We start from the raw sequence: 72089 nt of genomic DNA, 5'->3' as shown, positions 1-72089 counted from the left end.
AGTTCTTTGTTCGTTTTCCTGCCAACTTTTCTCGGAGGATCGGATGGCTGGTTGGCTTCTTTAGCTTTGTTTCTGGTGAGGATTCTTTCAATGGTGGGGGGGGGAGAGAGAGGATGGTTTGAATAGGGAGAGGCTGGGCGAGGGGATTGAGGGGGGAGGAAGGGGTTTCAGCTGCTAAAGATTCGAAGGGGTTAGAGGTTGAAGGGAAGGATGAGGGAGGAGGAGGAGGAGGGGGGGGGGGGAGGCTTGAGGCCGGAGGGGCTGTGGTACTGGGGCCCTGGTTAGAGGAGGACTTTTTCCTTTTGACTTGTTCCCATGTTCCCTCTGCGATTTCCTCATTATTTTCTACTTCTTTTGCTTTTAACTTGCTACATCTATTTGCAAAATGACCATACTCGTGACATACCTTGCATTTGAAGGGTAGTTGTTCGTAGTCCAGCTGCTGGATGTGCATCCATTGATCCACCTTGATCTTGATGGCTTCAGGCAGTCCTTTCCCTAGGTCGACTTCAACGCAGATTCTTGCGCATGCGTGCATGTTCTCTCTTGGTTCAGATCTGTCAATGTATTTTCCAACTGCATTGCCGATGGCTTTAACGGATTCGTCCCCCCAGCAGTGAAGCGGCAAATGGGGGAGGCGCACCCAAACAGGGACTGCGTTTGGGATGTCCATTTCCGGATCGAAGTCCGGGGTCCATCTGTTCAAATAGAGGCCTCTTGTATCCATGAAGTAGGGACCATTGCGGAAGATGAGATTCTTATCTTCTTTTGACTCGAACAGGAAGGTATAATATCCGCGACCACAGAATCTAATGGCGATCTTTCCCTGTATCATTGTGCTCCAGTTGCGCTCCACCCATTTTTGAACAGTTCTTGGGGATGGCCAAAGCCCAGTAAACTGGCCTACAAGACCTCTTTCTGCTAGAGCTATTGCCGATTTCCTTGGCAGGGATGGAGGGAGATTCACTTCAGGTATTTCATCCAGCTTTTTTATGAACTTTGTTTGGGAAGGGCGAGGTCTGGCATCGGATGGTTCTGACAAGAGGGAGGCAAAAATTTCCTCTTGGTTCTCTGAAGCAGGGGGAGGTGAAGCGGATCCTGCCATTGCAGGCCCGCTGAGAACAGCAAGGGGACAAACCGTCAGGCAGCAGGGCCCCGAGTGGGTCCACGCTAAACGACAGGCTCCGGGAGGCGAAGCGCAGAGGCCCGACCAGGCAAGGCCTGGGGGCTAGGGCAGAGGCGCGGGGAAGTTCGAACGAGAGCAGGGCGTCGGCCAGTCAGTGGGAACATGATTATCGTGGACATCCCTCATCATTACCATCCTTGAACCAATGACAATTGGCTTTGAGACCCCTATGTTCTTTTCCATCTCATCATTATTCACATGACCCCTATCAATTGAATGATGTACCTTGGACCTGTATTTTCCCTTAGGGGTTGGGAACACCTAATGGGGTTGTTTATTAGCCACTCCTACCTAGGGAGGTAACACTATTACAAGCTTAAAGCCCCAAATTTTGAATGGAAGCCCATTATGAAGTCTCAATGTGCCCTTGATTAATAAGCTTGGTTCACATAGATGTACTAATGAATTATTGTACTTAATGGTGAGGAAGCACAATGGATCTTATATGTAATTGATAGGTGCTTTCATCATGGGTTGGGAAACTTAAATGGGGCCCAATCCTAGCAAAGGATCATATTGACACCCTAGGGGATGCATTGAGAGCCTTGGGACTCCATCATTATGCCATGGGAACCCTAAGTACCTTTAGCAATTTGTTCATTGTCACACATTATTGGTGAGATGATGCACTTGGACTAGCCTATCCTAGATGGATTAACATGATCATGGTAGCTGATCCAAAGCCCATAGGAGGTTTGTCTTCCCATTCAGACATGGAAGGGTAGACACCATTGTTATAGCCTTTATTTGGAGCATTGTACAAGCTTTTCTTTCATCTGGAGACCCATGAGACTAACAGTTGTGCCCCACAACCATGTTGGGGCCCCACATGATGACTTATATGGAAAATTAGGGGCCATCCCAAAATTCATCTTTATTGGAGCCCTCTCTGTCGTCATGGCATAAGAGGACTTAACATGGCCCTCCAATGACCCTACATCACCATGAAATCATCACTTTTGGATTGCATATGGATGGATAATTCATAATATGTGATAACTACTTGGTCGGCTTGTGACTAAGACTTGTTTTTAACACATTACTTTATAATTTTTAGGGATAATTAGGCTAATTCAATTTATATAGGCTCATATAAATAGAACTAAGCCTCATTTTTATTTGATCATCATCATCACTTAGATTCTATTGTAAAAGAACTCACACTTTTTCTTTGGAACCTACTGGAGTATCTTGGATGCATTATGATATTTGGAGTTGATTCTTGATATTGTCTTGGAGCTAATTCTTTAATATGGGTGGATATATTGCATGCTTATCTTATAAGTTATTTTGTTGATGAAATTTTTCTCTTGAAACTATCTAATATTTGTAATTGTTGTAACTAATGTTAATGCTATTGTGCCCTAATTTTGTTGAAGAAATTTTTGGAAGCTATTTGTTGGATCTTACATATGGTACTCATGATATATCATGCAATGAATGTTCCTAATGATGAAATGTTATTTTTATTCATGAAACTCGATATTCTAATAGTAGGTAATTATTGAAGGCTGGTGTCTAGGGCATCGACTTTTGACCTCCTTGAGAACAATTTTGGTCAATTTAACGCATCTAGGAGTCCATATCCCAAAGAAATAGGAATTAGTCCAAGGATTTTTTTTTATCAAACTCTTCTTTCTCCATATTTTCTCTACCTAAATTCGGTCCCTTAAAGGTAGGGTGGAAATATAGGGCTTGCAGCGAAATTTTAGGGAGATGATTTTTTGAGAATCCAAGGATCCAAACATCAAGCTCAAAGTCTAGGCTACCTATGCTCCAAATTTGGTGGGAATGAGCCCAAGTTTCATCCATAAAATATCTTGCCCTAGGTGCTATTCTAAGAGAAAAAACCTAGGTTTTTCTCTCTCACCTTGGGAACTGCTTTGAGGTTTGTATAAGCATAGTATTTGTTGGAATAAATCATATTAAACCATTTTCTCCTCCTTTTCCTTCACCTAGTGAGTACCTTGGAAGTATTTCTTCCCACGATTATACATAAAACCCTAAGTCTAGCACAAATCTTTCCTAGGTTTGTCAAAGGAAGCAAATAGTCTCTTGAAAGTGTTAAAACATTACATTGAGCTTCTTTGGGAGCTCCTATCCCATCACTTGGGGTCTTGACCTTAGGAATACCTGTTTTCATCATAAGTCTCAAACCCTAAGCCTTAACCTACCCATAGGTCTTTCTTGGAGAGATTTTAGCTTCCTTGAAGCATTGAACCATTATTATGTCTCTCCTTGATGCGGCTTTGTGGAATTACTTCACACCTAAATAATTGATCTATTCACTCTTACTAATTCCCTTCCTACTGAGACTCCTCCCATCAGTGAAACTCTGTAAAGATAAGGGGATTTTGACTAAGGTGACAGTGGGTCATAGTCCCATTATTGTCACTTAGTCTAGTAGTTGTATCTTGGGTTTTCCCTTCCTTAGGGCCATGCTAGATTGGGTGGTAACACACATCATTAAGACTGTCATATAATAAAAAACAAAAGCTAAAATGTCTAAAGAATCAAAGATTATGAATGAGACTATGAAACATATATTTTCCTTGTTCTAAGTTGGATCTCATTGTAGAATGCTGTGAAAGGGAACTCCCCCAACAATTTTTGTATCCCTCCTTGGATAAGGCATCAACCACAATCTTCTCTTCCCTGTAAATGTGAGAAAAAGTCAGACCTTGAAAGCTATCAATCATCATTATGATATGGTTAATCCAGTTTATGAGCTTGGATCGCTCAAAGGAGGATTGTGTCTTCACCCAGTTGATAACCACTTTGGAGACTCTGTATACATCCATAGATTCAACGAAAAACCACTTAGTGCATAATAGGAGCCCCCATAGTGCGATGATCTTAGCTCGATTATTGAAGCCTACCCCACTGTTCCAAAAAAGTGATAAAATGAGTCAGGCTTCAATACAACATATGCACTACTACCATAGGTTGAGTTACATGATGCCCCATCAAAGAACCCAACATGATATCTAAACCAAATTTCCATAGGATGGATATGTATCGTAGTGACCTTTTTAAAAATAGGCCCAATTTAATTATAAAACGCTGTTGGAAGGTTGAGAAATACTGAGAGGGGGCATGGATTAATATTGTACCCTATGATCAATTTTTACTAATTTTTTCCTTTCTTTTCACAAACCATGATTCATTCATTCATTAGCAACATAGTATATGTGCATATCTAAGCATAAATGGGTAAACCACATGAGCAACTTGTAACACCCCACCCCACATTTACTCGCTTTTACAAGCTCTCAAGGCTAAACATGAGTTGATAGTTACTATGACATGACCCAACATCCAATTTCTAGTTATGGAAGTGGGGTCTACAAACCAGAAACATACTGCCACCTCCCAGGAGCACCAAATCACCCAAATACCAGACAAAATATGTTGATGATCTTGCCCTAGGATGGAACTATATTTTTTCCTGAACCTACATCCCAACCTCACTCATGTCAAGATGTGCATGTGGTTAGAAGGCTCCAGCTGCACACACAAGCTTTCCTCGATGTGGTTGCAACTGGAATTTCCCAGTTCAGAGGTTGTGGCCAGCAACCCAACTAGCTATAGGAAAACTACCCAGAGCAACCCAAAACTATCTATAATTCAATCTAAGATAATAATAAGTTAGTAATATGAATACTAAGGCCATGTATTGCTAAAAAAATTCCAAACACATGCTAAAAGTTTCGTCAAACACATGGTAAACATGATAATCTATAGGTCATGAATACATATATGTTCAATGTCTTCTTAAATCCATCAGAGAATCATCAAGGAGGCTCAATTCCCTCTCAACTTGTTGCAACCAAAATTGTTAGCCCATGCATTCATATGCCATTCAATAAGTTATCAAGCCATAAGCAAGATCCATAACAAGAGCACATTATACATCATAATGTATCATGCCTATAACCAAAATTTAACCAGAATTAATCCATGGCAAACCATTCATAAAATAAACAAAATAACCCATACAAGTTCTCATTGATCTCAATAATAAATACCACATAATAACATATGCATAAAGCTAACCAAGTTAAGGACTTCCACGTGCCACCTGACCTTAGATTGGGTTGAACCAAACCTCTCTTTTAGCCAATCACCCCTTTTCCATTTCCACGCATGAATGTGGGATTATATGGGTTAAACCAAAATAGAACCAACTAGAGCTTCCAAAGGCCAAACCATCTCAACCCTCAACCATAGGGATTTCACCTAAACTAGTGCGTAAGTCACTAACACCAAACAAGCTTGGATGCCTCCGACTTTCTTCACCATACCTAGAAGAATTTTCCTATCTACACCCATCCATCAATAGTTCTATAAGAAAGGTCTATCTCCATCCTCAACCCTTGGGAATTTTCCTAATACCACCTCACAAGAATCCAAAGTCTACTAACATCCAAATCTTAATCAAAACAGGGAGCCCACTACACCATGGCTATCTAGGAAATGGAAAGGAAAGGCTGAAACCACTATCAATCTAGGAAAATCCCATGCCAATGATAACAAAGAAACCGAATAACCAAATTCATGTACCATGCATTCAAATATTAGTAATTAAATCACACATACAACCTATTACTTGCAATGTCCTCCTTCTATAACTACTTTTCCAACCTTCTCTTTTGTGACCCACAAATTCCTTTGCTTGCTTTCTTTTGTCCAAGTTCTTTCTCTCTCCAAATCCAAGTGAAAATGACTCAATGTCCAAGTGAATGCTAGAATTCTCCAATAATTCTCTAAGTGTGTAAGAGTGTAAGAGCGACTAAGGGTAACTAAGAGAGGCAGAATGTTCTCTCCCTCTTTTTGTTTCATTTTCCTTTATTTTTCCTTCAATTTCCTTCATTTTCATTTGCATGTATATTTGTGTCTCTTCATCTCCCTTTTCTCATATTTTCCTTTATTTGCCATATTTTTACACTTGTTTCCTTTTGCCTTTGCTAATTACATTTCCAATTTCCATAGGCAATAATAAACCACAAGTGATACCCACTATAATGTTTTACCCTCCATTCAACTTGGAATATGTGTCTCATGAACTTGGTTTAATTTATCTACATAGAAAATCAACTCGAGGTTGTTACAAACCACTCCCCCTTGGGGGAACATTGTCATTGGTGTTCTATGACACTTATGACCAACAAAACATACTGCTTATGGAGGTTTATAACACAACTCGATGCATTATTTACAATGAACAACTACTAAAAACTTGACAAACATACCACTTATTGGAGCTATATAAACACAGCTCGATGTGGTACTTACAATGACACACACACACACACACATATACCAAAAAATAATTTTCTTCAACTAGTAAACAAGGAAGGATATAATGCTTGCATCTGATTATCCATCTCCCATGTAGCTTCATCAGGCCCAAAGTGCTTCCACTGCACTTTAACCCGATCTATTGCTCATTTCCAGAGCATGAGTTATTTTTGCTGCAATATTCATTATGGCTCTCATTGGAACTCTCCCTCTAGTTCCACCTACAATACAGACCAAACAATCACATGATAAACATCCTATACATATTCACATGATTAACATCATGTACATATCTCTTAAGTAATGAAACATGGAAAACATCATGTACTTTCACTATTGGCGGTAGTGGAAGTCTGTATGCCACTGGTCCAATCCTCTCAAGGATCTTAAAAGGCCCACTATATCGAGGTGCCAACTTGGCACACAACCCAATCCTTATGGATCTCCTCTTGGGCTTGAGAGTAAGTACACATGCTCCCCAACATGAAACTCCTTGAATGTTCTATGTCGATCCAGATAAATCTTCTGCCTGTCCTAAGCTGCCTTAAAATTCATTTTAATAACCTGCATCTCCTGCTCCATCTCTACCAACATATCTAGTCCAATCAACACCTTGTTCACTAGATCACTCCAACTGATAGGAGTATTACAACTCTACCTGTAAAGAGCCTCAAATGGACTCATCTTCAAGGATTCATGATACCCATTATTATAAGAAAACTCCACTAGTGGAAGATACTCCTCCCACTTCCTCTGTTGATGCATGACATACATCCTCAACATATCCTCAAGAATCTTGTTAACCCTCTCTATCTGTCCATCTGTTTGTGGATGATAAGCTGCATTGAAAGCTAACTTTTTCCCGAAGCTTGCAAACAACTCCTTCCAAAACCTAGAAGTGAACTTAACATATTTATATGATATAATATTCTTGGGAACTCCATGCAACCTCACTATCTCCCTGATGAAGATCTGAGCTACCTCACTAGCTGAATTAGTAGAATTCACTGTAATGAAGTGAGCTACCTTACTCAACCTATCAACCATAACCATGATGGAATCATGCTTTCTTGATGTCCTAAGCAGACCTGTAATGAAGTCCATGGAAATGACCTCCCATTTCCATTTTGGAATCGAAATAGGTTGCAATAAACCAGCTGGATGCTTCCATTCAACTTTCACCTCCTGACAGTCCAGGAACCTTGCAACAAACCCAAGCACCTCTTTCTTCAAATTTGTCCAATAGTATAAATTCTTGATACTTGTCAAAGTCTTCTAGTATTTTAGGTGGCATGAATATGGCTTGACATGAAAATCTTTTAATATAAACTTCTTCAAATCACTGATATTTGGCACATAAATCTTACTCTTGAATCTAACCAAGCCATCTACTGTGAGGTGATACTCCTCATGCCTATCACCTTCAACACGTTGCTACAACCTCTGCTTCAGCTACTGGTACTTCTCATCATGCTACCCTCCATTTAAGATCCGCTCCTGTAAATCTGTCCTATAAGAGCTCACAACTAAAATATGATTCATCTGCACTCTCCTACTGAGAGTATCCACGACTTAGTTCTCTTCGCTTTTGATGTACCTGATCTCAAAGTCAAAATCACTAAGAGTAGAAAACAATCTAGCTGCCTTGCATTCAGATTGGGTTGGTCAAACAAGTACCTCAGTCCAATGTGATCACTCATCAAGATGAACCTCTTGCCAAGGAGATAATGTCTCCACATCTTCAATGCATGAATGATGAATGCCAACTTAAGATCACGAGTCACATAGTTCTGCTTGTGCTCATTAAACTTCCTTGATTCATAGCAAATCACCTACCCTTCCTGCATCAGGACTCCACCAAGTCCTTCCTTGTAAGCATATGTACAAACCATAAACTCCTTATTAGGATATGAAATATTCAAAACTGAAGCATTTATAAACAAATGCTTCAATGATCAAAGCTAGCTGCACACTCCTCAGTGCATTCAAACTTCTTCCCTTTCATCAACAAAGATGTAATAGGATAGCCAATCTTAGATAAGTTCCTCATAAACTTGTAATAACATGCTAGTCCCATGAATGATCTAAGCTCATCCACATTCCTCAGAGCTGGCCACTCCATGATAGCCTTAATCTTTTCTAGATCCACTGCTATCCCTTCCTCGGAAACAACATGACCCAAGTAATGAATCTGAGTATAGAAGAAACTACATTTGATGAGATTGGCATACCACTTATGCTCTCTCAACAATCTCAATACTACTGCTAGGTGCTTTGCATGCTCCTTCTCATTCTTTAAATATACCAATATATCATCAAAAAATACTATCACAAACTTAGGCAGGTAAGGGCGCAACACACTATTCATCAAACACATGAAGGTGGCTGGAGAATCAGTAAGACCAAAAGGAACCATCGCGAACTCAAAGTGTCCATACCTTGTACAAATTGCAGTCTTGTGGATGTCTTCTTCCTTGATGCGCACCTGATGATATCTTGAACTTAGATCAATCTTCGAAAATATTATATCTCCCTTCAGTTGGTCAACAAATCATCAAATTCGCTATAATGGATACCTATTCTTGATAGTCACCTTTTTCAACTGTCTATAATCAATGGACAATTTGAGAGTACCTTACTTCTTCCTTACAAACAACACTTAAACTTCCCAAGGAGACACACTTGGCCTTATGTATCCCTTATCAAGCATCTCTTTAAGCTACAACTTCAACTCCACCAACTTGGGTGTGCTCATCCTGTAAGGTGCCTTAGATGTTGGTGCTTCTCCTAACATCAACTCAATAGAGAAATCCACTTCCCTATGAGGTGGAAACACTGGAATCTCTGCAGGAAACACATCCTAAAACTGCTGCAAGACATGATACTTTCTTAGGACCTCATCATCCTCATCTTCCTTCCCTTTGTCACTAGAAACATGTATTGCAAACAATAAACATCCTTTCATGTGGCAATGCTTGGCTTGCATAACTATAACCATTCTCACTAATGTAGGCTTCTTCTTTCCCTGCAAGATTCTCTTTTCTCCATCATCATCTAGACACTCAATGGCCTTGTCATAACAATCTACCTTGGTCCTGTGAATAAACAACCAATCCATGCCCAAAAGCATGTTATATGAACCCAAAGGAAACACATTTAGATGTGCTGATGTAGGCATACCATTAAGATCAAATGCACAAGATCTCACCTAGTGATGAATTCTTCTCTTAGTCCCTATAGCCAACCGCACCAATTGAAATTCTGCATGCACTTATTTATTCAATGGACAATGATCCACTAGGTCAAGACTAATATATATATATATATATATATATATATATATATATATATATATATATATATAAAATTCAATCCAGGATCAATACAAATGGAAACAACTTGATCACAAAGCTTACCTTCCATCTTAATAATAGATGCTGATGATCTGCCTTCTTGTTATCCACTGCTGCATGTATCGGGGAAATGCTTTGACCAACATCTCCAACTATCTGTGCCTCTTAAGCACTGTAGATCTGAGGCCCACCACTTTGATACAATGGAAAATCCTTCCTGCGATGGTCTCCACCATCAGTCCAACACCTCAAAGTTTTTCTATCATTGCCTTTATTATGCTTCTCCTGAGGCTGAGACCCGTGTCCTCTCCCAACTGCATTGAATTTCTTATGAGGTGACACATTTTCCTTGTTACCTACATCCTGATATCATCCTCGCTTCCTAAGCCATTTTCATTTAGTCTTCTCATTACCTTTCCAATCATTCTTGCACTTAGGCTTTCACTTTGATTGCTCATAGCAATTCTTCTACTTTCTGATGGCTTCCATCAATGGCCAAGGCTCATCACACTCAATTCGGCCTTTGAATGCTACTTGAAACCTGTTAATTAAACTTTGGATCTTCACTTTCTCATTCTTGAGATAAGGAAAATATATCAAAAACTCTATAAATTTGGTTGTGCACTCTTTATTCATCATAGAACCCATCCCGAGCTCATAGAATTCTGTGGCCTTTCCATCATAATATCTCTTACAAAGATACTTCTTCCTGAAGAGTCTTTCAAACTCATCCCAAATAATCTCCTCTTCTCTTATGCCTCTGACATTCTTAACATATTCCCACTAGATATCTTCTTTTCCCTTGATACTGAAGGTAGCTATATTTGCTTTCATGTTTTCTAAATAATCATGTAATATGAATAATTTCTTCATCCCAAGTTTCCATGCTTCTACATCTTCTGATTTCTTCATTTCTCCATCAAATGTAAGAGGCTTGGATTTTTTGAATTCTTATGGAAAGTATCCCTTCTCAATCCTCCTATAAGGATGCTGACAGTGATGGTGATCATGTCTCTTGGAATCGTAGCTAGAATAAAATCCATGAGTGTTATCTCTCCTCTCATGTGTGTCCAAGGACCTGCTTCCATCTGCACCATTCATATTTTCTTCCTGTCCATGACTGATCCCAAACTATAATTGCTTCTACAAATCTAAAAGGCTCTAGAGGATGACTGCATTAACCTTGACTTGCTTTTATTGAAATCTAGTAAACCTTTCCTCTGCCTCAATCAACCATTCATTGTTTTCCTTGCAACTTACAATTTTTTCCTTCAACCTTCTTAATGTGTCTACCAAACGAAGAGAATTCCCCTCTCCCTATTGTTTAACTAATCTCTCCCATCCTACAAATGTCTCTTCAGACCTATACGAAGAGTCATATGAAATGTATTCAACTATTCTTCTCTTCATCTCTTGGCCTTCTATTTCCTACAATATGCCATTGTTAGCTAAGTAAAATCATAATTAAAATCATACTTCAATGTATCTTAGGGGAGGTTATTGCATCCTACACATGCCAATCCAGATTAGCACGATACAACATTATAATCATATCATCTCATACATGGATATCATAACGATAACAATAAGTAGCTAACATGCATGCATAATAAAATATATACAACTGTAATGCATGCATAACAATCTACATTACCCCGAGGTCTAGTGTTGCAACCTCACTCTAATACCACCCTGTAACACCCCGCCCCATGTTTACCCACTTTTACAAGCTCTATAGGGTAAACATGAGTTGAGAGTTACTGTGACATGACCCAATGCCTAATTCTAGTTATGGAAGTGGGGTATATTGATCCAAAATGGATCTAAGATAGACTTCTAAGTCTAAAGTGTTCCTCATAGAGGAAAATGAAAGTCCAAGGATGCTCTTGGAAATAGTCCCATTGCATAGATCTTCTCATTCTGAATCTACTGCAACTTGAATGGACCAAAATGGACTTCAGATGATGAAGTTATTGTAGAAAGAAGGTTGCCTTTGTCCTTTGAAAAGGAGGCAAATTCTTATGAAAATGGCCTAAAAGGCTCATTGAAGAAATCGCATCGGAAAAAGCCAAGGGAAGGACTTAACACAAGGGCGGAAGGACCCCTGATCAGCGATCTCCGATATATCGGGTCGGAGGTAGGCTGCACCCGATATCGGGACCCCAGGTAGAGTGATATGCGATTGAATCGGCGATCGGGGTGATCGACGATTGAAGGAGTAGAGGCATAGACCTCGCCTATGCGATACACGAGGTGTGATATCGACGATTGGCGGATCGACAGATCGATGGTTGGCATAACCAAAGGGAAGACCCTCAGGCCATTGCGACATGCGATAAAGCAATGGGTCGATGTGCGATTGCGCATGGACTGTTGGATCAGGTGTGCAGATCAACGGTCAGGATTCGATTGGGGTGATCGATGATCGGGCGATCGACGGATCCCTGATACAAAGGGCCATTACATGCACCATGCGACTTGCGATAGTGATATGCCGATAAGGGCCGGACCCGATGGGTTTATAGACCTGATTTCATAAGTTTTGAAATCTGGGAATGCGAGATTTCTTTGTATTTCCTGTGTATTGGGTTTTTTGACCATTTCACTATGCGATTGCGATAAGCGATATTTGGACGGACCCGATAGGTTTTTAGGGGTGATTCAATAATATTTGAAGTCCGATTAAATGCTCCATGAGGTGTTTTCCTGTGTATTTCCGTTATTTGGCTGTCACGGCCAGAGGAAGGCAAAATGATCAGGTTTCCCCACGCCGACGATTCCTTTCCATTGTAAATGGATTCTTGTGGTGAACAATCAGGTTTTCCATGATGGAGGACTATAACTGATGTGTTACAAATGCACAAAGTGCACAATTGCAGAATATTTCTGAGAGAGTGCAGAGAGTTTTGGAGTCACTTAGAGGTCAAGTGAACCAGAGAGCTCAATTGACAGCAGCGAAAAGTTGCCAAGGTCATTGGAAGGTTGCTGAGAGTCGCTTGGAGGTCAAGTGAACTACAGAGGCATGTAGAGGCCGAGAGAAGCTCATAGAGCTCAAGAGTCGAAGAGATAGAGCCAGAGCCAAGACAACAAAGAGATCAAATGATCCAGCTATTGCTGGTGTCCAAAGTGTGCTAAAGATTGAAGAAGGCATTCTAGAGACAGTGAAATAATTCTGAGGGAGTTGGTGCAAGCTAGAGCAAGATCGCTCAGAGCATTGATTGAAGGAATCTAGTCCAAAGAAGCCTAGATCTGTCTGCAGAAGTATGGATAGCCAGCGGGATAAGATGGTATTCTAAGCCCATTGTTTTTGTGTAAACCAATGGAGTTGAGTGTGGAGCTTGTAAAAGAATTGATGCCATAATCCCAGAGAGCATAGTTGAGTTGACTAGAGCTCAAGGAGACGTAGCCCAAGAGGTTTGGGTGAACTCCATATTATATTATTGTTCTGTGTGTTTGTTTATTTGTTGCTTTACTTACTGTCACATGTATTTAAAGATCAGCATAAGCAACAGAACTTAAAGCACTTAACAGTTAAAGGCAAACTAAAAGCATACACCACTTTTCAAGCACTTTTTAATTCTGCAGTCGATTAATCATAAGGTCTTGGAAATATTTTAAGATTTAGAAGTGGGGGAGGTTCTTGTAAGCTTGACAGGAAGCCTTTAGTGCCCCATTTTCAGATCAGGTGGTATCAGAGCTTAAGTTTGATTAATCCCACCTTGAGGAAGGTGATATCAAAGCTGGTTATACCAGAGCAAGTGGTATCAAATCAGAATGCTTGATTGATAGAGCAAAGGATTGCTTGTCAGAAAGGTGTTTTGGTAGTCAAGTATTGATTGTCTGATTGATTGAATGCTTGTTTGCAGACTGACTATTGTTTGAGTTTGCAGATGTAAAGGGAAAGTTGCTGATAGCTAAGTCCAAGAGAGGACAAGAAGGAAGAAGGGCTAAAGGCATTCTTCTTATCCCAAAGGACCTCAAAGCAATCCTTGAAGCACAAGATGTTTCTTGCAAAAGGTTGCTTGAATAAGCTCTTTGTTAATTTTGTTTGAAGTTCTTTTTTTCATTGGCATAATGACAACTTCTGCAACTAAGTCCTCAAAATCTTCTTTCTTCACAAGATTCTTTGATGAAGACATGAAGCAAGACTTGTTCATCATGATGGAAAAGGTGAGAGAAATGTATGAGGATGGAAGGAAGAGCAGCATACTTAGAAAGCAGTTGAATTTTGTGGAGGAAGAGAAGTAGTTGCTTTCTGACAAATTGCAGGAAATGGAGAGGCAACTTCATATTGCAAATATCAACATAAAAAGGATGCATGAGTTGGAGACACAACTCTTTGTTGCCAAAGAAGCCTTAGTCAAGTATCAGCTTGAAGAAGAGGTAAACAATTTCTGTTTGTCTTCAAATTCTTCTAAGAATGCTTATATTGGTTCTTTTGAAAAACATACCAGAGGCATAGGGTCCAAGTTAATGTCCGAGATGGGCTATGAAGGAAAAGGCTTGGGTAAACATGCATAGGGTATTGTTGAGCCAATAATGGTTGAGGAAAGGCCTAAGTATTCGGGTCTTGGCTATGGATAGTCTTATGGAGAAAGTTCCAAAGCTGCCATGAAGGCCATTGAAACAGTTCCAAGAAGGAGTTTCATTTCAGGTCTTCTACCTCAAGAGTGTGAAGATTGTATTCGTGGAGAATGCAATAGCTTGAAACATCATTTGCAAGATGCAGGTGTTCATAAGCATACACTTGAGCCAAAGAGTTGTGGAAACTCTGAAACCATTGAAGAGGTTGATGATGTTCCAAAGTGCTACAGGGAAAACTAGTGTCAATTCGAACTGCTAGTCCCACTAAGATGGGCAGCTATCTTAGAAACAAACAATGAAAGATTTTCAAGAGTTCCTTTAAGTGTGATAGATGGAAGAGAAGAACAGAAGACCAACCTGGATCTTTCGCTTTGATCCTAACTTGATTTCTCCTTTCCTTGATAGAATTTGCCACTCCTCTCCTACTTGTCCCGCTTCAAAGAGTACCTATAGAGTCAAAGTAACAGCAAACTATCAAAGCATCTCTATCTATAACATCATAAACAATGCAGAATCAGAAACACATTGACCATACAATTGCATTCATAAACAATGAGATTCACAAATACAAGATCATATGGAGGAAAACTCAAATAACATTGTTAATAGTAATGTAAGAGAGGATTACAACCCAACTGTTTGATCCAGCATCATCCTCCCAGTTGTAGAAGCCCTCTTCACCTCATGAACAAGCAAATCACCCAACAATGCAATGTCTCTTCTCACCAAACCAACAACACTTCCTTACAAAATACAAGATTCTAGCCTCTAGATCTCTCAGATGAGGGATCCATATATAGATGTCTTGCAAGGGTGTGAGTCAGCTCTGGGTTTTTGATTAGTGTCATTCCATTGATAGTTCTTGGTTCCACTTGGAGATTTCATGATCTCTTACTCATCCTTGGGCGAATTCAGAGAGGCAAGTGTCACAGGAGAAGTTTCTAGAAGATTCCATGATCATCCACCTTGCAAACTGTCTCTGCCATTTGTCTATTCTCGCTCATTGCACCCCATAGAAGGCCATTTTAGTATGCATTGCACCTAGCTAGTTATGCAGTCAGTATGCATCGTTCCTTGTCCATGTGGCAGCCTGTATGGTCTAGTTTTGGCCAGTTCTGAGTAGTTTTTCAGGTGGAACTTCTGGGAAATGATGCAATCAGCTGACCATGATCCTTTAGGGTATGAAGCAACACTTTTAGGGACTTAAGGAGTCCTTAGTTTCTGGACATATGAGTTTTGGGTTGCAGTGCCCAAATATTTCTATAATAGATGCCCCCTAAAGCATGAGGTCGTAAATCTTCTGATGTTAGGTGAAGTGCTTTATTCATGAAGATCCGAGGTATTCACACTGGAAGGTGACTTGTATAAGATACAATACAATACATCATCATCATATGTTTTCATGATCTAGCTGAGGCGGGCATTCCCATGCTCAGCTTTATAAATTCATTTTCATGTACATAGGACAGACAATCGTCTGCTGTTGCAGACTGGTGATTCTTCACATGAAGAGTCATCTTCCCTGGCTTAGATGACTATCTGTGCAACTTCTATGTATAATTGATGTCTTTATTTTCCTGAATATATCACAGCCTAGATGGATGAAACTAGATCCAGGGTCTTCAAAACTCGTCCAATCTTCGCCCGATGTACAAGTCGATCCATGTGAAAAGATGTTCTGAAGTCGAACATGGAAAGACATCACCTGATTACCAGCCAATAATGTGAGCTGTTAACAGACGTGAGAGGAATCACTGATAATGATGATGACCCTCAAGGTACTACAGTACAATTCACGTGGTGTGAATATATGAGCCAATGTTGAACACCACACAAAGTCTTTCGGTCGAAGGTCATTGATGTAAACCTGTCGCCGGAAGTGAGAAACTTGCCATTGAGGCATGCAAGCTTCAAAGTACTGAAAGGGTTGTTTCTAAGTAAACTTCTTGGATAATGAGCTGATGTCGACAAGAAGTGACCTGTTGTAGGAGGGCCTTGATGTATCCCACATCTATGATGTGAAACGGAGCATATGATTTTTATGGAGGTGAAAATGATTTGATGATATGAGGTTCAGGAATGGCGGCCATGAAAAATGAAGAGTGGATGTAATGCAGTGGATGAGGCATTTTCTAGATGGTGAATTCTCTGAATGACTTCTCTTGAACATATTGGCGACACTGATATGGAATGGTAGCATTAACCCCATGGATGGCACGGTGGACCAATGGTGACGGTGAACGGAAAAACCCAACCCAACTCAATCACGGTGATGGAGTGAAAGTGTCATGTTTAAGAGCGACTTGCTACCAATAGAGTTCTTCAAGTTTTCTTCCCATTTTTCCCTAGTCATTGTTGACCAGTACCTCTTTATTTTTGAAAAGCTTGAGGAGGATAACATATGCTTGGTCTATAATTTTCCCTTCAGGCAAACCTATTTATTTGTGTTTAGCGAGCCTAGTGTCAGTGAGACTCGTTCTTGTTTGGGTGGACAAGTTTGTCGCTATTGTTTTAACGAGTTTAACGACAAAGATAACTTGGTCCTTTTCTTGTTTAGAGAGTCTGAAAACAGACAAAAAGGAGACTCCAACAGTCCTTTTTCGTGGCATAATCCCTTAAGTCCGAAAAAGTGTAAAATAATACGAAAGGGATGACTTTTCGATAGTTTTAATGAGCCGTCAAAGACAAGCGTTCGATATTTTTGTTTAATGATACCCTCAAGTCCAAAAATATTAAAATATATGAGAGGGATGGTGTTCCCCTTACTTTAATGAGCTGTGAAGGCCAATAGCTTGACAATATTTTTATATTTAACGAGTCTAAAAAGAGTATAAAAGAGGCTCATTTTTGAGGAATGAGTGATATTTCTGGGTAGCAACTGGTTCCAGGTAAGTTTGGAACTTCTCAAAACATGGCAGTGTGAAGAGGGTGGCAATCAGAATCACTCGTCGCAGATGTTCCTCAAAAGGGTAAACAATCAAGTGGAAGCATATGGTCGGCCAAATGAAATGGAGGTGACGGAAGGAACACAACCAAATTTCAAAAGGGCAGATAGCAAAGCGATCACAAAGGTTATTTACCAATGGCCGGTTTATTTTTTAATGAGCTTGAACCTTATGCCAACATGTTCTCAGTGTAGGTTGATTTTTTAATGAGCTTGAACCTTACGGGAACATTTCTCTTACCAGTCTTTTGATAATGTCTCTTGGTAGATTTATTTTTTAATGAGCTTGATCACTACTATAACATGTGCTCATGACCTTTTTATGTAAGTGTTGAAGCCCCGAAAATCGGGTCGACAACAAGGGGGATACCCGCCTGGTCCGGACCTTGGTTGGCAGCTCCTTATCCATTTGGTATAGCGGGTCCAACTGGGGATAATGGGACTAGTTTCCCAATCTATGGGTGTGTGTGTAGAATTGGATGTTGCTGATCTAACAATAACTATTTAAGATATTCTAATTCAAACCTTAATCTAATTCTATGCTATTGTAATCTAATAAAAACAACACATCTAATCTATGCTAACCCGGGATGTAACTCTTTTATTATGCGATCTAAAGAGATTTCAAATAACAACTGGTAATAAAGATCATTCAGCGATTATAAGAAAGGAAATCAATTAAGATGAACTATTTCGCATAAAAAGTTAGGCAAAACAGTTGTGAACAGCATATCGCATAATAAGCTATTCATACATTAAACATAAATAAATAGCTACCACCGTACAAAAGTGCCAAATGGTAACTCAAGCATTCATGCAATAACATATAAACAACTAAAAACTGTATATCACTTTAACATATAAGCAGAAATGGTCAAGAGATAAAAGTACCATTTATGACTGGTCCTACTCATAAGCTTCAAGCAACAATGATTTATCTCTCCTTGCTCTAACATCTACTAAGAGTACAGAAGTGCAACATCAGTAGCAGATATCAAATGCAAACATCAATAAATCTTGATCCATTCATTCACCAAAACCTCCTCTGAGGGTGCAAAAGTGCATGTTCTGAGGACAAGTTTTTGATAAATTTCTGGACCCTTCTCTAAATGCATGAGAAGGGTTTAAATACTACAACCTAATTCTAATAATAGTTTATTTACAAAAATTTAGGATGCATTTTTCAAATGACCGCCCTTTTTCTAAGCAAAATTTAAAGCGAAAATTAAATTTAGAGCTAAACTACTTTTGTATCTGGTCTTTAAAACTGCATGTATTCAGCATTGGTTTAAGGAGAGTCGGCTGGCTGACTTCTGCTTTGAGCTGGGCTGAGAAAACGGAATCGATGAGTACTGGTACCACCTTTTCGGCCGCATTTATGATACACTTCACAGTCATCCACTGACTATGCAGCTTCACCAAGTATGTCTAGTAACATTCCCAATTTAACCTGTTTAGTGCTTGGATTGCCTTTCCCTTTTCTTGCGCTCTCTGCTTCCATTCCGCCTCTAGTTGTAGTTTGTTTGGTAAATACCCCGGGGTGGTTTCTGCGATTAAATTAGCTCTGTGCAAATTCTCATTTACACAGTCAATAAGAATGCTTGCTGTCGTGGCTGCTGTTTTTGCCGCTTGTTCTGCCTCCCTGATTTGATCGTCCCACTTGTTAAAGAGCAGCTCTTTATGATTCTCATTTATCCTAGGTGCACCTACTCTTTTTCCCTCGTCCTCATCCTGCCAAGCCAAGTACTCAGTTACTCGTTTGTCAATCAAATCATATTCACTTCGTAATTCGACCACTTGATTAGTGATCTTATCACTCATTTCGCAATAATCATTCCACTGTGACATCTTTTGTCCCAACACTTCTTGCTGCTGCAGTAGTTGTTCATTCAAAGAAATAGATTCTGAAATAAACTCTGTAAGCTTAGGGTCGTCCCTGTGCATTTCTTGTACATCCTGTAACTGTTTTCCCTTCTCGTCCAAACTTCTCTGATAACTTATCTGCATTTGCTGGAAGTCTTCCTGCAACTTTTCAAGCTGTTTGTGTGCCTCATTATTAGTATTGGCTTGTTGCAATTGTAGTTGCAGTACCTGTATTTGATCTTCTCACTCTTTCAACAATTGTTGTACTTCTGATGCTTTGTCAATAGTCGCAGAGGCATACGCTCCTGCGATCTGAGATAGTTTGGTGAGATTTTTAGTCGGATTACTGGCGGGATCTTTCCATAAGATGTCTAATTGTTCAGCATCCTGAGAGAGTGTATTCTCTAACTTCCTTTTCTTTCTCTGTCTTCTTACCACTGCTTTATGTTGGGGACTATAAAATATGTCCAGAGGGGGAATTTCTTCTACATTAAGTAGAAGCTCTGAAGATGGAGCGATAGGAATATGCTCTGTTTCTGAGACATGGCTGACTATGGTTGGGACCACTTCCTGTGCTACCTGTGTATTGCTCACAGGTGTTTTTGGGGCTTGTCCTTCAAGATTGATCAGTTCGTTGAAGGTTTCCCATTCCTTATCTAATTCTGTCGTGATGGGTGGTGCTTCAATGACGAGAGGGGGAGGATCTCTTTGCGGGGAGGCAATAACCTGTTGTTGTGGAAGTTCCATTGATTGAGCGGTGTCCCTAGCTGACTCTTCGCTCCTATCTTGGTCGTTTCCGGATCTTTTAGAATGTTCAGGCATTTCCTGTACAAACTTAGATTTAGATCCGTTAGTGCTTGAATTCCCACTGAGGCTAATGCTTGGAGTCGGTTCTCTGGCAGACAGTCGCAACTTTTCTAGAGGAACACTGGCTAGTCTTCTTTCCCTGTATACCATGAATTTTTGAAAGTCTTCTGGAGACAATTGCAATTGGGCTTCCCACAAAATTTCTTGAAGTGAGCTTTTATTTTGGAATATATCATCAAATAAATCCTTTTTCCCAAAGAACACTTTTATCTTGATTGTAGTTGTGAAATTTTGGGCAACCTCATTTGGGTCAAATGGTCTTCCCGGGAATTTAAATAATTGTAGACACGTCATATTCTGTACTTCAGTGACAGCGTGACCTACATCGAACAGCGAAAAGGCCCCACAAGCCACAGGAAACTGTGGCCATATAGCCTTCTTTTTGTCCTTTAAGTCTTTAGTTAGGCCGCCTTCTGAACAGGTTTGATATGCAATTTCTCGAGCTAGGAGCTTATCCGGGATATACAAAGGTAGAACATGAGGGGGTACAGTACTTCCAAAAACTCTAACATAAGTAAAAAATTCTTCTCCGAACCATCTTGCGATGGGGAGGATATCTATCTGTGCTTAAGGCGAGCACCTCGGGGGTTCTTTATCATACAACATTCTATACAAGGGTAGCATGAGTCCGTGACAAATCTAGTAGAAATATGGAGTGAACTGAGAGTCCCACAATATCTTATGATAGACATGGATAGGTAAGGGGTCTTGAGTTGTCCACTTCCAACCCATAACAGGGAATTTAGACACATAACATATTGAATCCATAACATATGCAGCTAGGTAAAAAGGAGGATAAATCCTTTGAGACGTAGATCTTTTGGACCGGTAACTGACAATAGCCGTGATTAGGTTATCAGATAAAATCTTGGCCCAATCTACAATAGTGGCGTTTGTGGCAGCATCTAGTAATGGTAACCATTCAGATGAAAATTTGTTGATATCTGGCATTCCAAATAATCTACAGAGCATGGCAGCAGCAAAACAATATGGGGAGGTAAGGGAACCAGTACTATACATACCGTGTTTATCTTTCTTGAGCGGTTCATCTTTTCTGGACCAATCTTTGGTGGTCTCCGACAGGTTCGGGTTCTCCTCCACAAATTTTTCTATGAATTGTGTATTATAGGTTGCCTGCGGTTCAGGCAGATGATACATAAGCTTTAAATCCTGCGCAGCGAATGACCCGATGAGCCCTTGACCATGAATCTTGAACTGTCTATTTTTCATTTCTGCGCTATCAAGTATCCACTTGATCATGTCTGTGTATGGGAGAATTTTGGGCCTCGCTGCTATCCGATGTAAGAATGAGCATGCTAGCTCTTCTAGGGATGCTTCGGAAGAGCCCTGTGAGCCCGCGACAGCAGTAACCTTCATTACTCTGGGATTCTCTTCTTCGAGCAGTCTGTACATGCCTTCCCACGTTGATATTCCTGCGTCTCTGTTACAAGCTGTGTCTGTATATAAAGGTGCCATTTCCTTCACTTCGGAGCTCTGAGCCTTGTTTTTCTTCCCCATTTCAACCTGTGTATTGCCTTGTATCGTCCTCCATTCTCCGTTCCTACAATTCACAAGTGAAATGGAAATGAATGACCCGGACGGGTGATGGGAGAGTTCTTAATGCCGCAGACATACCAAATACACCACCTTACGTGAAGTGATTCTTTGAAAAGCACGCGTCCATATTTTATTAATAACTGGCAACTAACTCCTGTATTAGCATTTAAAGCACGTAATTATGTGTCAGCTTATGGCAAGTGGCTTTTCTTGAATATTGTGCCCGAACGATCTGCGATGGAGTGATTTTGCGATTTGCTTCGCAACATCGCAGATCGCAACATCGCAGATCGCACCATCGTAAAATCGCACGAATGTAATATCGCAGCGCTGGTCTGGCCTGACATCGCAACCATTGCTATATCGCGATATTGCAATATCGCAGATCGCAGAAGTTTATATATGACAAATTTATTTAACCTGTTTCCTGCGATATGCGATGTTGCGATCGGTGTTATCGCAAATCGGTAAAGCTTGAAGTTTTTCTTATAAGTTTTGCTTATTGCGACGCGATAGTTACTTTAATACCATAATCTCGCACATGCCGGGATTGTACTTGTATGGTGGGGTTCTACTACCGTTTATACGATGCGTTTTAAAGATTTCTTCCTCATCATAAACTTTAGGTTTTAAGTATTCGAAGGAGTTTCCTAAGCTTATGATGGTAACTTTATTTTGAGGAAAAGAAAGCTAAGCCCTACTCTTGCTTTTCCTAAATTTTAACTAAGGGTCCCCACACATTTAGTATTTTGGATAACACTTAAATGAGAAAGGGGGGGTTGTTGTTGGTCACAACAATTGGCGATTCACTTGGGAGAACCAGTTATCTCTTTTTTTTCTGTTGAATTTTTCCAACTTCCAAAACAGGAAATTTTTCAGAAAATTAAACTTCATTATGGAAAGATAAAGCATATTATGCTCTAAACTGTCAATGATATTTTGTTTCAAGCTTCCTCTACTTCGACTATTGGCTTCCTTAAGCTAGTCCTTGTATTTATATCAGCCATTACTTGGTTTTGTAAAGATAAAACAAAGTCTCCTCTGTATACCAGTTTTAAATATGCTCATTTGTCGTAGGTAGAGCCTCTGCTGCCAGCAGGCGTTTATAGCCTCGACAGGGTTACCTGTTACCCAGCAATGATCCTGTATCCTACTCAAGGTGACCTACAACTTTCAAAGAAAAATCCATATTCACACTTATTGCTTTGATTTTCTTTTTTATTCTTAAAGAACAATGTCTTGGTTTGGTAGCCAAATTATGACACAGTCACTCACTTGATTCATAACTTTGCTGAACAAGCTGGCTCGTGATGAGACCCCTTGTCTTTTGATTGCAACAATCTTGAGTCATTGCCCTGTTGTGGTGGACAGTATTGGCAAAGTCAGCAAGTTATAATATCTGTGATCATGATAAGTCGGCTCGTGATGAGACCTCTTATTCTTTAAGACATAGTGTATCCTTGGATTATTCCTCTGAAGGCTGCGATTTCCTTAGCAGGGAGGAAGTCATTGTTTCCTTAAGATAGCTCTGGACGACAATAATAGAGTTTTTTGGAAACAACTGTTCTACAGAGAATCTTCATTTTGTTATTGATACCTTTCTTTGTGCTGAGATAAAACAATTTCTTCACTAAAGGTTGCTTTCGTCAAACTTTATGAAGTTGAAACTAGTATTATATCTAGGCTAGAGTCTTTAACTGTATCTATCAATAATAAAGATCAGTTTTCCAAAAGATTTGCTATTTATACAAGCGAAGGATTCAAAATCTGAAAGAGAGTTGGCCTCTTTTAGTAAATGTCAAATGCTGCCAACGACAACAGATTTTATTAGGGAAAAACATGTTAAAGGAAATGAGGGGTAACTATTCCCTTGGATTATGTACATGATAGGGATAATTACTTCTCTTATTTTTCCTGCCAACTGTTAAAAATAAACTATCCACCTAACAACCTAGCTAAATTAATTCTACTCCTATTTTAACTATACACAAAATGGCTAGGTATAATGATATTTCCAGTGTAACCATCTTTCGATTTTTATTCCTACATGTGTATACCTTTCAAACATCAGTATTAAGACTAAATTTTCTCCTGGACTGAAAATGTTGCATGTGGAATTAGAAAGTGTAATTGTGGCCAGAATTCTGCCTGAAATCTCTTTCTCATGAAATCTTCTTTCCAATTGGATATCTATTGGATCATAAAAATCAGGATGAGTTTCCATTATGGGTTGGTAATCGTGCAATAGGAAAGATGACAGGCTGGGTTGTAAATATGAGTTTTTGGTTTTAATAGCCTGTATTTTATTATGTGTGAGAGTTAGGCCTTCGATTTTTTCTAATAAAAGGAGAGTTTCCAAATATATCTCACTGAATGAATCAATGAAGAATGGATGGAAACTCCTCAAAAGACAATTAGCAATTAATCTGAATTGTCAGCAATTCTCGAGAAATACCTTCTTTTGTTGATGCTGTTCTGGATAGGATAGAAGTTTTTCAAGAAAAGCTGATATTGATTGAACTTGCAATCGAAAAAGTTCTATATTTCCTTGACACAATTCAATTTTCCAAAATGGTAAAACATCACTCAAATGTTTGTCAGTAAGGTGCTCAGTATGCCATAGTAATCTATCAAGAGTCTGAAAATTGAAATTTAAAGCAAAATCTGATTTTATACAAAATGAGTGCAAGCGAAAAAGAATGCAATGACTATCTGTACAACTAGTGTTATAGCACAACTGGGATTGATTTGAAATATCTTCTCTTTCACAAGAATTGGCCAGAATTATGGGATTCGAGTAATTTCGAATTCCATCTTGTGAATTAGAAAACAAATTATGATTGGGAACAGGCGTGAAGGTTTGTTCATGATATGAATCATAGATTGGAATATTCTCTTGGGTAGTGAAATCATGTAAATGATCTGCCACTCTGGAATGAGGATTGGCTGAAATAATTCTTGAATTAGAATATCCCTCATTCTCAGATTTCTGTTGATTTACTCGAGATAAATCAACATCTTCATCATCAAAGTAGTTATCATAAATGACTTTACAGGATTCCCTAGATTTCTCTTTTTTATCCAGTATATTCAAACAAGGGGGGTCAAGTCATTCATGTTTGTAAATGACAAAAGGGTGTTCTATAGCTGCCTCTTTATCTTGAAAACCTAATGGTGATTCATTTGGATAATCCTCCGTACTTTCTGAGATATCATTAATACTGAGGGGGGGAAATTATCATCATTAAAAACATCAGGATAAAGAGAAAAATGAGACTCTGAAATAATGCATTTGAAAGTATCATCGTGGAAAAACCCTTGTTCATCACATTCATCGTAGATTTCGGGATTTAGATCATACCTTTGTGTGCTTATGTTTTTTGAAAGAGGATTACTTTGTTGTTCTAACCTTGGCATCTGCATTTGTCGACTTGCGATCATATTATCTGACTTTGTCTCAAAGTTGCTTTCTGGTTCCAAGGCAGGCTTTCTTCTAACATTCCTGCTTTCGTCTTCTTGTATTGGATCAGGCATGTCCCCTAAGCTTTGGGAATTTTCTTCATCATGACTTATTCACACGTCCAAATTGGAATTCTCATTCACATTAGAAGAAAATGGAACAAAGCTTGGACTAATTTCTACTGGATCGGGGATAGGAGGCAGGGAATAGTTATGCTCAATACAATCTAATGATTCTTCATTCATGAATTCATTCTCAACATCATATTTCAAACAATTAAGATGAAATCGAATATTAAAATCTCTAACAGACTCATCTTCTTTACGTAGATATTCAATTTCATCATATACCTGATCGTAATCATAGCAATCAAATTTACAAATGAAAGCCGTGACAAATTGGTCCCAGCTGTGAATTGAGGCAACTGGGAGGGTTCTACACCAGTTTCTAGCTTCCGCTATGAATGTGAGAGTAAAAATTCTGCATAAAATGCCTTCATCAATTCCTTGAAAATTTGAATTTGAAACATTTTGAATAAATTGAAGGGCATGATTAAAAGCAGAAGAATTACTCTTACCATTGAATTTTACCTGAGACAAGAGTCTTACCACTTCGGGTGGAGTGTTGGAAGAGGCACGAACATGGATACAACTCCAAATGGGAAGTTTGAGAGAAGCCATCCTAATTCAAATGTCACAATTGCAAACAAACTCCAACAGACAACATGTTCAGGCCCTCCTTCTAGCGCCAAATATGTTGAAGCCCCGAAAATCGGGTTGACAACAAGGGGGATACCCGCCCGGTCCGGACCTTGGTTGGCAGCTCCTTATCCGTTTGGTATAGCAGGTCCGACTGGGGATAATGGGACCAGTTTCCCAATCTATGGGTGTGTGTGTGTAGAATTGGATGTTGCTGATCTAACAGTAACTATCTAAGCTATTCTAATTCAAACCTTAATCTAATTCTATGCTATTGTAATCTAATAAAAACAACACATCTAATCTATGCTAACCCGGGATGTAACTCTTTTATTATGCGATCTAAAGAGATTTCAAATAACAACTGGTAATAAAGATCATTCAGCGATTATAAGAAAGGAAATCAATTAAGATGAACTATTTCGCATAAAAAGTTAGGCAAAACAGTTGTGAACAACATATCGCATAATAAGCTATTCATACATTAAACATAAATAAATAGATACCATCGTACAAAAGTGCCAAATGGTAACTCAAGCATTCATGCAATAACATATAAACAACTAAAAACTGTATATCACTTTAACATATAAGCATAAATGGTCAAGAGATAAAAGTACCATTTATGACTGGTCCTACTCATAAGCTTCAAGCAACAATGATTTATCTCTCCTTGCTCTAACATCTACTAAGAGTACAGAAGTGCAACATCAGTAGCAGATATCAAATGCAAACATCAATAAATCTTGATCCATTCATTCACCAAAACCTCCTCTGAGGGTGCAAAAGTGCATGTTCTGAGGACAAGTTTTTGATAAATTTCTGGACCCTTCTCTAAATGCATGAGAAGGGTTTAAATACTACTACCTAATTCTAATAATAGTTTATTTACAAAAATTCAGGATGCGGTTTTCAAATGACCGCCCTTTTTCTAAGCAAAATTTAAAGCGAAAATTAAATTCAGAGCTAAACTACTTTTGTATCTGGTCTTTAAAACTGCATGTATTCAGCATTGGTTTAAGGAGAGTCGGCTGGCTAACTTTTGCTTTGAGCTAGGCTGAGAAAACGGAATCGATGAGTACTGGTACCACCTTTTCGGCCGCATTTATGATACACTTCACAGTCATCCACTGACTATGCGGCTTCACCAAGTATGTCCAGTAACATTCCCAATTTAACCTATTTAGTGCTTGGATTGCCTTTCCCTTTTCTTGTGCTCTCTGCTTCCATTCCACCTCTAGTTGTAGTTTGTTTGGTAAATACCCTGGGGTGGTTTCTGCGATTAAATTAGCTCTGTGCAAATTCTCATTTACACAGTCAATAAGAATGCTTGCTGTCGTGGCTGCTGTTTCTGCCGCTTGTTCTGCCTCCCTGATTTGATCGTCCCACTTGTTAAAGAGCAGCTCTTTATGATTCTCATTTATCCTAGGTGCGCCTGCTCTTTTTCCCTCGTCCTCATCCTGCCAAGCCAAGTACTCAGTTACTCATTTGTCAATCAGATCATATTCACTTCGTAAGTTGACCACTTGATTAGTGATCTTATCACTCATTTCGCAATAATCATTCCACTGTGACATCTTTTGTCCCAACACTTCTTGCTGCTGCAGTAGTTGTTCATTCAAAGAAATAGATTCTGAAATAAACTCTGTAAGCTTAGGGTCGTCCCTGTGCATTTCTTATACATCCTGTAACTGTTTTCCCTTCTCGTCCAAACTTCTTTGATAACTTATCTGCATTTGCTGAAAGTCTTCCTGCAACTTTTCAAGCTGTTTGTGTGCCTCATTATTAGTATTGGCTTGTTGCAATTGTAGTTGCAGTACCTGTATTTGATCTTCTCGCTCTTTCAACAATTGCTGTAATTCTGATGCTTTGTCAATAGTCGCAGAGGCATACGCTCCTGCGATCTGAGATAGTTTGGTGAGATTTTTAGTCGGATTACTGGCGGGATATTTCCATAAGACGTCTAATTGTTCAACATCCTGAGAGAGTGTATTCTCTAACTTCCTTTTCTTTCTCTGTCTTCTTACCACTGCTTTATGTTGGGGACTATAAAATATATCCAGAGGGGGGATTTCTTCTACATTAAGTAGAAGCTCTGAAGACGGAGCGATAGGAATATGCTCTGTTTCTGAGACATGGCTGACTATGGTTGGGACCACTTCCTGTGCTACTTGTGTATTGCTCAGAGGTGTTTTTGGGGCTTGTCCTTCAAGATTGATCAGTTCGTTGAAGGTTTCCCATTCCTTATCTAATTCTGTCGTGATGGGTGGTGCTTCAATGACGAGATGGGGAGGATCTCTTTGCGGGGAGGCAATAACCTGCTGTTGTGGAAGTTCCATTGACTGAGCGGTGTCCTTAGCTGACTCTTCGCTCCTATCTTGGTCGTTTCCGGATCTTTTAGAATGTTCAGGCATTTCTTGTACAGACTTAGATTTAGATCCGTTAGTGCTTGAATTCCCACTGAGGCTAACGCTTGGAGTCGGTTCTCTGGCAGACAGTCGCAGCTTTTCTAGAGGAACACTGGCTAGTCTTCTTTCCCTGTATACCATGAATTTTTGAAAGTCTTCTGGAGACAATTGCAATTGGGCTTCCCGCAAAATTTCTTGAAGTGAGCTTTTATTTTGGAATATATCATCAAATAAATCCTTTTTCCCAAAGAACACTTTTATCTTGACTGTAGTTGTGAAATTCTGGGCAACCTCATTTGGGTCAAATGGTCTTCCCGGGAATTTAAATAATTGTAGACACGTCATATTCTGTACTTCAGTGACAACGTGACCTACATCGAACAGCGAAAAGGCCCCACAAGCCACAGGAAACTGTGGCCATATAGCCTTCTTTTTGTCCTTTAAGTCTTTAGTTAGGCCGCCTTCTGAACAGGTTTGATATGCAATTTCTCGAGCTAGGAGCTTATCCGGGATATACAAAGGTAGAACATGAGGGGGTACAGTACTTCCAAAAACTCTAACATAAGTAAACAATTCTTCTCCGAACCATCTTGCGATGGGGAGGATATCTATCTGTGCTTCAGGCGAGCACCTCAGGGGTTCTTTATCATACAACATTCTATACAAGGGTAGCATGAGTCCGTGACAAATCTGGTAGAAATATGGAGTGAACTGAGAGTCCCACAATATCTTATGATAGACATGGATAGGTAAGGGGTCTTGAGTTGTCCACTTCCAACCCATAACAGGGAATTTAGACACATAACATATTGAATCCATAACATATGCGGCTAGGTAAAAAGGAGGATAAATCCTTTGAGACATAGATCTTTTGGACCGGTAACTGACAATAGCCATGATTAGGTTATCAGATAGAAACTTGGCCCAATCTACAATAGTGGCATTTGTGACAGCATCTAGTAATGGTAACCATTCGAATGAAAATTTGTTGATATCTGGCATTCCAAATAATCTACAGAGCATGGCAGCAGCAAAACAATATGGGGAGGTAAGGGAACCAGTACTGTACATACCGTGTTTATCTTTCTTGAGCGGTTCATCTTTTTTGGAACAATCTTTGGTGGTCTCCGACAGGTTCAGGTTCTCCTCCACAAATTTTTCTATGAATTGCATATTATAGGTTGCCTACGCTTCAGGCAGATGATACATAAGCTTTAAATCCTACGCAGCGAATGACCCGATGATCCCTTGACCATGAATCTTGAACTTTCTATTTTTCATTTCTGCGCTATCAAGTATCCACTTGATCATGTCTGTGTATGGGAGAATTTTGGGCCTCACTGCTATCCGATGTAAGAATGAACATGCTAGCTCTTCTAGGGATGCTTCGGAAGAGCCCTGTGAGCCCGCGACAGCAGTAACCTTCATTACTCTGGGATTCTCTTCTTCGAGCAGTCTGTACATGCTTTCCCACGTTGATATTCCCGCGTCTCTGTTACAAGCTGTGTCTGTATATAAAGGTGCCATTTCCTTCACTTCGGAGCTCTGAGCCTTGTTTTTCTTCCCCATTTCAACCTGCGTATTGCCTTGTATCGTCCTCCATTCTCCGTTCCTACAATTCACAAGTGAAATGGAAATGAATGACCCGGACGGGTGATGGGAGAGTTCTTAATGCCGCAGACATACCAAATACACCACCTTATGTGAAGAGATTCTTTGAAAAGCACGCGTCCATATTTTATTAATAACTGGCAACTAACTCCTGTATTAGCATTTAAAGCGCGTAATTATGTGTCAGCTTATGGCAAGTGGCTTTTCTTGAATATTGTGCCTGAACGATCTGCGATGGAGCGATTTTGCGATTTGCTTCGCAACATTACAGATCGTAACATCACAGATCGCACCATCGTAAAATCGCATGAATGTAATATTGCAGCGCTGGTCTAGCCTGACATTGCAACCATTGCCATATCGCGATATCGCAATATCGCAGATCGCAGAAGTTTATATATGACAAATTTATTTAACCTGTTTCCTGCGATATGTGATGTTGCGATCGGTGTTATCGCAAATCGGTAAAGCTTGAAGTTTTTCTTATAAGTTTTGCTTATTGCGACGCGATAGTTACTTTAATACCATAATCTCGCACATGCCGAGATTGTACTTGTATGGTGGGGTTCTACTGCCGTTTATACGATGCGTTTTAAAGATTTCTTCCTCATCATAAACTTTAGGTTTTAAGTATTCGAAGGAGTTTCCTAAGCTTATGATGGTAACTTTATTTTGAGGAAAAGAAAGCTAAGCCCTACTCTTGCTTTTCCTAAATTTTAACTAAGGGTCCCCACACATTTAGTATTTTGGATAACACTTAAATGAGAACGGGGGGGTTGTTGCTGGTCACAACAATAAGCTAGAAATGACCGAGCTATGAGGTTAAAGGGTTAAGAACCTACAAACTAAGAAAATCAAGGGTCGTCTTCACTTGCATGCAAAGGTTTGCATGCCCCCAGGTCTTTCAGTAAAAGGAGAGTTTCCAGGTTATCAAATGGAAGTTCTTGCAGTTAGGAAGGATCATTTCTATTGGGAGACAAAAACTCTTCCTTTGTGATGTCCATCGAAATAGACAAAGGTGATTGCTGTGGGCTTCCAATCACATAACGTATGAAGGTGAATGCTGTGAGCTTCCATTCACAATCGTACAAAGGAAGTAATCGTGTCAGACTGATTACATAACCTATACAGGAATTTTATTTAGTCCAAGTATTATGACCTTTCAAGAGAATCTCTCTTTTGCTCTGGGTTCGCCTGCCGAAGTAGACTAGGGTGTATGCCCCCTAATCTTCATCACCATCATCGAAACTACTCATGGTAATTGGGTGGATGGGATGAAGATGGAAGAGACATTGCTGATGTGAAGAGACCATTTAGGGATGATGGTTGATTTACAGTTGTGTTTGAACCGGGAAATGAAAGCTGGTCTATGAAACCAGAGATTCTGGGTTCGATCCCCAGTGGAGTCGCCATTTTTTTACAAGGAAAACTAGTGTCGATTCGAACTGCTAGTCCCGCTAAGATGGGTAGCTATCTTAGAAACAAACAATGAAAGATTTTCAAGAGTTTCTTTATGTGTGATAGATGGAAGAGAAGAATAGAAGACCAACCTGGATCTTTCGCTTTGATCCTAGCTTGATTTCTCCTTTCCTTGATAGAATTTTCCACTCCTCTCCTACTTGTCCCGCTTCAAAGAGTACCTGTAGAGTCAAAGTAACAACAAACTATCAAAGCATCTCTATCTATAACATCATAAAAAATGCAGAATCAGAAACACATTGACCATACAATTGCATTCATAAACAATGAGATTCACAAATACAAGATCATATGGAGGAAAACTCAAAGAACTTTATTAAAAGTAATGTAAGAGAGGATTATAACCCAGCTGTCTGATCAGCATCATCCTCCCAGTTGTAGAAGCCCTCTTCACCTCATGAACAAGCAAATCACCCAACAATGCAATGTCTCTTCTCACCAAACCAACAACACTTCCTTACAAAATACAAGATTCCAGCCTCAAGATCTCTCAGATGAGGGATCCATATATAGATGTCTTTCAAGGGTGTGAGTCAGCTCTAGGTTTTTGATTAGTGTCATTCCACTGATAGTTATTGGTTCCACTTGGAGATTTCATGATCTCTTACTCATCCCTGGGCGAATTTAGAGAGGAAAGTGTCACAAGAGAAGTTTCTGGAAGATTCCATAATCATCCACCTTGCAAACTATCTCTATCATTTGTCTATTCTCGCTCATTGCACCCCACAGAAGGCCATTTTAGTATGCATCGCACCTGGCCAGTTAGGCAGTCAGTATGCATCACAACTTGTCCATGGGGCAGCCTGTATGGTCTAGTTTTGGCCAGTTCCGAGTAGTTTTTCAGGTGGAACTTCTGGGAAATGATGTAATCAGCTGACCATGATCCTTTAGGGTATGAAGCAACACTTTTAGGGACTTAAGGAGTCCTTATTTTATGGACATATGAGTTTGGGGTTGCAGTGCCCAAATATGTCTATAACATAAAGGGAGCTACTTCTTCATTCAGTTCACCTCCTCATGAAGGCAATAAAGGTGAAAAACAAAGGTAATAACATCGTTCTAACCATATTCCTTTCAATTATGTTAAGCATGATAAATTTCCATATAAGCATTGGAAGAGCATTGCATATTCCTTTTGTGGTTTGGATAACCATAATGTTTCTAGATTTTGGAAGAGAATGGCCACATACAGGAAACTTTTGAAGGAAAGTAAGCAAGAAGCCAAAGGTCCATTGGACAAGGCAAATCATGCTATCAAGAGGTTGCACATGTGTTACAGCTACTTCCATAAGCAAGGACATGTTGCTACAAAATGTTGGACTCTGAATCCAACAATGCTTCCACGAAACTTGAAGAAGGTGGAAAGAGAAAATGGAAAAAATGGAAAGGAAGTTTCCATGATTGATGTGTTTCAAGATGATTCACATGTTGATGCTGATGTGCAGACAAAGGAAGCACCTTTGAAATGGATTGGTAAGAAATGGTTAGAGTTCTTATCCAATTAAGATTGCATGTCTATTGAAGCATCTATTTGCATTTCTTTGTTAATGGAATGCAAGTTGCAGGATTTTACCAAGAAGGTGAATGGAAAAAGTTGAGTAGGAGACTCACTTTGTTGCTGCAACATTATGTTCATTTCAACTTTGAAAGTATAGTGTGCTTAAGCGAAAGTTGAAGGATGAAATGCATGCATGAGAATGATGTGCATGAACACAAGGATGTTGATGATTTCCTTGTATTTGAACATGTATGTGTAATTAACTTGAAGGGTTGATTGCTTTGTTTTAAACATGCATGTAATATTGACTTGAGAAAAGTTGATTTGGTCTGCAAGATGGAGATAATGATGAAGTTTTTCATCTTTTGAAAAGAATCCTTGAGATATTTTCTACATGCTTGGCTTGAAGGGTCATTTGTTTTAAAGGCATGTTTTGTGGGCCTTGTTATCTAGTCCATCATTTGTATGCAGATGTAAAGACATGGAGGTGTTCACAAGATGTGAAATATATTTCTTTTGTTGAAGCAGGAGTTTAGGCTATCTAGTTGTTATCTATAATTTTGTTGTTGTTGACAGCATGTCAAACAGGTACAAATGAAAGTTTTTGTGAAGCAGATGTAACTTCACATTGGTTTGGGCTACCTTGGATCAATGATCAAGGAAGAGAAGTTCAAACTACCTTCTGTAACCTTCTCAGTAGGAGTTTTGCATGAAGTCAAGGAGGAAAACATTTCTTCCCAAGAGGACCAACACATCCAGGAAGGAAAGTGGTCAGAGAATTTGGATCAGAGGCACTATGCAAGGCAAGTGTATGGAGGCTGAAAGAAGAGGGTCAGATACTCTCATTTACTGTTCAATCAATATATCAGTCTTTTGGAGACCAAAGGTTCTTTTAGTGGGAAGGTGTGATCCAAAATGGATCTAAGATAGACTTCTAAGTCTAAAGTGTTCCTCACAGAGGAAAATGAAAGTCCAAGGATGCTCTTGGAAATAGTCCCATTGCATAGCTCTTCTCATTTTGAATCTACTACAACTTGAATGGTCTAAAATGGATTTTGGATGATGAAGTTATCGCAGAAAGAAGGTTGTCTTTGTCTTTTGAAAAGGAGGCAAATTCTTATGAAAATGGCCTAAAAGGCTCATTGAAGAAATTGCATTATAAAAATCCAAGGGAAGGACTTAACGCAAGGGCGGAAGGACCCCCGATCAACGATCTTCGATATATCGGGTTGAAGGTAGGCTGCACCTGATATCGGGACCCCAGGCAAAGCGATATGTGATTGAATCGGTGATCGGGGTGATCAGAAATCGGAGGAGCAGAGGCATAGACCCCGCCGATGCGATACGCGAGGTGTGATATCGACAATCAACAGATCGACGGATCGATGGATCAGCGGTCAGCATAACCAAAGGGAAGACCCCTAGGTCGTTGCGACAACGATATTGTGAAATGCGATAAAGCGATGGGCCGATGTGCGATTGCACATGGACCATTCGATCTGGTGCACAGATCAATGGTCAGGATTCCAGCGGGGTGATCAGCGGATCCCTGATACAAAGGGCTATTACATGCACCATGTGACTTGCGATAGCAATACGCTAATAAGGGCCGGACCCAATGGGTTTATAAACCCGATTTAATAAGTTTTGAAATCTGGGAATGCAGGATTTCTTTACATTTCTTGTGTATTGGGTTTTTTGACCATTTCACTATGTGATTGCGATAAGTGATATTTGGATGGACCCGATAGGTTTTTAGGGGTGATTCAATAATATTTGAAGTCTGATTAAACGCTCCATGAGGCATTTTCCTATGTATTTCCATTATTTGGCTATCACGGCCAGAGGAAGGCAAAACAATTGGGTTTCCCCACGCCGATGATTCCTTTCCATTGTAAATGGATTCTTGTGGTGAACAGTCGGGTTTTCCATGATGGAGGACTATAACCGACGTGTTACAAATGCATAGAGTGCATAATTCCAGAAGATTGTTGAGAGAGTGCAGAGAGTTTTGGAGTCACTTGGAGTTCAAGTGAACCAAAGAGCTCAATTGACAGCAGCGAAAAGTTGCCAAGGTCACTGGAAGGTTGTTGAGAGTCGCTTGGAGGTCAAGCGAACTACAGAGGCACACAGAGGCTGAGAGAAGCTCAGAGAGCTCAAGAGTCGAAGAGCCAGAGCCAGAGCCAAGAACATCAAAGAGATCAAATGATCCAGTTGTTGTTGGTGTCCAAAGTGTGCTGAAGATAGAAGAAGGCATTCCAGAGACAGTGAAAGAATTCTGAGGGAGTTGGTGCAAGCTAGAGCAAGATCGCTCATAGCGCTGATTGAAGGAATCTAGTCCAGAGAAGCCTTGATGTGTCTGCAGAAGTATGGACAACCATTGGGATAAGATGGTATTCTAGGCCTATTGTTTCTATGTAAACCAATGGAGTTGAGTGTGGATCTTGTAAAAGAATTGATGCCATAATTCCAGAGAGCGTAGTTGAGTTGACTAGAGCTCAAGGAGACGTAGCCCAAGAGGTTTGGGTGAAATCCATATTATATTTTTGTTATGTGTGTTTGTTTATTTACTGCTTTGCTTACTGTCACATGTATTTAAATATCAGCATAAGCAACAGAACTTAAAGCACTTAACAGTTAAAGGAAAACTAAAAGCATACACCTATTTTCAAGCACTTTTTAATTCTGCAATTGGTTAATCATAAGGTCTTGGAAATATTTTAAGCTTTGGAAGTGGGGGAGGTTCTTGTAAGCTTGACAAGAAGCCTTTAGTGCCCCATTTTGAGATCATATATAAACCAAAAACATATTGCCACCACCTAGGAGCATAACATCACCTAGATACCATACAACATTTGTTGATGATCTTGCGCTGGGCTAGAAATATCTTTTCTTGTGACCCTACATCCCAATCGTGTGCATGCCAAGCTATGCATGCGGTCATAAGGCTCCAACCACACGCACATTCCTTCCTCTGTGTGGTTGCAACTAAAATTTTCCAGTTTAGAGGGTGCGACTAGCAACCCAGTTTCAGATTTTCAGGGCTAGATACAGGCCAACTACCTACAAGAACCTAGAATAGTCCATAATTCAATCTAAGATGATAATAAGTTAGTAAGATGAATATTGAGGCTAGGTATTGCTAAAATTTTTCCAAACACATGCTAAACATTTCTTCAAACACATGGTAAACATGATAATCTACAGGTCGTGAATGCATATCTGTTCAATGTCTTCTTAACTTCACTAGACAATCATCAAGGAGGCTCAGTTCCTTCTAACCTAGCTGCAACAACACTTGTTATCCCATACATTCATATACCATTTAATAACTTATCAATCCATAAGCAAGATCCATAGAAAGAGCACATTATACAACAAAATGTATCATGCCTATATCCAACATTTAACTAGAATAAATCCCTGAAAAACCAACCATAAAATCAACACAATAAACCATAGAAGTGCTCATTGATCTCAATAAGAAATAAAACATGATAACATATGCATAAGGCCAACCAATTCAGGGACTTTCACGTAGCACCTGACCATATATTGGGCTAAACCAAATCTCTATTTCAGCCAATCATCCCCATACCATATTCCAAGTGTGAATGTGATATCATATGGGTTAAATGAAAATAGAACCAACCAGGGCTTCCAGAGGCCAAACCACATCAACCCTCAACCATAGTGATTTCACCTAAATCGGTCTAGAAATCACTAAGACCAAACAAGCTTGGATACCAACAAATTTCTTCACCATACCTAGAGGAATTTTCCTGTCTCCACCTATCCGTCAAGAGTTCCGGGAGAAAGCCCATCTCCACTCTCAACCCTTGGAATATTTATAAGACCACCTCACTAGGATCTAAAGTCTACCGACCATTCAAAGATTAATCACAACAAGGAACCCAATACACCATGGCTATTGATGAAATGGAAAGGCGAGGTTGAAACCACTACCAATCCAGTCAAATTCCATGCCAATAACAACAAAAAAAACCTAATAACCAAATGCATGTACCATGCATTCAAATCTTAGCAATGAAATCACACATGCAACCTATTACTTGCAATTCCCTCCTACTGTAGATGCTTTTCCAACCTTCTCGTTTGCTTCCCATGAATTCCTTTGCTTGATTTCTTTTGTCCAAGCACTTTCTCTCTCAAAATCTAAGTGAGAATGCCTCAATGTCCAAGCGAATTCTAGAATGCTCCAAAAATGTTCTAAGTGTGTAAGAGTGTAAGAGTGACTAAGAGTAGCAAGAGTAACTAAGAGATACATATAATGTTCTCTCCCTCATTTTGTTTCCCTTTCATTTCTTTTTCCTTCAATTTCCATCATTTTCCTTCGCATGCATATTTGTGTCTCTTCATCTCCCTTTTCTCCTATTTTTATTTATTTATCATATTAAATTGTTGTTTATTGCCTTTTTCCTTTACCAATTCCATTGCCAATTTCGATGGCCAATAATAAACCATAAATGATTCCCACTATAATGTTTTCCCCTCCATTCAACTTAGAATACGTGTCCCATGACCTTGGTTTAATTTATCTACATATAAAATCAACTCGGGGTTGTTACACAACTATAAAATTAGCAAATAACCATGAGCATTAACACATCAAAGCACATCATCACACATAGAGACACTAGATGTTAGGTGGAAACCCAAGGGGAGAAAACTACTGTGGGATGTTCTTATTTGCTCTTCTTCTATTAATCAAAACATTTCTTTTACAAATGATCACTGGCTACCACTCGTGTGTAAGACATAACTTTCCAATCACGCAAGCAACCCTCGCCTTAGGCTACAATATGTCGGAAGCCACCTCTTCCTGAACTTTGTAAGCCACCAATCCCATGACTTTGTAGGCCACCACCTACTAGATCCCCCAACACCCAATAGTATATCCAACCACCATTGGACAAAATCCACCACTCCCAAGTTCTCAGGACTCTACTTGAAGGATGTCGCTACACCCTGTCATAACAAGCCACTACTTGTCTCACTAAAGGCCCCAAAATTCAAGCTCCTCTTGTGGACTTTGTTTCATAATGTTTCATACTAGATCTAATTTCTCTCTGTAATACAAACACTTGTGAGCCACACTTTGTCCATTTTCATACTGGACTCACAACATCCTCTATGCTCATACAACAATACAATATGCATACAAAACTTTGCAACACAATCAATCTCTGCAATACAATCAACTCATCAAAATCAATAACCCAATAGCAACATACAATAACAAACTTAACATCATACTCAATCATCACTAGCATTAAAATACCGCAATAAACTCTCCACTAGAACTCCTACAACAATACTCAAATAAGCAACACAGTATTTCATAAACATCAGCAACAAATGACATCAATACATTCTGTAACACGAGCATGTTAGACATATAAATACACAACAACTCCATCATCCTCTGACATATGCTCCAAATCTAATCTCTGATTCACACTCTGTCTCTACATTCCTATAGCTTACTCTCTCACACTCTCTAACCCCTTCTATTTCACACCTCGACATTTTATCAATGATGAAATATGCAATCAATGCAAATCATTAATCCTCATTATCTTTGAATTGATCTCCTTCTAGAATAAGGACAAACTCAAATCAACTCTAAACCATCAAAAACCTTGGGAAAATACCTTAGGAAATGCTCATGGTAAATTATTAGCTCACATAATTTGTAAATTCCTCTCTATAGCTATTGTTGCTAGGACAAAACTAGCTCCCATAGACGATTGTTGTTTGGATAAGGCATCCCAATGGCATTGCTACTATCTTCGTTCTGTGCATAACTGCCTCCTAGATAAGATGTGTTAACACATGGAAAGTCACCTCCTCTCTACCTAGAAGTTTTCCATTTGTCTTCAACGGTTCTCCAACACCTATGGAGTTTCTGCAAACATAGGAACACCTTAGTCATATGTCATCATGCCTATGATCATCATGACAAAACTTCCAAAGTTGTTGACATCAATGCCAAAACAATTGACTCCACGATTGACTCCTTAGGTAAACATCCTAGGTTGACATCAATGCCAACACCATGAGGCCAACAAAGGTTGAAATATTCAACCTTGTTTTCCAAATGTCAGCAGGAACACCATAAAAAATAAGAGCATTCCAACATCTCCAAATGCCCCAAAAGATATAAAAAGGGAGGGATCAATGCTCCTTATAATCAGTGAACCACTCCAATAAAAAAGCCTCAATAGAACTATGATTCCACTTAGCAAATATATGTAAGATGTTCTATATTGTAATTCAAATTGAGTCTATAAGTGGACAGGTAAGTAAGATGTGCTTCACACTTTCAATCTTCGGTTTGCACATAACACACCTCCTAGGGCCTATGTAACCCCTTTTACATAAGTTATCCCATGTTAAAATTTTGTTCTACCATGCCAACCAAACAAAGTCCTTAAGATTACATGGAAGATTCCACTTCTAGATCTTTTGAAACCAACTACGGTCCATAGGAAAATGCCGCACATGAGATATATAACTATATGTATCCTTGATAGAGATCTATCCTTGAAATATTCTTTCCATCCCAAGAGAACCTATTCATTACTTGTCAGTATGATTCCCACCATATATAATTTGATTACATATTTTTCACACTCAATAACTAAATCACTAATAATGCCAAGCTCCCTTGCCCTGGTCCATGAAGGAGTTAATGGATTCAAATCACATGAAACATATATTGATGCAAATAATATAGTCCTTTGTTACGTGTGTGGCTGATGAGTGCTTCAAGTAGAGTATGATTACCTATAATCCTTTGACAGGATCCAAGCTGATCTCCACCTTTGCGCCTGAACCTGTATCCCACCTTAAGTTCCCAATAAGTAAATTCCTTTTTTTCATCACACTTTTCTAGATAAATGAAACCGAATGAGGAGTCCAAGCTCCTTCGTTAATCCATGTCACTAAGAACTCGTTCCTTAAATATTTTTTTTGATGATCATTCACCATGTGCCATTGCCATTTATAACCCTCCACATACTCTTAATCAACATCATCTAACCAAACTGTTATGTGTTTTTAATACCTCAACCTCATTTTTCCTTACACAAAGAAATATCTTCAAGACACACAAGATGGATCTTTTTAACAACACTCGAACCTACCCATAAAAAGTTTGAGATAAATGAATTAATCCACTTGATGATGGATTTTGGCATCATGTAAATATGGATCTGGTAGACATAGATACTTTGTAGAACCAACTGGATCATAACCAATTTTCCGCCCATAGATAGCCATTTTTGAGACCTCACTAACATCTTCTTCTTAAATTTTTCAATCAACTATTCCCAGTAGCTATTGCAATATTTGTTTAACTTTAAATTAAAACCAAGGTACTTCAATCCATAGTCCATAGAAATAATCTTTTTTTTTGTAATATCATAACCTTATCCGGACTTGCAACAATCAGTTTAGATAAATTCCCAATGCATCTCCAAATGAGAAAATAGTTTGATAATTTTTTTCCCATTCTAACGTGCCCAAATTATCAACGACTTATATCGTGATTAACTTAAATCTATCCAAACCAAATCCTTTTTCAACAATGCTTTCATCCTCATTTCTTCTTTCTATACACAAAAGTAATGACCATTTCTTCATATACACAAGTTTCAACTTGGGGCATAATTTGATTGATATGAACGAAATTAACAAATGAACTTTGCCTTATCTATTATTTCAATTTAAAATAATATTTTTTTACTATGTTGCATGGGTTTCTAGAACGTGGGAATGTTGGCAACTTGGGTATGAGTGTCTAGAGCAGTAATATTATATAATAAAAAAATAAAAAAAAAATAAAAAAAATATTATAATAGCATTTATTGTGAAACCAATTGAAGACGACTCACTGACACAGTCAACTTACTTCAACTGTCTGCTCTCCACCGCCCACGCTGAAAGATACCATAGACACTAACCACCCTTGACTGTGCAGTTATCTGAATCACATGGAGAAAATTCTAGATCTTCTTTCTTCATCTATAAATTTGTAATATTATGTGAAAAATCCAAGGCATGGCAAGGCCTTCCATGAATAATATAAATCTGTATTTTTTTTTCTCCATTCTTATCTTTGTCTTATGTTCTCCATATCTATTACATTCCTCTATTAGATCTTTAATGTGTATGCTTTGTCCCTCTCAACCCATCAATTGGGATTAGAGCCAACAAAATAAGAAACATAAGTCGCCATTCAAGTAAAAGAAGCAGAGAACTAACAAGTGCAGTCGAGGATATTGAGCTTGGCATCAGAGGAAGGAGTGGAAGGTCCTGAAGTTCTTCATGTAGAAGCCCACGAAGAGGTAGAGGAGATAACAAGAGAAATCAACAAGAGTGTAGAAAAGACTGTCAGGCTTGTGGAAAAGAAGGCCATGGAGGTTAAGTTGCGGTGACATTGATCAACCTAGGAGAACGTAATTTTGGAAAGGGTTCATGCTTGGGATTTTACAACAAGATAATTGACCCCATCAACAAGACCTTTGCATAATAATGGATGCACTTTTAATAAGAAGTGAAATGGATATATGTTTTATAATTATTTTATAATTATATATATTATATATGTTTTATAAGTATTGTGAAACATATATAGTATATGTTTTATGGTCAATTTTGTTAAGTTTTGATACTTTAAAAAGGAAGTCTTCATATTTTGTTGGATATTTATTTTAAAAAGGTGTAAGAATTAAAGCTTTATGTTGTAGGTGGAGTTTTATTTTTGCGGTGGGAATTTTATTGAGAATGGAGACAACAACAATAACTGATATGGAGAAGTTGAGTGGGGCTAATTTTGTCTTATGGAAATCATAGATGGAGGATATAATAATTTTAAAGTATTAATATTTTCCAATTGAGGGTACATCAAAGAAACCCTCATCGATGACAAATGAAGAATGAAATAAGCTAGATAGAAAGACGATTGCGACAATCTGCCAATATCTAGCAAAGAATGTGTATTTCAATGTGTCTGAAGAAAAGACAACAGAAGAAAGAATATCGAGTCTGTAAGAAAGGATAAAAGGATCAGAGACCGACCATCACAGATCACAAGTCACCCAACACAAATGAAGGTGACACTACTGCTGCAGTCATAGATGGTGATGTGTTATTTACTGTTTCAGTAAAGGATGCATGTTTATATACATCTAGCAGTAGCTTTGGTTGGATCCTTGACTCTAGGGCATCTCACCATGTAACCCCATGCAAAGATACTTTTGTTGCATATAATCATGGTGATCATGGTAGAGTGCATTTGGGGAATAATCATTTTTGCAGTATTATTGGAGTGGGAGATGTCCAAATCAATATGAAGGATGGACAAGATATATTATTGAAACAAGTTAGGCATGTATCGGAAATGCGCATGAGTTTGATCTCTATGGGGCGATTGGACAATGAAGGCTATTCCATAAGCTTTGTAAAAGGAGGCCCAGAAATTAGCAAAGGAGCATTGGTCATGGCCAAAGGACCCAAGACAAGAACATTATATCAGATTTGGTTATTGTCACAAAAGAAGGAAATTCAGTAGATTTGTGGCATAAGTGCTTGGGTCACATGAACGAGAAGGGCTTAAAAATCCTTTTTGGTAAAAATTTACTGCCAGGTTTTAAATCCTATAATATTGATCATTGTGAGCATTATATATATGGTAGACAAAGAAGGGTTTCATTCCTTAGAGGTGGCCATGACAGAAAGAAAAAAAATGTTAGAATTGATACACTCAGATGTGTTTGGGCCTGTTAACATCAAGTCATTAGGAGGAGCATCATATTTTGTAACATTTATAGATGATGCATCCAAGAAGTTTTGGGCCTACCCTATGAAAATTAAAAGTGAAGTGTTTGAAATATTTCAAAAATTCCATGTTGTTGTTGAAAGAGAGACTAACAAATTTCTCAAGTATCTAAGAATAGATAATGGTGGAGAATATTGCTCAAATGCATTTAAGGAATATTGTAACAGGTTTGGCATAAAGCATGAGAATATTGTGCCAGGTACTCCTCAACATAATGGTGTCACATAAAGGATGAATCAAACCATTATGGAGAAAGTGAGGAGTATGTTATCCAATTATGGTTTGGAGAACATTTTTGGGTAGAGGCTATAAGGACAACTTGCTATCTTATAAATTGATCTCCAACTACAGCCTTGGATGACAACATCCCTGAAGAAGTTTGGAATGGTAAGAAGTTGAATTATTCTCATATGAAAATATTTGGATGTAAAGAATTTGTACATATTCCCAAAGAAAATAGAACTAAGCTAGATGATAAATCTATGAAATACATTTTTCTGGAATATACAAATGAAGAATTGGATATCGTCTATGAGATCTAATCAAACATAAAATTATTAGAAGTAGGGATGTTATATTTAATGAGTCAGAAATGTTTAAGAGGACTGTAGGTGAGGTAGAGGTCAAGAAGGTTATTGATAGGTTTGAAGAGTAGCTGGAAAACATCCCACCAATGAAAAAAATGGACAAAAAATTCAAGAGCCGGAAGGACAACAAGTGGAAAGTGATGAACATAAAGAAGAAGGAATCTTGCAAGAACCTTTACATGGGATACAACCTGATAATGCACCACCACAGTTGGTTCATAGATATTATAGGCCTCACAATCCTTCACAAAGGTATCCTCCTTCAAAATATGTCCTATTAACTGATGAAGGTGAGCCTTATTGTTTTCAAGAGGCTTGTAAATTTGAGCACAATAAAGAATGGAATAAAGCAATGGAGGAAGAAATGAATTCTTTCCTTGAAAATAAAACTTGGGAATTGGTAAAGCTCCCAAAAGGTAGAAAGACTCTACAAAATAAATGGGTTTACAGGATTAAGCATGAAGATGATGAAAAGAAGGAGAGGTATAAAGAAAGGATGGTGGTGAAGGGATTTTCCCAAAAGGAAGGTAGATTTCACTAAAATTTTCTCACCTATTGCCAAAATGTCATCCATTAGAATCATTCTTGGTCTTGTTGTTGCTTTAGACTTAGAATGTTAATAGTTAGATGTAAAGACTACTTTCCTTCATGGTGAATTGGAGGAAGAAATTTATATGGGCAACCAAAAGGATTCATAGAAAAAGGAAAATAAGATCTTGTTTGCAGGTTGAAGAAGAGTCTCTATGGGTTGAAACAAGCACCTCAGCAATGTTACAAGAAATTTGATTCATTCATGTTGGAACGTGGTTTTCACAGGTTGGAAGCTATCCATTGTGTTTATATCAAGAGGTATGATCAAGGAAAGTATATAATATTATTGTTATCTGTGGATAACATGTTGATTGTTGGGCATGATAAGAATATGATCAATAGGTTGAAGAAATATTTGGGAAACAAGTTTGTAATGAAGGATTTGGGTCCAGCACAATAGTTATTGGGCATGAGGATCATGCATGATAGGAAAAAAAAAGGTTGTGGTTGTCACAAGAAAAATATATCAAGAAGGTGCTTGAAAAGTTTAATATGAAGGATGCCAAGCCAGTTGTTACACCTCTTGCAACTCACTTCAAGTTGAGTAATGAGTTATGTCCTTGTGATGACAAGGATAAGGAAGAGATGAGAAATATTCCTTATGCTTCAACAATTGGCATCTTTATGTATGCCATGGTATGTACACGACCAGACATTGCATATTCAGTGGGAGTAGTGAGTAGGTTCCTTTCCAATCTAGGCAAACAATATTGGCAAGCAGTAAAATGGAGTTTGAGGTATCTTAAGGGTACTGGTCATTATTGTTTATGTTTTGGTCATAATGAGACTGTGCTTCAAGGATTTACAAATGTATATATGGATGGAGATATCGACACCCAAAAGTCCACTACATGTTATTTGTACACATTTGCAGGTGCAGTTGTATCTTGGGTGTCAAGGCTAAAAATAATAATAGCTCTCTCTACAACAAAGGTAGAGTACATAGCTACAACTGAAGCTTGTAAAGAAATTTTATGGATGCAACGATTCCTAGGAGAGATAGGAATAAATCAAGACAAGTATGTGCTATATTGTGATAGTCAGAGTGCCATTCACTTGGCAAAAAACCCAACATTTCACTAAAAAACCAAGCACATTGACTTAAGGTACCATTGGATTCGACACATTTTGGAGGAAGGAAAATAATCCTTGGAAAAGATCCATACAGATAAGAACCCTTCTAATATGCTCACTAAGATTCTACCAAGAAATAAACATGAATCATGTAGAGGCATGGGAGGATTTAGTTTGACTTGATTCAGGATTCTTCATTTGGCTTCAAGTGGGAGAATGTTAAACGTGAAACTGAATTGAAAGATTTTGACACTGACCTCGTTGTTCACAACCAACTCTCTAATAATCATGCCAATGCTGAACCGACTACCACTGACTGCTGACCATTGTCATTTGGTTTTTAAACTAATTGTGTCCATGAATTTCACATGCAAAATTCTAGATCTTCCTTCTTAATCTATAAATTTGTATTTCCCTGAGCCTTAGAATGCAAGCCAAGGCAAGGCCTTCCATAAATAATAGAAATCTATGCTTTTTTGTTTCTCCATTCTTATCTCTGTCTTGTGTTCTCATTCCTACTATATTCCTCTATTAGATCTCTGTTGTGTGTGCTCTATCCCTCTAAACCCATAATTTATAATCTACTGCAATTATAATAGCAGTATATAAACACCAAACTAAGATGATAATCGGACCAAGGGAAGTGAGGTGTCTTCTACAGCCAAAGGCGGAGATGGGGGTTGATCTATCAACTCTTTGTGTGTGTGTGGTTGTGTACGTAATAATGCAGTGAATCTAGGCAATGTGTCGGGTGGGTTGAATTTAGATACTAGTCCTATCTAAATCCCAATATGATATGTATGTCTTTGTAAGTTAAGAAGCTCGCAGATGAATAAGTCAAGTTTATCAAAACCTTGAAATGGATATCAGACCCCAGTTTAGATGGGTCTATGCTTGTTTCACACACTACATAACTATGGTAAAAACAAATCCTCGGCTGCCTAATGTATTTGAAATCATTGTGATTCTATTTGAAGTAAAGGAGGACTAAATGACTCTAGCTCATATAGACGAATGATTCAATATTTGTGGGAGAAAAACCATTTTTAGATAACCCCATTTAAGGGAACAAGGACCCTGAATGCGAAACAAACACATAATTCCCTACGATACCATGGCTACTTTTGAAGTTTCATGGGAACCCAAAAGCTGCATAGACAAATCAACATGCAAAACAATATGATGGTTTGGTGGGAATTGGAGTTTTTTTGGTGCCAATTCAGTTGCGGGAACACGAGAACTCCAAAAAAAATCTGTCTTCAATGCTCCCAAAACTGTCCCCAACTCCCGTTGCTGATCCCACTGAAAAGGTAACGTTCCCATATAGTTCCAAATCTCCCGGGAGCATGGGAACCATTGTAACGGGTTTCCCACCTCTTGGGAGTGGTTCTGGTGTAACATAGTTTTTTTATTTGTCTATTTATTTATTACAATAAATACGTTTCTACAATAAATGCAATTTTCTAAATTTTTTTTTGATATATATATATTTTTTATTATAAAATAGTTAAATATATTTTTGTTATAACATTTTTGAGGAAAAATAGAAATTTTATTGAGCACAAGCTTGTAAAACAATTAAGCACAAGTCTACAGTCTTTATCAAGGTCTACTCCAAATATTAGCCTTTATCAAGGTATACTCCAAACATTATCATTGAAAGCTACCAAATTAATTGTAATAGGAGTCTCTTTTCTCCTCATTTCTTATTTACAAAAATTCTTTTACCTCATAATTTGAAATTGAAGACTCTCCTTGCAAAAATAAGAGGCTTCCTTTTTAAATTTGAACAATATGAAGCTTTTCATATTCTAGGACATAACAACACGACTAACTTGCTGGATAATCATGAAGTCAAATTAACAAAAGGAGACTTGGTGGTTGGTAACAACAAAAATAAATATTTGGATCCCTAAAGAACTAGAATATCACCATGCCCAAAAGCACACAGGGCATTTCGAAATATGAAAACAAATAGAGTAATCAATTGGTTACCTGGAGATTTATTTGAGCTCCCATACCTCAACATGCCGGTGGAGAAGGAGAACGACCAAGAGGACACTAACGACCCATACCTCAAGATGCCGGTGGAGAAGGAGAATGACCAAGAGGACATTAACAACTTATCACCAACATAATCCAAAAAATAGACTAGTACCCAATGAAATGTAAATTTTATTTTTCATTTGGTAATTACTAAAGACTTTATACTTATAACCAATATACTAAAGAACATTCCTAATTTTGGCTATTATGGTCAGTATCTGTCCCAAACTCTTTGCCTCTATAGCTCATTATGCTCTTTGATGTATATATGAGGTACTGTTGCATGCCTTACACATACTTTTAATACAAAAAATTTATAGGCTTTATTTTAGTGGACCCTATTATCAAAGAGTTAAACCCATCTTAGTTATAATACTATGTGAGCAGGTGTAAAAGTAAACATTATTTTCATATATCAAAATCATGTTTATTAATTATGTGGATAGCTGTGTCTATTTTGGAATAAGGATGTTAGAATTTTAATTTAATGTCTATGAAATATTTTGAGTAGTAGTTTGAGATTTGTGTTAAAGTAATTAAAAAACGTATTTTGAAATTCAATTTATATTATGTTTTTATTTATGGCTTTCAACTCTTATTGCTAATAGTTGTTTTACTATATTTTTCTTATTACATGTTTTTTTAAATAATAATAATATAGTTAATTTTTATAATTCTTTTAAAATCTTAAAAGTGTATGCATTATGAGGTAGGTGTCTTGATGTCCCCTATGGATTGATACTTATAAAAATTTACCACTCATTTAATTTATTTAATTTATATGGTTGAGCTAGTCTATTTAACCTATAATGTTTCAACCATAAATCAATATAAGAACTAAAAAACAAAAAACTTTTACTATTTAATAATTACACAATAATAAAAAACTAATTAATTAAAAATGATTTTCAAATACTAACTAATTAAAAATGATTTTTAATGTTTAAATAAATTTAATATAAACTTTTTTTTAATGTAAAAATTAACTCATGACCACTACAGTCACAATCACAACTTTCATGACCACTACAATAACAATCACAACTTTCTTATTCATGAAAGGTAAAAGAATCGATGACAATATATTTTTGTTAAAACACTCATTATATAACATTAATTTGTTAAGACATTTGTTAGGTAAAAGTATACCATTTTAGCAAACAAGAAAAACCACAACTTTTTTATATAAACAACTATCACACATTTATTTATAAAACAATTAAAAAATAAATTATAAATAATTATATCTTATAATTTTTTTTTTTTTTTCATGTATAACTATTAAGAGGTAAAATCACAATTTTATTTTACGTAATAAAATCACACATTCATTTTAAGACAAATAATAATTGAGTCATAAGTAATTATATCTTAGGAGTTCAAGCAATTATATCTTAGAAATAGTTCAAGCAATTGTAGCTTCGAAGTGATTCCCTCCTATGGATTGGTGGGTTGAAACAGTTCAAAGTAATTAATCTTAGAAATAGGTCTTGCTGTGGAGTGGTGTCTTTACTACACACCAATGACAATGATAATGATTAAGGGGTAAGTTAATCTTATGTAATTATTTTAAAGATTTTTTTATAATTTTATTACTATATTTAATTTTAATTTTAATTTTTATTTTTTAAATATGGTTAATTTACAAATATAATAAACATTAAAAGAGAATGTATATTTCCATAGTTATACATGTATTTTGTTTCCAAGCTCCAACAATTTGTTGGGTTCATCCTAATTTTATTAAAGAATTTTCTAATTTCATTTATAAGACTAAAGAAATTTATGCCAATGACCATGAAATTCTTGTCACTTTTGATATTGTATCACTATTTACTAAAATCCATGTTTCAGAAGCCTTTGATTTAATTTCTAAACTTGTTGATTATGAAAACCTTAGTCTGATTAAACTCTGCCTCTCATCCACCTTCTTTTCTTACAAAGGAAAGATTTATGAGCAAACTAAAGGTACAACAATGGGTTCATCTCTTTCTCTTGTTGTGGCTAACATATTTATGGAATACTTTGAGGCTAAAGCTTTGGATTCTTGGCATCTAAAGCCTAAATGTTGGTTCATGTTTGTCGCTAATACTTTTTTCATTTGGAAACATGCTATCCCAATGCTAGATGCATTTCTCTCCCATCTCAACAACATTTCCCCTCATATCCAATTCACCATGGAAATCAAATCTAATAACTCTCTTTCGTTCTTAGATGTCCTTGTCACCCGACTTCTTGATGACTCCCTAACCCATCAAGTTTATAGAAAAATACCCACACTGATCGATATCTTCATGCCCATTTCCACCACCACCCTTCCTAAAAATTTGGCATCTTTAAAACCCTCATCTCCTGAGCCCTTAAAATTTTTGCTCCCTAATTCCTTCCCTCCAAAAAAGCTCACTTGGTCCAAGCTTTCAAAGCCAATGGTTATTCCTCTTCTCAGATCAATAAAGCGTTCAAGAGAATCTCTAATCCCAAATCCATTAACCCTCCTTCCTCTCCTCCTCAAGGCCAAGTTTCTCTCCCTTACATAAAAGGGACCACTGACCTCATAACAAAAATCTTGTTAAAAATGAATACTAAAACCAATTTTAAACCTCATAAAGCTTTGAAGCATATGTTATGGTCATTGAAAGATAAGTCTAACCCCATGTTGAATTCAAGGGTTTACCGAATCCTTTGTTCATGTGGAAAATCATACATTGGCCAGACTTGAGATCCCTTCAAAGCTCATATTAAATAACATATTGTTGATATCAATCATCTCAACCTATTGAAATTGTCCATAATTGAACACTCTTTTAACATCTAATCTACTTTGATCAAACCAAAATCCTCACCTCTGTTCCTTTTTACAATTCCAGAATCATTAGAGAGGCCCTTGAAATAGAGAAACACCCAGAAAAATTTATTAGGAAGGATGGCTATAAATTAAGCCACTCTTGGCAACCGATTATCCATCATCTAACTCATTATATAACCTTTTATGAAATTTTTACATTTTGTTTTCTAATCCACTGCATTTTTTAATATTATTTATCCTTTTATTTTTACCAATGTTTTCTAATTTTACTCTAATTTTCCTTCTTTTTATTTAATTGTTTGACCATGTACTTCTATCCTTTTCATTATCCTTCTTAATTTTTTCTTTAAAAAACCATCCAATTTATCTTATTATTCTTTAACAATTATTTTCACTATTATTTTAATATTATTCCTTAACCGCTAATTTTGGATGTCCCCTTCTATTAAAGGATTCACAGCTCTCTCGTGTGTAATCATTCTATTCTCAAAGTCCCTAGTCTAAAAATTTCTCTCCACATTAAAAGAATCATGTAACTTGTACACAAGAGTTGATATGAAGTCTTTATGAATTTAATTATGTATTTTATGCATTCTAGGTGACAACTTAACATATCAATGAAATAAATGAATCAAGTTTATGTTGTATAAATAAACAACAAGTTTATTACATTGAGTTTATGGTAATTGGATATAGAAGGTAAAATAATAGATTATTATAAAGATAAATTAGTGCGTTGAGATATATAGTTTACAATTTAGTATGAGGGAAATGTATACTTCCTTTTGAATTCTTTAAAAATAAAAAATAATGTCAACTATACTTAAGAAAAAAATGAATATACATATATGAATATCAATAATCTCTTTTTCATAAGGATCGCTTGATTTGTTGTTGCGCCAAGAGGGGCCTACAACCTAGTATAGGGAACATGTGTAGGTGTAATGTCAGAAAGTTTGTCAACATTTTTTAATTTCAGAGAAATAAAAAAATGGCTTCAATTTTTTAATTAATATTTAAATTAAAACGTATATACATATAAAATGTAAAATGTAAACAAATGTCAAATAATTTAATAAACAAAAAATAATAAATTGAATAAATATAAAGTTGGGCAAAAACTAATAGATTGAATAAATATAAAGTACAAAATCATTAACCATAACCAAGCCATGGTTGATAACACTTTTCTCAAAAACTACTTTAACACAATCAAATCTACTGACTAAAAATGAATGGTTTAGTAAGTTATAGATTCAAGTGATATTTATATATAATATTTAATTTAATAGAAGATAAAAAATTTGATAATTTATATTTTTAAAAATAACTAAGACTAATAAAACATAACTAATGTTAATGTAGGGTCGTTAAATTCGACCATCAAAATTTAACATAGTAATAAATTTATTAGAGTGGTCCATTAAAATAGTTAATATAAAATATAATTATATATATTAATGATTTAATAAACACAAATATATGTGCATATGAGAAACTTATTAAACACTTTAACAATAATTATAGTAAATAATATATATGAAAATGTCTATCTCAATTTATAAGCGAAATTCAAAAATTATAAATAAATAAATCAAGCATTAAACACTATAATTTATAAATGGATTAATAATGAAAGGTTATGACATTTTTTTTCAAGATTATGAAATAAGTTCAGGTAGTCTAATTAATAGGTTAAATGGTTCTATTCCAAGTATATTTTTTTGTCAATTTTATTCAAAACCATGTACAAATTTGTAAAAATCACATTTTAAAGTTGTTTAGTTTCCAAAGATCAAATGCCTTGTGGGGTTTTTTAGGGTGCATAATCTATTTATATATTCAAAAGTGTATTTAACCATCAAAACACTAGCGCTTAATACTTAAATATATTTGAGACATGAAGTAAAAACTATGAATTATATTATTTTTAAAAACAACCTAAATCTATGAACACTCCGAATCTACCAAGCACCCAGAGGGATCAAAATATCTTGAGATATAAACCTATTTTAAATTGAAAAAAGATTTGATCCCTTTAGGGGCTTGGTAGATCCGGAGTTAAGATAGATCTAGACTAATTTATATTACAATATATTATGATAGTATAAATATTTCACTTTCATTCTCAACTATAAATAAACTATTTTAATGTCCACGTGAAATAACACAATTTTATATCAAGGTAAAAATTGCAAAGTAATAAAAAATAAAAAATAATTATATTTTCTCTATTTTAATACATGATTTAAACAATTTAATTTATGTTAACGATTACTTTAATATCAATTACTTTAATATCAACTTTAGAGAAAAAGGAGAAAAACATTAATGTTAACCATATAATAAAATATTTCAATACCAAAAGAGAAGAAATAACTCAAAATATAAAATTTGTTATACTCAACATTTTATTTTTATTTTTATTTTTATTTTTTTATGTGTGAATGATATTGAAATAATTATTTTCTGGATATTTAAATAATTTATTTAAGTCATGTATTAAAATGTTTTTAGAAAGTGTACCAACTATACATCTTCCTTGTACTTAAAATGAAAATATAGGAATTTCTTTTACTCTTAATTATTATTATTATTTTTTAATTGTTTTTATAAAGTTCATATAATTATGTTATTTTACATGGGTATATAAATATTTTATTTATAGTTGAAAGTGAAATATTTTTACCACATCACCACATCTAGTTCATATTTGTTTGCAATGTCAACAATAAATATAGCCATACTCATAATGAGTTGTAATATCAACAACAAACAAACATAATGAGTTGTAATATCAACAACTAAAATAACATGCATAGTGAGAGTAAATTTTATGATGTTTTATAATGTTTTTAATTAAAACTAACCAAATATGTATTTTCAATTTTGTTTTTTTTATTATAGATGACATTGTTTTTTTTTTAAAGAATATTTTTATTTTAAAAGGGATATGTGTCAACTCTATGTTGGGAGCCAAAGGAATTACATTTCTCCCTCATATTGGGTTGTAGAATGTGTCTCTCAACCCAATTATATATGGCTATAAAAAATTATGGTATATATTATATAAATCAATTGAAAAGAATAAAATGTTAGGGTTAATATTATATATTTTGACCTTTTTAAGATATATGTTTTAGTCAATTGTCTTTGAAATCTAGTAAAGATTTGTTGGAATTCCTGTATTGTCTACACAATAGAAGTACCCAAAGTGATTTTCAAGGATTGTATCCATTTACGACCAATATAATCACTATAACTCCAGCATAACCACACATCTATCAAATGCCAAAAGGGATAAAATCTTTGGAGGTGAAAACCTTTTCTAAAATATTGCATTCTAAAAGAGGTTCACACCTCAGGAGAATTTATCCCCCTTGGTACTTGCCAAATCAATGGTTAAGATGAATCTATACCAATGTTTATTCATGTACAAATTAAACAAAACACGTAACAAGAAAAACACAATTAAAGTTCAATAACACTTTGAATGTTATTTTTTTTAAATTAAATTAAAAAATAAAAATGACATAAATCTCAACCCTTTATCTTAATTATTACTAAAAATATTTTATGGATATTTTTAATAAAAATTAAACCCATACCTTTCATTTAACTAATATTAATAATTAAATTAAAATAATGAAAATCTTATTTTAAAATACTCACATTTATCTATATAAGAATATTCTTAATATTAAAACAATAACCAACCTAAACATGTTTAAAAATATCACAACTAATTTAGAATATTAAATATGCTCCAAACTCTGACACATAATATTGATATATGCTCCCAACTCTGATATATAATATTGATAATTACATATTAAAGTAAAATATTTCTAATCTCCCCACTTATTTTACTTACATGATCATGAATAATTCAAACTCCCATCTCTTAACTTTTATAATCACTTCCATAGTGACGATTAATTCATACAAAATGAATATAAAATGTTGCAAATGGTCGGAGATAAAGACATAATCCTGAATAATTCAAACTCCCATCTCTTAACTTTTATTTTTATGAATGTCACTTCCATTGCCATTAATAATTCAAATAAAGTTATTGCTCATATAAAATAATAAAAATTTAAAAAATAAAATGGTGGTTGTTTTTATTTGAGCGAAATATTTTTAATCTTTCTTCAAGTACACCTTTATTAAATTTAGAAAAAACCTTGCCACTTTCACTAAAATTAGAAATGCCATACCTGAACTTGGTGTTTTGAAAAGGCCTACTAAAATTAGAAATGCCATACCTGAACTTGGTGTTTTAAAAAGGCATGGTCAGATTTACTAAAAATAAAAATACCATATATGAATAACTGTTAGAATAGGTCTTGTCACATTTATTGAAATTAGAAATATCAGATTATTGTGCTCCTCAGTGTTATAAAAAGGTCCTGTCACATTTACTTAATTAGAAAAGTTATATTGAGGGAACACTTTGCTTTGTCGCATTCAAGTTCATTTTTGTTCATGATTTACTACACAAGCTGGGGAATAGTAAATTAACAAGAAACACAACGTCCATTAGAGAAGGATAATTTAGCGAGAAACACTATTTAGGATGTGTATGGAGGGATGGAAGGATAATTTAGCGAGAAACACTATTTAGGATGTGTATGGAGGGATGGAATTTGATTGGTGATTTGTTTGTTAAATATAATTCAAAATTTTATAAAATTGTCAAAATTTTTACTTGATATTGATATTAAGAAATGGGTTGAGAAAGTGTGAAAACCGTCAAATTTAATGGGTAACTCTATTTTGAAATTCCACCATGTGTGTATGTATATAAAGAATAAATGGATTAACAAAGATAACTAAATTATTATTTTTTCATAGTTTTTTAATAAATTTTAAATAATTTTAAATTGTTTATTTTGCATAATTCTATTATTAAGTAGTTTTGAATAATTTAGGTTTATTTTATATAATTCTATTATTTACTAATTTTTTTGAGATCGAATTTTAAAATTATTTAAATAATGAAATTTTACCATTTTAAAACATGATAATTTTAAGGTGTATATTTTGTATGATTCTATTATTTAGTAGTTTTTGAGAGAGAATTTATTTTTGAATTCTAAAATATAATTAAAGCAACATAATTATTTAAATCAGTCTAAATTTATCTTAATTGTGGAGTTAAGACTTTTGCATTCTATAATTGATTTTCTCTAGCTTTTTAAATATAATTCATCATAAAAAATACATAGAAATATATGGAAAAATAAGATGAAAATATCAAAAGCTTTAGTAAACCCATCAAATAATTAGTTATAATTTTAATTTTAATTTAATATTAATCAAATCAACATAACATTACATTACATAAAACCTTAAATTTTACAAAATCACTGCTCTACTCACCTATAAATAACTAACTGAATTAACCTTTCAACATAATAACAAAACTTCACAATCTCACCAAAAATAATAATTATATTATCAAACCTCAGCCAAGTAAATTAACAAAGAAAGTGAAAAAACCATCGGTGAAGTAGATCATTAACAAAGAAATTGAGGAAAAAAGAGCAATCAGCCAAGTAGAATAAAAAGGAAATTGCAAATATTCGTCATGTCTGTTACAAAGTACAAAACCGAATTTTTGGATTCGTGAAACAGCAACATATAACGACGACAAATGGCGAATCCCAAGAGAAGAGATGAGGATCATCACTGACAATATCTAAAAGCGTCCAATGGCGAATCCCAAGATCCGAAAATGACGACCATCACTATCTGACTAAAGATCATCCCCTCAAAGTCATTTCTGCCACTACCCAATATCTAAATCTAGATTTCTGCAACCACCCAATATCTAAATCTAGCATGTCGTATATCACAATAATGCATCCCGACCATAAGTGTCTTTTAGCCAGTGGTATAATCGAAGTGATCCCTGCAGTTCATTTTCATGGATGAAGAGAACTTTCCTCGACATTTCTCAACAACTTGTAGCACGTACCTCCTGTGCAAATAATTGACATCAGATCAGATCACATCTGAGAGCTATAAAACAGCAGTTCGATTCATTTCCGGTCTTTACATGATATAAAAATCGTACAAATCCTACAAATTGAATTGTCGCCATCGATTCATCTTACAAATTGAATGGTCACCAGCGATTGATTGAGGTGATTCAAAAAGTCCATTACCATTTAAAAAAAATATCGAAACTGTTTTGTATCAATTAAGTTTATTAATATTTAAACTTAATGTAAATTTTCACAATTAACAATATAATAATATTAAAATCTTCTTATAAAACACTATACTATCTCATTGAGATATCCTAGATTATCCATCTTCAAATATAAAAAGCTCTTCTTAATCCAAAACCATTGGATAGATTAAGACAAACCTTCACTTTGACTGGGGAATGACACAATGTCACAGTTAGATACAGAAAGTTATTTAAAACATCAATCAAGTGTGGCAAAGTTCACAGAAACTTTGAATATCTGTGCAAATTGTCACTGTTGGATTTTCAACTGAGAAAAAAAAGAAATTGTTATGAGCTAATAAATTTAATAAACAAATTTATTAAGATGATTACTACAATTAAGAACTAATAATAAATACTTATAATTTTAATGAAAATTAATAACAAGTATTTGTTTAAAAAATTGAGAACCATTTTTTTATGTTGGGTTATTTTCATTTTAGAAGTGTCTAATAGTGATGTGTTGTTTATTTTGTTTTTTAATTTGTTTGATCTTATTCAAATATGATTTAGTTAAGCTTCAATATATGTTTAAGGTCTAAGATATATTTGGGATTTTGTTCTTAGTTCAGTTTTTGAATTATTAAGTGTGTTACTATGCAGTTAAGGGCTTGTACTTTTTGATTTCCTATAAAATATTAAAATATATTTATTTTTTTGAAAAAAACCCTATTATAAAATCAAATAGCTGTATCATTAGATCAGATCATATGATCAGATAGCTATATCATAAGATCAAATAACTATAAACAATGAGAATAGGTTTTGAAATATTTAAAAATAATAAATTTTGAAATGTTTGGAAATAAAACGAAGATGAACTAAATCCACTATTTGATTTTGCTCATATTTATCATCTCTATTAAATTTTCAGAATTCTAAAATCTACAATAAAATAATACTCAAATCAATAAATTTTATTATACCCAAATCAATAAAATAACAGTTAAATTCATTTCCAATCTTTACCTCATATAAACCCTTGTAATTCCCATAAAAACTAATAACAACGAAAAGTCACTACTGCAATTAAGGACCAAACATAAACCCTTGTAATTCCAATAAAAACTAATAACAGCGAACAGTCATGAGTGGAGCTAACAATATCCAGCCAACGATCGCTTCTCCCGCTGGTGTCAAGTCACATGGTCGAACTCCTGTAACTGCAATTGATTAAGATAGCACCAAACGAACTTTTTACAGCTTTTCAAGATTTCAAATAAGAGACACCTTACCTTACTGTTCCCAAGCATACCATTATAACAAATCTGTCTGAAGGGGTAAGGCTAGCAAATGCCGCATTAAAAAGCAGAGGAAGATTAAGAATGCCATGAATCTACCAAGTCCTATAAACCAATGAAGTCATCTGCAATTCCGTCTTTTCCTATATATCGTTTTTAACTTAAACCATTACGGTCATAATCCAATACATTCAAATAAATTAAAAACACTCAATTATGTTAAAACCGTCAATGCAATTAAGAATCACCCATAACTTTCACAATTAAATATCATTAAATTAATAATTAAATATTAAATACCATGCAATAAATTAATGATAAACTTTATTAAATCAATACCATGAAACAATTAAAAATCATCTATAAATTTTCATTAACTTAATTATTAAATATTAAACATCATATGAATTAATACCATGCATTTATCAATTCCTAAAAATCAATAATGTCAAGTACAATTCAATCTTTTCCTATATATATTTTTTTAACTTAAACTATTATTGTCCTAAGCCAATAACTCAAACAACACAATCCAGTGAAAACTGTCACTGCAATTAAGAACCATTCATAAATATGTACAATTAAGAACCATCTATGAATTAGCTGTCATTAAATCAAAAATCAAATATTAAATATCGTACATAAATATGTACAATTAAAAACTATCTATAAATTACTTATTATTAAATCAACAATCAAACATTAAACATCATGCAGTAAGTTAATAATATATGTTATCCATAAATATGTACAATTAAGAACCATCTATGAACTAAGTGTCATTAAATCAATAGTCAAATATTAAATAGCATGCAGTAAGTTAATAATATATACCATCTATAGACATGTACAATTAAGAACCATCTATGAACTAGTTGTCATTAAATCAACAATTAAATATTAAATATCATACAGTAAGTTAATAATATATGTCATTACATCAAGAGTCTAATATAGAAAATCACCATGCAATAAGTTAACAATGGTCTTTCTATCTCATGATTTGAATATAAACTTCTTATAATCTAATTAACTAGGTATACAGTCAATGAATCATTGAATCACTGCATAATGCTTAAAATTTATCAAGAAAAAATCTACGCCCATGAATGAAGATAACAAACTAACCATCCCTAGTCTTCAATGAGCGAATTGAATCATTCTCTGATAAAAAAGAAACACAACCCATGAATGAAGATAACAAACCTTCAATGAGCGAATTGAATCATTCTCTGATAAAAAAGAAACACAAACTCATGAATGAAAGATAACAAACTAACAATGACTCGTCTTCACTGAACGAATTAAATCATTCTCTCCATGCATAATGCTTAATACTTACCCAAAAAGAAAAGACACCCACGACTGAAGGTAGCAGATTAACAATCACTGGTCTCCGCTTGCATATGTCAACTCACAAGATCGAACTCCTCTCACAAATCGATTAAAATGGCAGACTTACCATAAATATGGGTGGAACTGAACTGGTTTGACAACCATATACCTTTATGACAGATCTGTATGGGAAGGTTCGCCGATCAACATGATTTCGTAATTGGGAAAAACATTGTTAGTTTCGAGCAGCTCAAAAACGATATTCTGAAATAAAAATTTTAATCTATCAAGGTCGGTCAAATGCTTTTCATAATAAGGAAAAAAAATGGTTAGTTTCGAGCACCATATTAAAGGTCGGTCACATCCTTTCCATCAATTAATAGGAAAAAGTTTGGTGACCTCATATTCTATTAAAATTACAGAAGCTTATGCCATGGCACTTTGATCCAAGCTTGCCTGTTCTTACTTCGTGCATGGGCAGTTTTTAGATGCCGCAGCTTGGCACAGTGCCACATACAGTAGTACTGAACCATGTCTCTGTGTCAAGCTACGGCTTTTAAAAGATGCCCATCTATATTTGATATTTCTGGAATTTGCAATACACATAAATATGCTAGGTCTAGGTCTATATATTTGATATATCGATAACCTTATATCATAAGAACAGATATTTCAAAAATCTACAATGAACATAAAAATATCTATAATATTTCCCAGACAAACTATACAAAAATATTGATGATAACAGCAAATACAAACTCTAAAGAGCTTAGAACACCTCATAAGCTGCAAGCAATGAGGACCCCTATATATACTAAATTTTAGGGCGAGGAGGTGCGAGGGCTCATGGGTACTGGTGATCGTATGATGCAACAAGGATTCAAATATTGGAAAGTTAACTGTGTAGAATTGAGAAGGGTTGTACACGTTGGAGTCTTGTCGAGATGTGAAGAAGATGCCTCCGTCCACCAAGGCTGGCAGTCTGGTTTTAGATCCGTGAAAGCCTTGGCGTCCCTTCCAGTCGGTGTATAGCAGAAGGGATATGGGTTTTTGAAAGCACGGCTGTGAGTGCGCGTCCTTGATTTTCTAAAATGGTAGAGGGGCCGAGAGCTCTGCATCACCACACTTTAGTATCGTTTTTTCTTTCAAGTCATAATTGCTATATAAACCTCATTCACAGGGGTACAGACTAGAGTACACATAAACTCAGACTAATTCTTCTTTAAAGCGTTTTCCACAGGGTTTGTGAGAACTTTTGTTATTTCAGGTAAACCCTAACTAGTGCCATGTCAGGATAAATATCATGCACGCGATTAAAGCTTTACTCAGGGTTTGTGAGAACTTTTGTTATTTTGTTATTGCATGTAAACCCTAACCTAGTGCCATGTCGCGATAAATATCATGCGCGAGAAGTTTGTACATATTTAGTATCAGATTTTTTCCAACAATATGATATATATGTAAAAAAAGCCAAACAATTCGACGATCAACTATGATTTTTTTGGGTAAGATTTGAACATAGAATCTTATCTTATACTCATAACAAAGCTATCACTAATTAAACTTGAGTCCATCACTATTTCAATTTCGTTTTATTTTTATTTTTTAATATTTAATTAATCTATTGAATTATGTGATCCATATTAAATTTTTGAAGAATTCTTCGGCGAAAATCACATGGAGAAAACCAACCAGTGTGGTTCATCGTCAGGACAAGTTGAATGAGCAGATCTGGCTATGCACTTTAAATAGACAGGGCAGAATATCCAATGACTCAGATTTCTCGATCAGGTAACAGCTAAAAAGACAACAGCTCGATTTGGCCTGATAACGGCTAGCTTGACCTTTGAGAAATAACTCTTATGAATTAGTGGTTAAAAATTAGTTGAATAAATTTATTATTATTTTGTTATGTTTTATTATTAATATTTTTAATTAAAATAATATTAAACTCAAATTGAATATTTGTAAATATATAATTAAAAATAAGTTTAATATGGTTATTATTAAAAAATGAATAATATTTAATAATTATATTTAAATATTATTATATTAAAATATTGGATAATATTTTAATAAGGAGTTAGATTAATAGTGAGTTCGAGAGGCTTCTCTCCAAGCTTTTAGAGCATTGGAATAAAATCTTAAATCAAACTAAATAATTTGTTTTTAGGTCCAATAGACCAAAGTTTGGTCTCAGTGGATGATAACCACCACCACCATCATCATCATCAATTTAACAATAATATAATAAGAATTAAATATGTGTAAATATATAATTAAAAATAAATTTAATAGAATTATTATTAACAAATGAATATTAATATTATTATATTAAAATATTAAATATATTTTAATAAGGAGTTCAAAACAATATACATTACAATATAAAAATAAAAATAATAAAATAAAAAATAATTAATTATTATATATATATATATATATATATATATAAATTTTTAATGAAGATCTAATCTCTACTTAACTTTCAACTATCTCCCCTTAAGATTAATAACGCGCTATTATATTTTTTATGTAGATATTCAAGCATTAACTATCTTATAATTTACATCATAGTTCATAACAATGCCCTCACTAATTAAATTAACCTCTGAACCTGACAAAACCAGACCATGACCGATTGAACTACCTGGCCAACAATCAAGGTTATGGCCAATTAAACTACCCAAGTCGAAATATATCTTAACAAAAAAATTAGAAGATCAAATTTTCTAACTAATAAAGAGAAGTCCTCTTTTAACCAGCATGACTTCCTCTTCCCCATTACTATACACCTCGCAGAACATTAAAATCTGTACACCCTTAAAACTAAAATTCTCACCAGTCGTATGATTTTTTTCTTAGAATTTGTACTGATCAACTAAAATCTACACATCCGTTATATGATTTTTCATACTTTCTATTAAGATATGTATTATTACAACTAAAATCCACACAGATCGCCAAGTCGCAGGCTCTCTCTTTTTCTCTTAAAATCTGTACCGTTGAATCTAAAATCCACACAGATATCTCAACTTGTACTCAACTTGTACTCTAAATTTAACTTAACACAAATTTATTAGCCATAATTCTATTTCTTGCAATTCTAAGAGGAAGGATGGAGATTAAAGCATTCTATTCATGGGTTACTTCCTCATAACTATCATTTGCAGTACAGTTATCGGCCATATTAAAAAACTGTATTGCTTGAAATTCAAAGAGGTGGTGGAAAATCGAAGTACAGTTGCATTTGTGGACTACTTTTTCTTCCCTATTGTCGACTTGGTTTTTCTATTAACGTCAAGACGCATCGGTAGTTTACAGGACTTAACACACTGTCCTTGCTGTCCAACTGTTCATGTGCGTGGTTGATAATTTATTATGACATTTATATAATTTATTTAAGTTTTATGTGTAGATATGGTGCATGTCAGTTGTCAATTAGGGTTATCTTGGGCATTTGGTTAGAGTTATCTTGGGTGTTTGGTGTCAGAGTAATAGAGAAAATAGAGGGTTCTAAAATTGTGAGGTGTTTTGTGATGAGTTGTACTCATTGCATTGGTTGTTGAGCTGGTTTACTTGGTAGTTAGTGTTATGAGTTGGTTTTTTTTTCTCTCTTATTATTTATTTTTAATATATTATATCTAATTTTATAGGATCTAAAACTTTCAAGATTTGTCTACGAGTATCTATATATGTAATGTTTGAACAAGTGTTTGAGTAATAAAGTGTGATCTCACAATATGTGAGACTATGTGGTTTATTCTACTTTTTGCTTCTCTTATTCTTATATGTTTTCTAATTTGATATTAGAGCCATAAGGATGAGACCCTCTTATATGTTTTCTAATTTGGTATCAGAGCCATGAGAGGTCGTTGTTTAAATTGAGTGTTTATTGGGTTTGCTCTTTGTTCAAATTGAGTGTTTGCAATGTTTGCTATTTGGAAGCATTTTCTATGACTAGAGGTGTTGAAATTTGGATGGCTACAATAATATTAGCAGACAGTGAAAAGCAAAAAGTTCTTATGTTGAATTTAATGATGGTGTTTGATGTGATTTTCATATATTTAAAAGAAATATTACTATATATGAGTGGTAAAAGTTGGTTAGTGTTCATTGTTTGTTCAAATTGCTCTTTGGAAGTATTTGCTATGACCAAAGGTGTTGGTTTTTAGGAGATACATTTGGTATTTTTGAGATCTAGTGCATTTTATTAATTGTAAACAATTAAAAAAAAATGTTAAGTCCTCTGGTTGGTGCATTTTATAATTGTAAACAATTAAAAAGAATGTCAAATCCTTTGGCTGATATCTGAATGAATCCACAAAGCTTGATGGTGCAAATTATGTTAACTGGAAATTTAAGTTGTTAACAATGTTGGAAGGTTATCATTTATGGTTAATTTTAAGTGGGGTCAAGCCAAATCCACTACTGCTACAACTATTTCAGATTGGGAAAACATGAACTGAAAGTAAAGGTGTTGTTGTGAATGCCTGTAAAGGACGATATGATTACTCACATCATAGATTGCAAGACATCAAAAGAAATGTGGGATGTGCTTAAGGGTTTGTATGAAGCAACAAATACAAACCAAATCTTATTTTTGAAGACTAAATTCTTGTCTATAAAAATGGAAGCAAATGAAAATATAAACAATTTCATATAAGTTAGGAGATATTGGTGAGAAGGTGTTCAATATTGACTTGGTCACCATCACATTAAAAGAATTAGTGCAAGATTATCAACTATTTATTTCAAGTCTGTTGGTTAGAGAAAAATCCCCTACGTGTGATGAATTGACATGGATTTTTCTCCAAGAGGAAGAGAGGATGAAGAAATTTGAATTGGGCTCTAATAGTTCAGATTTGGTATTGGTAGCCAAGGGTAAACAACCATTCAAAGGTAAGAAATGGGACACAAACAAAGGAGGCAAGTTTCAAGCAAAATAGAGAGGTATGACACAATTTAAATTTCCGACTCATGGTTATTATTATTGTGGCAAACCTGGACATCACTCTAAAGATTGCTATAAAAGAAAATATAATGAGAATAAACAAAGAAACATAAAGCATAATGGGATTTTTTTGGATGAAGACACCTTAATCAGTGATGGATTTAAAAATATTAGATCGTTTGTTTTTGATGTCGCATTGTTTGCACAAACTGGTGATGTGAATGCTTGGTTCATCGATTCTGGTGTATCACTCCATATGACCTGTAATAAGGATTGGTTTGATGAATATTATGAGAATATTGATGGAACATATGTTTATCTAGGAGATAGCATATCACTAAAGTTCAATGTTATGGAGTAATAGGTGTAAATTTTCGTAAAGGACAAGAGATACATATCCATAATGTGGTGATGTTCCTAGTATAAAAAATAATTTAATTTCTATTTCTACTATTGTTGATCAAAATTTAAATATAGAATTTTTTAAATCACAGTGTGTTAAAGACATTCAAGATCGCTACATGCTTATTAGCATAGGTACTCGAGTTGGAGGTTTGTATAAGTTGGATGTGACCAAGACAAGTCATCAAGCATTGACATCTACAACCATGTCAACATAAGAGTTATGGAATCAAAGGTATGGGCATTAAATCACAATGATTTAATGTTCATTCAAAAGAAAATAATGGTTGAAGGTCTTCCTGTTATAAAGAATAATTATGCTGAATGTGAAGCATGTGCACTTGGCAAGCAACATAGAGAGGAACTTCTTGTACATAAAGAGAAAGGATAGAGGGAATTACTTGAATTGATTCATACTTATTGATGTGGAGCTATCCAAACTATATCTCTTGATGGAGCATGGTATTTTCTTATTTTTTTTGATGATAGATCTAGGTATAATTGGTTCTATTTCATAAGAAAGAAGAGTGATGTATTTGAGTAATTTAAAGAATTAAAAAATTTGGTGGAAAAACAAACTAGAAAATGCATCAAAATTCTTAAACCTAATCAAGGGGGAGAATATAAATCAAGAGCATTCAATCAACATTGTAAAATAAACGAGATTTTGCAACAATTTCCAGTGCCACATACACCTCAACAAAATGGAGTTGATGAGAGGAAAAACATAACACTAGTGGAATGTGCACATAGTATGCTTCAAGGTAAAAATGTCTCTAATGGTTTTTGGGTTGAAGGCATTAATACAACTGTTTATTTAAAAAATAGGAGTCCAACCAAAATTTTAGATCTTAAAACACATTTTGAAGCATTTTATGGCTATAAACCAAAAATTAGTCATTTAAGATTATTTGGATGGAAGACATTTGCTCATATTCCAAAAGATTAAAGAAGAAAACTTGATGCAAATTCAATTAAGTGCACATTTATTGGTTATTGTGATGATAAAAAAACATACAAGTTGTTTGATCCCAATTCACATATATTGCTTACATGTAGGGATGTGGTGTTTCATGAGAATGCAAATGAATATGATAAAATGAATAATACCGATGTATGGCATGATATTGATGATTATGTTAAAATAGATACAAGTGTTGAACAAGAACATGAACAAGCACAATAACATGTATAGGTTCAAGAACAAGAAGCATCAAGCATTCATGAGACTCCAAGAAGAGAAGAAGAATATGAAAGTAGGAAAACTCCAAGAATGTCATCACATCAAGTTCAGGAACATATAAGGGTATAAAGATTATGCATTGATGTCTCATGTAATGAATGTTGTAGAGCCTTCAAGTTATGAAGAAGCTAAAGAATATAAAGAATGGAGAGATGCAATGAATGAAGATTATAACTCTATAATGAAGAATGACACATAAAAATTAATAGAATTGTCTTAAAATAAAGTTACCAACAAATGGTTATACAAATCCAAGTTTAATGTTGATGGCAAAATTGATAAGTATAAAACTACATTAGTTGCAAAAGACTATTTACAAAAATATGGTTTTAATTATGAATATACTTTTGAACTTGTAGCTTAAGTTGAACACAATTAGAATCATGATTGCATTAGCTACAAAACATAATTGGAAAATGCATGAGTTAGATGTCAAATCTTCTTTTTTGAATGGTGAGTTAAAAGAAAATGTTTATTTGGTTTAGCTTGAAGGGTTTGTAAAGAAGGGACAAGAGCATTTTTTTTACAAGTTAAAGAAAGCTTTATATGGTTTGAAACAAGCGCCAAGATCTTGGTATGTGAAAATTAATTCTTTCTTTTATGAGAAAGGTTTTGTGAGAAGCAAAAGTGATCCTAACTTGTACATCAAGAAAGATGAATAAGGGAATATTGATTTGATATCTATATATGTTGATGATCTTATCATAACAAGCAATGCATCTAAGTTGATTGAAGAAATTAAAAGTCAATTGTCATAGGTATTTGAAATGAAGGATCTTGGTGAATTGCATTACTGTTTAGGTCTTAAAGTTTGGAGGGAATCTGATAAGACACTGATCACACAAATAAAATATATAAAGGAGATCATTAAAAGGTTCAATATGATTGAGTGCAAGGTAGTATCTACTCCTTTAGAACATAATGCTAAATTGTACAATGATGATGGAACTAAAGAGGTGAATGAAACTTTGTATCATCAATTGGTGGGATGTCTGAACTACCTCACCACTACCAGGCCAGATATAGCATATTCTATTAGCATCCTTAGTTAGTTCATGGCTAAGCCTTGTGAAAGAAAGAAACAAAGGAAGGCCTTCAATCTCTGAAAGGAACACTTAATTTTGGTATCCTGTATATTGATGAATTTGATATTGAAATGATAGGTTATTCTGATTCATATTGGGCTGGAAATCTTGATGATAGAAAATCAACCTCTAGATATGCATTCAATATAGAATTGGGGATCGTATCATGGAGCAGCAATAAACAACCAACTGTTTCTTTGTCATCCATAGAAGTTGAATACAAAGCCTTGACCAGTGCAACTTGTGAAGCTATTTGGTTAAGGAGGATTCTTGAAGATGTTGGAGAAAAACAAAGAGGTCCAACAAGCATCAAATGTGACAACCAGAGTTCCATTAAGTTGGAAAATAATTCAATTTATCATGCCAGATCAAAACATATTGAAGTCCAACACCATTTTGTAAGGGAAAAGATACAATCAAAGGAGATTGACTTAGTCTATTGTAATACAAGTGAAAATGTAGCTGACATCTTTACCAAGCCTCTTGGAAAGATGAACTTTGAAATATGTAGACAACAACTAGGCATTGTGAAAAATCCATTTCTCCATTAAGGGGGGATGTTAGAATAATGTAGAAATGGAGTGTTCTAGAATTGTGAGTTATCTGGTTGATGAGTTGTCCTATGATGAGTTGTACTCATAGGTTGTTGAACTGGTTTACTTCATAGTTAGTGCTATGAGTTGGTTTCTTTGTTGTTTGTGCTAGTATCTATTTTTAATATATTAGATCTAATTTCTTAAGATCTAGAATGTCCAAGATTTGTCTAAGAATCTCTATATATGTAATGTTTGATCAAGCATTTGAGTAATAGAGTGTGATATCACATATTGTGAGATTGTGTGGTTTATTATACTTTCTGCTTCTCTTATTCTTATATGTTTTCTAATTGTTGGGAGGAAGGAATCAATTCCTGCAAATGACATGATGGACGTTGGTAGTATTCAAAGTAAACATATATTCTTCATATGAAATATACAACATTGTAGTTGATATATATATATCTATATATATATATATATATATATATATGCAGTCATAATTTATCTTTACTTTTGTTTTTGATAGTTCATTCTACATTATTTTAGATTTACTAATGAAAATAAATGGTTGTAAACATTTAATTAATAACAAATAATTATATGTTGTTTAAGACTATGAACTCTTTTTTCAACAATTATATGTTATATTCTATTATTACGATGATTATTGTTGAACACTTTTGGTGTGTAGTTATGATTTTATTTGTTTGGTGTATGTTTAAGCTATAAGTGAATCCATTTTATTATGATTATCATTGGTGTTATCTTTTCTATGTTATCGTAATCAATTAATCAATGGATTCATAGATAGATATGTATAGAATTTCTGTTTGGTATTAAACCATATCAAATTCCAACTCCATGTCATGTCAATTTAATGGAAGTGATTATGATTATTGGTGCATCGATATTATGATTTTTTTGAGGCTAAAAGATTTATGGGAGATTGTAAAAACATGTTATGAAAATCCAATTGATTGGAAAACTCTTAAGATAATGATATAGTAGTTGTAATACCCCTACCTGTTTTGTTGTAAATATATGTACTTTATATTCGGTTGCTGAGACATAAAATTTATGATGTGGCATGCGTGCCCACATGGCAATTTTAGGTAGATTTTGGGGGTTGGTTGCCCAAATTATTTTATGCCAACTTTCGATAAGTGCCTTGAATGTCAAAATGTAAATATTGTATATCTGTACATATTTTTCGATATAATAAAAAGAAACACGATGCTGACTACATAACCTCTCCATGGAAAGAGCATGGGGGCTTCACTCACTAAACCTTTGACATATCACATACGTTCATGGCATAGTAAACAATACCCTTAATTTGACTACATATTGGAAAATACCTCTAAAAATAACAATATTTAACCCCCTAACAATATAAATCCAATACACCTTCCCAATTTAAAAAACCCCTATTTTCACTAAATATTGTATTTATCCATTTTTTTATTCACATTTTTTATACCCTTTTATTTTTATATCCATGGTATAGTGACATGATGCCTCTCTTATGACGCCACATGCATTCTACAATGCACCTTTCTTCTTTTGATATACATTGTAAATGCATATTAGTTTCACCTTTCTTCTTTTGATGTACATTGTGAATGCATATTAGTTCTCCCACAATGCAATTACTTAACCCACACTCAAGAACATCCCATTATGATTTGTGGCATTTAATGGTCTAAGGCACACAAAGATCAACCATGTTTTAGGAAGATTGATTATGTGCATGTATATAAAATAAAATATAAATTGATCTATATGATGATGAAAAATCAATTGATGAATCTTTATGAATAGGTTTCCACCAAATAAGGTGTTCAAGCACATTTCTATACCCTCTAGATGCAAGACCACTCTCTACAACCAAGGTTGGGGCCCCATATCTCAAATCAAGGGTGCAATCCCAACCTAGACATGCTTAGAAGAAGAGGATGGACAAGTCCAAACACATGCGCTCTTAAGGGAATAGCACGAAAGCATGAAATCACCTTTTGATTCACTGTCATCTCACTAATGAGATATGGGCTATCACTCATAGACTATGTAAAATGAAACAATGGATTGCAGATAACATAGAGGCATTAAATGAATGGACTACAACTAGAACATAAGACAAAATTTTGGTTGTATAGGTGATCTGCTCCATTTGGCTAGCTCAAAACAATGGTGTATTCCAAAATAAACCTCCAAACATCTACAAGATTTTCTACATGTTGAAGGAAATCATTACCTTATCATGCACCTCACTAAAGAGAAGGCTTCCTTGCACTCTCATACATTTGAAATACAATTCTGAAATTTCTAGAGGATATTTTGATTATCCAATTTTAAGGTCACAACCAAGTAAAACACCACATTGGTGTATGAGACCCCCTTGTTTGTGGGATAAGGGACCCACCTCCGCACAATTATTTGACTACTAACTCAACGAAGGCATACATAATCTACCCCCTTTGGTTTTGAACTTGTGACCTCTTCGAAGGAAACACATGCTCTTAACCATTAGGCCCACTCGAGCTGGATATAGTGGATTTCTCCTTAAGGTCTATTTGAGGAAGTTGATTTTTTATCTTGGGATTTATTTTACATAATGAGCGATTATGTTGGAGCTAACATCATATAGGAAATAGAAATAGCCCTAGCAACAATATTAAGAACTAATATCACTTCCTTGAGATATGAATGACCCTGGCATTTCTATAATCAGAGAATCACTTGAAAATTTAAGCTAAACAATATTAAAGTAATGTCTTGAACACCAAGAACCAAGAGCCTTATTGCCCTATAACAAAGCAACCTATGCAAGATCAAAATTACAAAAAATACCTGCCAGAGAATATCCAAATACAAAATTCTACCAGAGAAAACATCTATAATGCCAAAATCAGTTGAAAAGCATGATATGGGACTTTCAAATTCGAAAACCAGTTGAGAAGCATGGGATCAGACTTCCAAGATTTTATATAACGATTATCTGAATGAAGGTGCTCGCAAGACGGGCTTAAATGTCCAAGGAGGAAATGATAGGAGAAAAGATTTGCCAAAAATTGAAAATAATCCTTTCGTTGTTCTTTCCCAAGGGATTACAATATTGTTGTATAATGCTTTAGTTAATATTGTCTTCTTAGTGTCAAGATGAGAATAGAGAACAACCATTTTCGCTATATACAACCATGATTACAAATATCCCAAAGCTTCTACGGAAAACTTGCAGACTAGAGGTTATAAAAGGCCAATGAGGTTTGAACACTTCTAAAAGCACAAGTGTAGGAATCTTCTTATTACCTTGGAAGCTCAAGTTGTGCAGGACTAGTAGGACTCACATCACCTTGCATGACATATATTATAGAATCTACAAAGCTAAACTTGTTGTCCTTGATTTTGCTACATGAAACTACTAAACTAATGACATGTCCAAAGATAATTTCGCAGCAGCTAGCGATTCTAAAAACACAACTTCTTTATCAGAATAGTGGTCATTTTACCAATATGTCACAATAAATTACAATAAATAGCTATGGCAGAACCAATTGAAGACAAGGAACACAATTTTCTTTAAGTACCTCTGAACTTACTCTGAGACAACATAAATATGCAACATTTGATCAAACTTTGTTGCATCTAATAAAAACAAAAGTCCATGCTAAAAAGGTTTTGATCAAATCTAGTCTAACTTAGTTGCTTATAACTTGTAGGATTTAGTCCAACTTAGTTTTCTCTAATTCAAACAGAAGTTGAAAAGATAATTCTACGCTAATATATCCTTATAGCTCTAATTTAGTTTAGTACTAAAAAAATATACTATAGTCTAAAACTATGATATTATTACAGTTAACAACAAATGCAAGTGGGTGACCTTCCAATAGAATTCAAGCACCACCGTAGCAACACAACAAATAGTGATACAAGGATGTTTCATAAAAAATGCACCACCTATAATGTCTACTCTATTGTAAGAGCCCTGAGAAGAATCAAGCTCTTGGACCAACCAAGCAAAATTAGTTTAAACATTATGGTGTAAACAAACATCATACTATCAATACTCAAAACACAAAATAAATACACAACACCATGAAATAACGTGAAAAAACATAGTCTCCACTATAAACAACACTAAATTTGTATATCTACCCCATAATGAAGAAGAAAGTTTCTTTATCTGACCATATTGCACTTGAAAGTTCCCAACTATATAGCATAAAGTCAAAATATCTAGGTTGTGCACCATCAAAAACCAAATTCCAAATTTCCAACCATTCCACAATTTAAATCTAAACAATGAATATATGCCAAGGCCTGAAAATATTATGATATAACTTTTAAAAAAACATCTCCATCAAACAGTTGTTTATGGGATGATGATATAACCAATAGTAGATTTGTACATCCAACTCTAGAAATGTCCACTTCTACAAACTCAAATCTTGCATGTTTAGGATCGTGCTTCATGCTAGAATAAATTGAATCTATGAAACAACTCCATAGACCTAGAGCCAAGTCATCTTGTTAAGCACTGGTCAAAAAAATATTTGTAAAAGAACTACAGAAAACCTATGACTACTGTGAAAAACCTATGACCACTATTAAGACACATTACAGAGCCCGGTGTTAGAATATTCATCTGTTAGTTGAAAAGTACATATCATACAATTCACAGTCTACCATGCCCTCCTAAATTGAATCGAGCTTTTTCTTATCAATGTGCACTCTCGTAGAAGCTAGATCCTTCTTCTTATGAACTGTTGATGCACCAACTCCTATAGCTTTTGTTGAAGTAGCATTTATGCTTGGATCTTGAATATTATTCTCATATTTGTTGGGCATGGTAGAAGTGGGGTAGGAGAGGTCACAAGGGTATTTTTTAGGCCTTCATTTAAAGCAGTAGACTTTGAAATTGCCACTTTACTCTTCAATTTGGGCTTCAAAGCATGAATTCTTGTATAGAGCCTACAAAATAAACCCATATCAATATATTTTGTTTGTAACATAAGCACATCATACCTCTTGTAACATAAGCACATCGTACCCATAAATAAGCTAAATTGATAAGTGGATGAACACATACAAGAAGAATGTGTCACAGTCCAAGGGTCGGATTCAGAGTATTAACACATATCTCTCCATTGCTTGCAATATTAGGGCAGAATATTTTTGTGAAAAAATACCCTGCTGTCCAAGCCAATCATTACTATTGAAAGACCCAAAGTTTATTTCTTAGTTTTTACAAGTCATGCATCCCCCTTATAT

This window comes from Pinus tabuliformis, chromosome 7 (genome assembly GCF_031772625.1).
Source record: "Pinus tabuliformis cultivar Carrire ecotype Pingquan chromosome 7, CPIR1, whole genome shotgun sequence".
NCBI lineage: Eukaryota > Viridiplantae > Streptophyta > Pinopsida > Pinales > Pinaceae > Pinus > Pinus tabuliformis.
Note: the sequence above shows the minus strand (reverse complement) of the source record.